Source organism: Felis catus, chromosome F2 (assembly GCF_018350175.1).
Source record: "Felis catus isolate Fca126 chromosome F2, F.catus_Fca126_mat1.0, whole genome shotgun sequence".
Classification (NCBI taxonomy): domain Eukaryota; kingdom Metazoa; phylum Chordata; class Mammalia; order Carnivora; family Felidae; genus Felis; species Felis catus.
In genome coordinates this window covers 33437447-33509535 of record NC_058385.1, presented here as the reverse complement: position 1 = coordinate 33509535, position 72089 = coordinate 33437447, and the positions used below count along the sequence as shown (strand labels likewise).

General features: G+C 38.6%; 2 protein-coding genes and 1 long non-coding RNA gene across 4 annotated transcripts in view; 1 reads left to right on the top strand and 2 right to left on the bottom strand.

The window, feature by feature from the left end:
* Nucleotides 1-4674, bottom strand: part of CA2 (carbonic anhydrase 2) — a 17852-nt gene extending 13178 nt beyond the window's left edge. The window contains exons 1-2 of the mRNA XM_003999946.6: nt 4492-4674; nt 3159-3356 (exon numbers count right to left, since the gene is read on the bottom strand). Of these exons, the coding sequence (XP_003999995.1) occupies nt 3159-3356; nt 4492-4525 (232 nt within the window). The 5' untranslated portion in view covers nt 4526-4674. The remainder of the gene's footprint in view (nt 1-3158; nt 3357-4491) is intronic.
* A 12558-nt stretch (nt 4675-17232) lies between these two features.
* Nucleotides 17233-27972, bottom strand: CA3 (carbonic anhydrase 3). Its single transcript, XM_003999945.5, has 7 exons — nt 27816-27972; nt 26836-27033; nt 24321-24439; nt 22169-22261; nt 21069-21131; nt 19592-19747; nt 17233-18209 (listed from the first exon to the last, which is right to left on the bottom strand). Exons 1-7 carry the CDS (start codon nt 27847-27849, stop codon nt 18090-18092), a joined length of 783 nt encoding a protein of 260 aa, XP_003999994.1. The 5' UTR covers nt 27850-27972; the 3' UTR covers nt 17233-18089.
* On the top strand, nt 27121-42151 carry LOC102902149. Of its 2 annotated transcripts, XR_891317.3 has the most exons (5): nt 27121-27662; nt 36533-36625; nt 37504-37649; nt 39944-40145; nt 42092-42151. It is a non-coding gene; the product is annotated as an uncharacterized LOC102902149 (long non-coding RNA). The 2 variants fall into 2 exon arrangements; XR_006592436.1 differs by lacking the exons at nt 27121-27662; nt 42092-42151 and adding an exon at nt 28429-28963 and having other exon boundaries at nt 39944-40074.
* Nucleotides 42152-72089: the final 29938 nt, after the last annotated feature.

Here is a 72089-nt window from a genome sequence, read left to right as displayed (position 1 = left end):
TATGGGCAAAGTTACAAAGGGATCATTCACACATAAAGGAGAGCAAGCCTTTCTAACATTAACTCTTCCTTGTTTTTATGGCACCTCCTTGCCCGTCAGAGCACATACTGTTCTCTCTCAAATCCCCTGGTCTTTCCTACTTCTCTTTGCCTGGAGTCTCCTCCAAGTTCAAGCCTCAGCATAAGTTTTATTTACCCTGGAAAGTATTTCCTGACTTACACAGAACAACTCCTAAGTCTCTTTCACGTTTCCATAGTTCCTTGGACTATATGTCCTTGTTGCACTTACCAAAATCGCTGTCAGCTGTCACTGCTGTTTCTGTGTCTTTATACTTCAGGTGTCCCCAGCGTGAAATCTAGGGATACAGGAAGGAGACTAGACCTCTACCTGCCTTCATGCATTTAACTGGTGTTAGGAATGGGTTTTTGTTGTTGTTTTGTTTTGTTTGTTTTGTTTTGTTTTGTTTTCATAAGAACTAAGTGAATAATGCATGTGTCTCTAAAGGCATGGGTTTAAGACCCTATCAAAACCACTGTTCTCACAATCTAAACATGGCTTTAATAATATATGTGTTACTCACCAGGAGAAGTAGTTTTAAACAGCTCTCTAATCAGTTACTGCTTATTTAGAAATCCATCAGAACTTGTCATTTTCGTGCTAAAACATGTAACTATATAATAACATCACATATAAAATCAGTACATACTTTAATATGATAAATGGAATGTTGAGGAAAATATAAAAATAAAAATTTTAAATCCCATCAGGTGGTGGCAGGTAATCTTCCAGTTCATTAAAAACTTTCTTCAGTAATCTTACCACAGGTGATCGCTACAGCAATTGCCTAATAAAAGCAGTCGAACGGTGTGTAGACATGAAAACAGCAATGGTCACTTGTTGGAGAATCATAACGTGCCAAGTGCTGGGCTAAGGTACTTTCTATCTACCGTCCCATTTAACCTTTCCTTTGTGGTAGATACTACTGCTTCTCCAATTTTGCAGTTAAGAAAACTAAAAATTAGAGACAATAAGTTGCTATTGTTCCCAGGGCCACCGAGCTAGTTAGTGGCAGAGCTGGGACTTGAATCCACCTTTCAAGTGGACATCTACCTGACCCCTTTCTATGTTCACAGTTGTTAGACTCAATGTCGAAATCCACTTTCCAGTAATAATATATTACTGAAATAATTATTTCATGATCAAATTTGTAAGGAATTATCTCATCCGGTTCTATTTGCTAGACATTTGTTTCCCCGTCACTCCAAATAAGCATGTGGCATCCAATTTCTATGTGGCATCCAATGAGGTATATGACTGGTGGCCAGTAGGGTTACTGAAAACTGACTTCACTGGCAACATTGAAACATACAGTCACTGTGTCTTCTTTTTTTTTTAACAGTTGATAGCTAAAGACTAAAATAGGTCGGGGGCGCCTGTAGGTGGCTCTGTGGGTTGAGCTTCTGACTTCAGCTCAGGTCATGACCTCACAGTTCATGAGTTTGAGCCCGGCGTCGGGCTCTTTGCTGACAGCTCAGAGCCTGGAGCCTGCTTCGGATTCTGCGTCTCCCTCTCTCTCTGCCCCTCCCCTGCTCACACTCTGTCTCTCTCTCAAAAATAAATAAATATTAAAATAAATTTTTTAAATTAAAATAGCTCAAGTTTTTTTTTAATAAATAAACACAGAGTTTTGTAGCATCCTTTGTATATGTACAATAACACCAAGACTATGGCCTAGTCATATTATAATCAAAATATGCAGTATCCTTTACAGGAAGGAAAGAAATTTCCCTTATTTTTAGCTTAATCACTTGAGCATTATTTCTTTGAAGTGGAAGGCTTACTTGGGAAGGTAGAATCATTGAAGTGTCTTCAATGAACATCCTCTACTAAATCTAATAATCAAAGTCTAATTAGCCATTATATTATGCCAGAATATGTGTTTGCATGTGTGTGTGTATGTGTGTGTGTGTGTGTGTGTGTGTGTGTACTGGGGAGAGGTGCACAAAAGGAACAGGTAAGTTGAAAACATTTCTCAGATGATCTCCACATTATCCTCCATCAAATTGTCTTCCAGAGTCACTATTTCAGAAATCCAAGCATCAAAAAATAATTTAAAGAAGGTAGGAGCGAATTTTTTTTTTCCAAACTGGACTGAATAATTGGCTAGCTACTGAAAAAAAAATGGTCAACTGGACTATAATGGCTATAATTACACACACTATATTAGTACTCTTGGTCATTACTGCAAAAATTTGACAGCGTTACGGGATGTCTTCTTGGTTTTCCTGTTTTCTCTTTTTGCCCCTGCGCTCTCCCTGCTCCCACACCACCATCGCACATCATGTGTCTGCAGCACCATTCATTCAACGACCTTCAGAGGAAAGCACTCAGGAAAATAGGGCACTGGCAATTAAATCAACCAATGGGCAAAGAAAGCTGCTACCATGTCTGAATGGGATTGTTCTCCTGTTTCTAAATAAGAAAAAAGAAGCATTCAAAGTGCATCCTGTAAACAGCTCTACTACAGATAAATTATGGTCATTGGTTTTGTCAGCAATGGGCCAGGTCCGCCCACCAAGTCTAAAACCTCTTCATTTGTGGAATGAATTTCTGGGTGGATACCAAGATATACTGCCACCTTTATCACATTTGCATTCATAAATACAATGCTTCCAAATTTCAGTATTTTATTTATTTTTTTAATTTTTTTTCATTTCAGTATTTTAAATAGCGAGGCTTTCTCCACTCTTCTCACTGCTACCTTCAAGACAGCACTAAGATGTACTTTTTTATTGAATAGGCATCAATTCTGACAAAAAATATTTTAGAAAAAATCTCCAAAGTTCAGTTTTTGCAAATCGCATTGTTGCTGATCTTTACTGCCAGGGGACCTTGCCTTTTGTGACTTTTCACAAGCAGATTACAGTTATACAATGCCCTACATAGAAACCAGGAATTTTATAGGGGAGCCACAGCCCCAGGCCACTTCAAAGTAATTAGCCTACTTCTCAGAGCCTGGGACCTAATGAAGATTAGCAGAGTGGCATCTTACAGTATGGAGACAAACAGGAGTATTAAGCCACTGCTCCTGATTCCTCCCATTAAGCTGGGAAAATAGCTACTGGGTAAGAGACACAAGTTATTTTTTAAACACTGACCTGCTTTGTCCTGGGAGTCATCAAATTCCACGTTGAAAGAGTGACCGTTGTTGATGATCCTCCGAGAAACTGCTTGCTCGTAGGAAGGAAACAAAGACTTCAGGCCAGGATCGTGAATGGCTGCTTTGGTGTCGATGTCAATAGGGGACTGGCGCTCTCCGTTGGCAATGGGGAAGTCCTTATGCCAGTGCTCCGGTCCTAGCATTGAGGAGAGATGTGTGAATCCCCCAGTGTGGGGAAGGGCACAACCAGATCCCTAGAAAAGGGCAAAGATTCTGGAACCAATCTGCTCTGTTCCAATTTTGGTGGCACCACTCGGCTGAATAACTTATTTTGTGCCTCAGTCTCCTCATCTGTATTATGGGGTAATGACATCTACGTCCTAGAGTTTGTGAGATTTGGAATCAATACATGGAAAGGTCATAGAACAAAGAGTGAGTGCCATATAAATATTAGCTATTTTTGTGCTCATTTTATTGAATTCGGCAACTGAAATTGGGCAAACACTATCATCGGGGCTCGTGGTTAGCATTTAGGATATTCAAGCTCATTTAAGACATTCGGGCAGGTCGGGATTCCTCCCTAGTGTCCTCCTACTGAACGTAAAGGCAGAGTCATTGCTCAGGCCTGGCACCTCTCTTTTAATGGTCAGGATTCCCCCTACCTGGGAAGTCCTATCCCACCTCTAGATGCGAAAGGTGCGCCAGACACATCTTTCTCTTGCATCTGCTGGCTCTGGAGAGCCCAGGTCAGTGGCCATGATAAAACCGAGTTCCTGGTGACCCTCTAACCTTAGGAGAGGAGACATGATGAGAGAACCCAGAAATCACCGCAATGGATTCAAACCAGCCCACGAAAATGGCCCGGGACAGTTCGTGTTGAGCGCCCTAGCCACAGGTGCTAAGAGTGAAGTGTGTGCAGGGAAGGGGGTCCCCTAATTTTTCTGCAATCAACAATTAACATTTCCCTCCCCCTTAAAAAACCTTCCTCGCTACCTCCTAGGGCCGGTTAGGATAGCCTCCGGTTCGGGACCCGGGGGCAACTGAACTCGAGTCCCGAGGCTGAGGCTGTGCTCCCCCTCCCTCGGGCCCTGCGCGCCACCGCCGTACGCGGGGATTCCTCGACAGTGGCCTCGGGGCTGGGGCAACCGGGCATCCCAGCGCCGGGAAGCAGAAGGCGGGGCGGGCACGGGGGGCACACCGTGCCTCGGGTGTTCCCACTGGCCGCGGTAAACAGCAGGTGCGGGCGCTGCGGGGCCGGGGCCAAGATCGGGGCCGGGGCCAAGATCGGGGCCCCAGGCGCCGCCGCCGCGCCGCCCTCCGCCGGCACTCACCGTTGTGCTTGCCGTATCCCCAGTGATGGGCCATGGTCGCGCCGCTGGTCTGGGCAGGGCAGGAGTTGGCGCGGGTCTAGCAGTGGCTGCTCCGGCGCCTGCACGGTGTGTCCGCGGGTCGCGCCGTCACCGGCTTTTATAGGCTCCCGCCAACTTCGTGTTCGGGGGCGGCCCGGGGGAGGGAGCCCCGGGTGGACCTGGACGAGGGGAGGAGGAGGTGACGGGTGGAGGTGATCTCCCCGTGCTCGGGGCGGACCAGGCGGGCGAGGCACCAGGGGCGGGGAGAACGCCCTCTCGGCGGGCTCTGCTGGCCCAGGACCTCCTCTCTTGCCTCCCGGCTCCCCTCGGCCCGCGGCCCGGGCCCCGGGTCCCTGGGCTGGCAACAAGGCTCCGAGCTCTCCGCGCGCGTGGCGGCGGCGGCGGCGGCGGCTCCCAGGCTCCCGGGTGGGACTACGCGCACCCCACCCCCCTCCTGGGCGCGAAGTCTGGCGACCCCGCGAACTGCTCCGGACACGGGCCCCTGGTGCCTTTCATCCCCAGTCCCCATTGTGATCGTAGCCCTGGCCTCAGAGTGCTCCCGCCCCGCCCCATCGGCTGCAGCCGCGCCGGGGACTTCAGCCCCGAGGGCTTACTCCCCGGTGTTCCCGGCTCTAGACTAGCAGGCCAGGTTAGGAGCTATGACCTTGGGGCAAATAGGGATACGATCCTTGAGGCGCTGGGAGCCAGCAGCTTCGGGTGCTGAGAGCCACGCGCCCCCTACTGGACGACTGTGGAATAAAGTAAGAAAGATGAGCGAGAGCCTCTTGTGCCCTTAGTCCACACTGAGGAGAGCCCAGGAGATTGCATTTCTCTGCAACCGGTCAGAGTATCATATGAAGTGCTCATCTCCTACCTTCCTCCTCCTCTTTAAAAAATTAACTTTGGAGGAGAGACTTCCTAGCTGAGTACACATTAGTTTAAAACATTTTCCCCAAAAACTTCTAAAACAAATCACTTTCTAAGAGAAATTAGGTAAAACAAAGTATTCCTTGCAAAGAGGCAATTTCCCTGGTTGAAAAAGGAAACTTGGCATCTGGGATACCTAAGAAATAATTTAAAAAAAACTGAGAGGACATTTTTGAGGCAAGGCAGCATTATGACTTGGTGGGCCCCCTTCTTCATAAGCATACATACACACATCATAGTTATGGCTGTATTGATATGAAGAGTAATATCTTAACATTATGTATTTCAACATTTTCCTCCACCTAAGTGTTCCTTTTTATTTCTCCTACTTGAAAAGAAAACATTTTTGTGGACATCTAAAAGTGTTGTGCGCTTGAAGCACTTGTCCTTACTGTACTTAAAGATAAGGAACTGTTTTTAGGCGGGGACAAAATTAATTTCCTTCAGGAGACTTGGCCACAGAGATGGGAGGAGGATTTTCTGTCTTGTGGGTCTCTGTGATCTTTGAGAGATCATATTAAAGTTAAAACTGAAGATGGGGCGCCTGGGTGGCTCGGTCAGTTAAGTGTCCGACTTCAGCTCAGGTCACGATCTCGCAGTGTGTGGGTTCGGGCCCCGCGTCGGGCTCTGTGCTGACAGCTCAGAGCCCGGAGCCTGCTTGGAATTCTGTGTCTCCCGCTCTCTCTGCCCCTCCCCTGCTCATACTCTGTTTCTGTCTGTTTCTCAAAAATAAATAAATGTTAAAAACTGAAGAAGCAGGAAGAGTTTTACACAATTTTATCAGCCCTGGCTTCATATTACTTTTACAGATAAAGGAATAAATTATAATATCAGTATAAATTTTTGTAGTGTTGATCTCAAAATCTTTGTTTACTATAGGGGTGCCTGGGTGGCTCAGTCCGTTAAGCATCAGAATCTTGATTTCAGCTCATGTCATGATCTCACAGTTGCTAAGATTGAGCCCTGCCTTGGGCTGTGCACTGATAGCAAGGAGCCTGCTTGGGATTCTCCCTCTCCCTCTCTCTCTGAGTCTCTTTCTCTCAAGATAAATAAATGAACTTTTAAAAAGTCTTATTTACTGTATATTTCACTTAATTCCACACAAACCAATATGATTCATGTTTATGTTTATTTGTTCTTGTCCTAAGAATCTAGAAAAGTGTGTACCTCTGGTTTTGGGGAGGGAGGGGTCTTTTGGTTGCTGTCACGGAGAATTCTTGGGCAAAAGAGAATGAGTCCCCTGAGGTTGAGAACTGTATCACATTATTCACCTCTGTATCCTACGTAGCTACCACGTTTTTGTAACCTGAGCCCTAGGACACTACCAACTACCCAAGAATTCTCTTTGAAATTATGTGGTCACTAATTCAAATGGAGGTAACCTCAGTTTCTCTTTACAGAAATCAGTCACCTAACACATAACGTTGTGCTGAAGTTAGACTTGCTTTTGAGTCTGGGCTAATTCACCAGCCCTCTGCCCTTGGACAAATTGCTTCCTCTTGCAAAAGTTCCATTTTTTTCATCTGTAAAGCTAGGATATTAATAATGCCTACCTCACAGAGTTGTGGGGAGATCATTCATATAAAGGATTTAGCATAGTGCCAAAAATTAGAGCTTAATAAATGTTAGTTATCATTATTACTATCACATGTTTTTGAGCTCCTATTACATGCTTAATGTTTTTAGGTACTATTTAGGCTGTAAAAGCTTTGGTCATCTATCCATTCATTCATTCATCAAATCTATCCAGTACTATTATGTGCCAAGAATCAGTAGAGGGGTACAGCCCCAGATCAACAGGATCCCTGACCTCCTGGAGCTTACATGGGGATGGATAGGGATAGTATACAATAAACAAATTTTAAAAAAAGTGAATTTCCAACAGTGGTAATGACTATGAAGAAAATAAAACAGGAATGAGGTAGAAAATTATGAGGGAAGGGTTGTTACTGTAGATGCAGTCAGTGCTCATGGAAAACCTGTTGAAGGAAGTGCCATTTCAGGAACCATTAAGGAAAGACCTAGGGAAATGTATTTCAGGAAGAGCCAACAGTAAGTGTAAAGACCCTGCTGAGGACATTTCTAGAACAGAAAACTTGTGCTTAGAGCACTGTGAATGAGGAACAGACAAGTAGGTGAAGTTAGAGGCGCGCAGGGGCTGCAGCCTGCAAAACCTTGCAGACCATGTTCCAGGGAAGGACTTTATACTCATTGCATGGGGAAGTCACTAGGAAGTTGTAAGAAAGGGAATGATAAAAACTGCAGCAATATCATATTTCAGAAGGAAAAGGAGTTCAGAGCTTATGTGGTCCAATTCTTTATAGATGAGGAAATCGGCATTAGTTCCCAGAATGCTGCTTGCTGTCCCCCCACCTTCCTTGCCTTCGACCCTCTGGCAATGACCTTTCACAAAAAGATCCACACTTACTAAAGTAAGCCACTTCACTTTAATCCAGGCTCTGGCTTTCCTCTTGGCCTCTGAGTTTCTTGACATTCTTCTGCGGTGGGATGGGAGGAAGTGTCACACAGTAGCCCAGGGCCCAGTTTTGTGAGTTTGGATTTGGCTTCCAGGACTTACCCTCTCTGTAATCTTGGATGATTTATGTCACCTCCCCAAGCCTCAGTTTCCACATCTGAAATGTAAAAAGAGTACCCTGGGCTGTTGAAATGGTAAATGGACTAACTCGTGTGATGTAGTCATGCAAATTAGCATGATGCCTGGTTAGCCATTAGCTGCTGCATTAGGATTCTTGTTCCTGCAGCGGAGACATAGAATTGTGCTATGGGAATCGGCTTTGTAAGAAGACAGACCTGAGTTCAGATTCAGGCTGCAACACTCACTTCTTGTATCACTGTTAGCAAGCTAAGTAATTCCTCTGAGTTTCACTTACTTTTTTGTAAATTTGTGGGGGAATTCTAGCTCTGGAGCTTTATGATGAGAACTGATGTCTGGAAGGTATCACTTATGGCTCTGGCACTTTTAAAAAATTGAATAAGTAATATAATTATCATGATAGTACTTCCCTTTGTAAAGTAATAGATTGGTCTTTCTGTTTCTCTAGCTTACATGAAGAAAAAAATTACATTCATTTAGTGAACATTTTTGGAGTTCCTACTCATAAAAATAACACCGAAAACTGATTACACTTCAAGCACGGTTCTAAATGTCTCACGTAGTCCTACTTTACAGCAAGGGACACTGAGGCATAGATGTAAGTCATTTTGCCCCAGGTATCCACCAGGAAGTGATGGATCCAGGTGTGAAACCAAGAGTCTTACTGCAGAGTCTGAGCTCTTAGCCATCTGCTTCGAGGCCTCACTGAGGATCTGCTAAGCTCCTTTTCCGAGTGTATAAAAGGCTCCTTCCTCGAGGTGTTGTAGTAAAAACGCATTAAGATAATGTCTGCAATACTGCTCTGTAAAGCAAAGTTAGATCAACATACTGGTCATTTCTAGGGTTTTCTACCAAACCCCCTCTCACCAATAAAGTCACAGGAAATGGCACTAACTCTACATCTAATAAACAGATATGTTCACTTCCCTAAGTAAATTGCTTCTCAGATTTAAAACGTTAGCTCCTTAATGTGTCTTTGATAAATAGTAGCATTTGAACTTTTCTCTAAGTAATTAAAATTTTTAAGAGTAGTTGGGGATTTCAAACATTGCTACCAAGCTTCCATTTCAACCAGAAATAGAAGGGAAATATTAAGTGGGACAATTACACTAAAAAACACAAATTAAACATTTTAAATATTTTATGTTCTGTGATAACTACCACATGCAGCACCAAGAAATATTCAATTTAATAAGAATAAAAGTCTATCTCATCGCAAAGCATTAGTTCTCAGCTGAGAGCAATTTTGCCCCACAGAGGATACGGAGAATGTCTGGAAACATTTGATTGTCATAACAAGGGGGTATGTGCTCCTGACATCCAGGAATCCTGCTAAACATCTCACAATGCACAATACAGCCCCTTATAACAAAGAATTATTCAATGTAAAATGTTAATAGTACCAAGATCATGAAACTCTGCCTTAAGAGTATACGGTTATGCTTTTGTGGAAGGTCTGAAAAAGGGTTATACGTGTGTTTAGCAACACGTGAGCCCTAGCAGTGCTTTGCCCATAATGTGCCCTCACTGATTTTGTGTTGGTTAGACTATTGCACCTTAAGGGTATTGTTTATTCTCTTAGCTTCAGCATATTTCCAATGATGGCTTTCCTACCAAAATCATGATAGCTTGATTTTGTTCATAGTAGCTTTGTCACATGGTTGAACTTCTCTTTTGCTTATAAATCACCATCTTGTATGGGAAAAATTTTACTTCCTTTTAGAAACAAGAACAACTGAACATTTTCCATGCAAGGGGAATTGTAGGCATCACAAGCAAGTTTTTCCTCCTGATCAAGGGCAAGAGTCGGGATTCCCCAGTGTCATAATTGGAGGCAAAGCATACTTCCCCTCCCCAAATTATCCTACCTCCACCTTCAGCTAATCCCCACTTGGTGAAACAGTGGATGAAACACGGACCCAGGTCAGTGTGGAACCAAAGAACAGAACAAAGTTGACCAGCTGTGCAGAGATGGTATAGCCCGATCTTGTTAGCAGAAGGTTTCAAACCAGCTATCTATATAGTGCAATGCATACACCCTGGGGTGCACATGATAGGCGACTCCATGGCAGGAAGACAATGTGGGCACTAATATCTGTAGTTATTTTTTCACCTTCTAAAAATGTCTACTTTGTTATATTTTATAATATGCATAATAGCACAATATGTGTATATAATTCACTTTAAAAAATCCTATGTTGGTGGTTCATGCTCTAAAATTGTACCCTAGTGACCTGAATCACTCAAAAGGAGTGTGAAGTCCATTGTTGGCCTAAAGGCCCAGGTGACCCATAGCCTCGTTTTGTGGGTGGACTGTACTCTTGGCTCTGTTATCTGTTCCTTCTTTCAAATGGCACGGATATCATTATTGAACATGTATTTCGTGCCCAGGGTACTGGGTACCGTGGTCATGCCTGATAAGCCCTTCCCTTCCGTGGTCACAGCCATGTTTAGTACAATTTATTTTCAATAATGCTTAGACATTGCCTTTTTCTTTTTTTTTTAATTTTTTAATGTTTATTTATTTTATTTTATTTTACTTTATTTTATTTTTGAGAGAGAGAGAGAGTTGGGGAGGGTCAGAGAGAGAAGGTCACAGAATCTGAAGCAGGCTCCAGGCTCTGAGCTGTCAGCACAGAGCCTGACGCGGGGCTCGAACTCATGAACTGTGAGATCGTGACTGAGCTAAAGTCTGGTGCTTAACTGACTGAGCCACCCAGGCACTCCTAGACATTGCCCTTTTCCATTTTATTTTTTTCTTCTCCTTGATGCTTCTAGGTAGTTCTTTGACTTACTTTTCTTTCTTTCTTACTGGACACACCTTTGAAAAGCATGAAATCCTTTCAAAAGGAGGGTTTCTTTAGACACTTGTATATACTTTTAAAATTATATATCAGATACTGAGTGTTTTTGCCCAGCTAAAAGCACCATCCTCTTAACAAGTTGCAGACTTTGTTCTTCACTCCTTGTGGTAATTTCATAATTCCTCTGAAATTCCCTGCTCCTCTGAGGGCCTAATCAATCTTTCATACCAATGAAGCTGCTAAGAACAAGAGGCTTAGTACACCTCACAATCTTGACAACGGGCCCCTTTGAAGAAAAACCAAATGAAAAGGAAGAAATGAGACCTTCTCTGGTGAAATATTATTTTAAAAATCCTTTAAATTAAAAAAAAAAAAAGTATAATAGGCAGTCTCAGGGATTTACATATCAAGTTATGAATTGAGCCACAAAATACCCCTCCCCGCCCCCCCAACCACCGCCAACAAACAAAATAGACCCTGAGTCTGATTTCTGGTAAATTCGCCATCTGCATAAAAGATTTCCTCAAAGAACTCTCATCTATGTTATAACGTAAGTTCTAGGAAGTAATTACAAGTACATGAGTAAGTATGTGGTGTGGATGTCTGTGTTGTTTGAATAGGGCAGGAAATTTACTTGCATTGACCATCTATTATTGGTTGTGGTGGGGCAGAATATGTTGATTAAAAATGTTTATTGAATTTTCAAAAGTATCACACGTTGCTTATCTCTGGCCATGCCAAAGGATTTGAGTTAGGAAGAGTTATCTTTATGTATGTACCATTACTATGAGCATCTTCACACAAAGCTGAATGAAATGGAGGGCTAAAGTCACTGATGAGAAAATTAAGGCAAACGCATAAAAGTTCAAGCATGAACTTATAAAAGTAGGAATCATGCCAATCAGTATCACCAGAGACCAATGCCACAGGCTCATTGCCAACCTTCAACTCTTCAATTTGCACATTAGAAGCACGAGTGCTAAACAAGATAAATATCCGGGTGGAGGTTCTCCTTTTATATCTTTTAAAACACGTCTCTTCTACAAGAAGTTAAGCTCATTTTTAAAATTTAAATTTTCAAATGGTAAGTTTTGAATATATGTGATATGCAACTGCTTCTCCTCTCCCATGAGTATTCTCTTTATCGAGAAGTCTGGGTTACACTAAAGAAACTCCTGCATTCCTCCAAGAACTCTTTAAGATGCCAGTCTCTGACATTCCCAGGATGAGAATGTAGGTCCCATCAACTCAAGGTCTTAAACTGACATTCAGTATTTTAAGATTCTTATTGTCCCATCCATCCATCCTTCCATCCTTCTTTCCATCCATCTGTCTGTTTTTCCCTTCGTCCACAAATACTTTTTGAGTACTGACTGGGTTCCAGGTACAATGTTAATACTGTGGCTTTAGTAGTATAACAAGACAGATAAAGTCCTTATCCTCTTAAAATCTCCCTTCCCCAATTGCTTATCTCTGTTCATCTCTCTCTCTCTCTCTCTTACTTTCTCTCTATCTCTCCCTCTCCTCCACATGCACATGTGATGCTATACATCAACATACATTACAGACAGAATATAAAAGTATTCTTGTTATTCCTACGATTGGTTCCTGATGTAAGAACCTGACCCCTAAATCATCACTGAGTAGCAGCTTCCTTATTGCTTTCTGCCTGCTCCTTTTCCCACTTAGTTCTCAATTCCTCCCGGGACTGTACCCTGCCTTGCTCCTGCTCTGCTTGGCTTGTATAATCTTCCTACCCTTGCCAGGCCCTCTCTTTGGGGTCTCCAGTGACTGCCTTAGGTCCTCCATTAAACCAATCATACACAGGAGCAAACGTGTGAATTCTAAAAGCCAAAGTTGCATAGTATTTTCAAATACTTCCATTTGTAATATACTTTCATGGGAATCAAGTGCCCTGGGGGGATGACTTCCCTTGAACAAATGTAGTTGGAACCATTCAAATTTCAAATGAGTTGAATGAGTATGATAGAAATGTATGGACATGTTGAAACAAAGAATATGTGCATTTAATGGCCAAAATGTTTTCCCAGAGTTTCCAGGCTTCTCTACCTGGAAAAGATTTAAATACAAGGGAGAATTTGATTTTCTGTTTACTGCACAGAGTTGATTCTCACCTGGCTAAAATTAGCTTTGAAATCACTGGGTTTTACGCCTCTGCAGTGCAGTTGGTCCCCTGTGACTGTACAGTTAGACTCGCGCTTACTCCTGCTGATTACCTGTGATATTATCTACCTGGTCAAGTTATCAGGTGGCTGCTATTAAACACCTTCAAATCTAAAGTAGTTCATTAGCTCTCTAGTCATTCATTCTCTTGATCCTAGATTTTATGCCTACGCTGTTGTATTTCCTTTTGTGTAATTGGAGTTGAGTCACCCCCAAATGGATAAACTCTTCTCCCAGGTTGACTTAATGCATCTCGTTCAGGACTTTGAGTTTATGACATGCCCCAACAAGACCCAAATTAATTTCATGGCAGGAGACTTTCTGTATTTGTAATTAGGATAGATTTTCCACTTCATGCAGCGCTCCAAGGGACTCTATCCTTTTGAAAGTCAGTAAAACAAAACAAATGCTATAGTTTTCCCACCTCTCCTCTTTGGCTTATTTTCCTGATGTCTTGCCAATCATACCCTTCCTCAGGTAAGATACAGAGTTTCTGGAACAGAACCTTCCTCAGGAAAAATTCTCCGGTCCTCCTCCAAATCACCCCTTATAGCATCGTACTGGTTTTTAACGTGGCCACATCTTGTTCTTCTGCTACTTGGTATAGTGCAAGAGTCATTATCATTGTCAATGCCAAGCACAGAGGGGAATCCATTAGGGGATCCCTTTATAATAACTCCTTTACCATTATCTGAATTAAGATGTGGATTCATGATGTTATTAATAGATACATAAAGAAAAACATTATTTTAGGTATTGAATAAGCCATATTTCTTTTTCCTGGTTGAAGCAAAATTAATTTATAGAAGAGAATAATTAGCCCCTACTGAGGGTTTTATTACATGCTACAATTACTATTCTAACAAGTTATAGGTACTAACTCACTTAATTCCTTAAAAAAACTCTCTGAATAAGTACCATTATCATTGTTACTCACAGATGAGGAGACTGAGGCCAGAGAAATGAACTTGCCTGAGAACACATATCCAGCAAGTGTTATATGACGTGCACCGAGGCCTCCAGAAGACTGAACAGGGCTGTAAAATGTTTGTGTTTAAGTTTTGATTCAACAACTACAGCCTTTAATCTCTTAGGCCTCACTTGTGACTATTAAAATTCTCAAAAATAAGAATCCCTCACCATCTTTTGTAGACAGATACGAATGGTTCATATTCAACATTTGAGAAAAGGAAAAGGAGTGTTCAGGATTTAAAACAAAACAAAACAAAGCAAAAACAAGCAAACAAAACCCCTCATTGCTCGGCAACCAACAGCAAGGCTTCTCATTTCATAGTCGTGTTTGTTCATTGTTTTGCTGCCATCTAGTGACCCAAATGAGAATTAAATACAAACATGATTTTGCCTTCTCATTTGCATTTTAAATCTGTAAGTGCTACCTTAGGGGTAGTTTTTTTAAAAATCATTAAATTTTCAAGGACGCCTGGGTGGCTCAGGCGGTTAAGCCTCTGAATCTTGATTTTGGCTCAGGTCATGATCTCACAGTTTGTGAAATCGAACCCCGTGTTGGTCTCTGCCTTGACGTCACCAAGCCTCCTGCTTTAGATTCTCTCCCCCTCTCTGTCAGCACCTTCTCTCTCTCTCTCTCTCTCTCAAAAATAAACTTAAAAAAAATAAAAATCATTAAATTATTATGTATTAAATGGCAAAAATATTACAGTTTTCATTTTCTTCCTTACCTCTTCTCACTTCTTCTTCCTCTACTGAAATAATATTTTGGCTCATGTCCAGAGTTCCTCTTTAATATCAAATAAGAGGAAGTGAGAAGAGAAACTAAAATCTAATTTTATGTGCTGTCTATGATTTGATTTGGGACTATAGAATAATTTTATTTGTGGACTTCCTGGGTAGCTCAGTTGGTTAAACATCTGACTCTTGATTTCAGCTCAGGTCACAATCTCATGGTTCCTGGGTTTGAGCCCCATATGGGGCTCTGCGCTGACAGTGTGGTGCCTCGTTGGGATTCTCTTTCTACCGTCTCCTCTCTTCTCTCTCTCAAAAATAAATAAGTAAACATTAAAGGAATAATTTTATTTATGCCAATTCTTATGAATGGCACTAATTTTTCACATGTGACCAAGTCGGTTTATAGTTGATCAATTTCACTCATATTTATGTAATTGCATAAACGAGAATAGACACTGAAACCTGAAGTTTTACATGTTCTATGTAAAATACTTCCCATTCATCTACATAAATATTCACTGATTGCACATAAATAGATTTGGATCAATGGTCATGAGTAGTTATTTACCTCTTCATAAGTATATTGTCTCCCAATTAAAGGGGTAGGATTATAATTTATATAACATATGCTATATTATATATTATATAATATATTTTCACTCTCAACAGTCCCTATACTTACTAACTTCTTGTTGATTATGCACCATTCACAGACTTCTAAGGATATAACTATCTGAATATTATGACACACTTAATTCAAATTAGTTTCTGTTGAAGTTTAAAAATATCTATGATTACACACTGAAGAATAAAAGTTGGCAGATGCTGAGATATATTCACTACAGCTCCTGCCACATCCCCTCTGCAGGTTGTGTGTGCCTAAAATGCAATTGTTTGGAAGCCTATGCGTGACCATGAAAATGATCCATACGCTGTATAAGGACGTAAGTGTGGTTTCAATATTCTAATGAACATGTATAACTTAGCATTTTGAGTGCAGAGAGAAAGCTGAAGTTTTAAGTTGGATGATAATTGTGAGCATTGGCAACGACTCAGATTGGGAACAGGGGGGCGGAATATGTTCCAACTGGGAAGTTGTCACCTGAAGCTAAAGAGATCATTTTCCAAGGAGCTCTCAACAAAGATGAGCAAAAGCCTGTATTAGTCTTAATCATGTACAGTAATGGGTTGTTCAAGAAGATGAGTGTTTGTCCTGGGGTCATCTAGGTTCATGACATCATTTATTCACCAAATATTTATTGAATGCTTGTGAAGTGCCAAGCACACTGCCAGGCAATAAGGGGAACATCAGTTTGTAAGACTCACATCTGTGCCCCCATGGAACTCACCATCTAGGGAGACAGCCTCTCTTGATTGGACATTTTCCCTTAGAACAGTTCCAGCCTTATTTAGCCTGTGTTCTTAAATAAGGACCCCTGTAGCTGGTATGAAGTTATATATTCCTCCCCTACATAGAGTGTATTCTGGGTACATTTTTACAGTACTTTAAACATTAGTAAGTATCCTGAGAGAATCAGCTTGCATATTACCACTAATTGATAAAAACTCCACACCTCCTAATTTCAAGGGATTTAATTAACACATCCAGTTTGCACTGACCAACCTGGTTTTGCTTCACCCAAGTGGTAATCTATTAAATAACTTTAGTCTCCTGGGACTTTGACTTCCAACATCACAGGACTCTCCTGATCCAATACTATTTTCATTCCTTACGGTTATTAAATTATTGCTATAATTTTCTAATGTAAGTCAACATATTAGCCAGTGATGAAAGATATATCAAAGCCACTAACTGCATGACTAGACTTTATGCCTAAATATATTAAATGCTTTGAAGATCTCAATGTATGGACTTTTGTAGCATTAGATTAGTGCCATCCCAGTGTCCATTAAAAAAAATAAGGACATAGGGGCACTTGAGTGGCTCAGTCGGTTAAGCATCCAACTTTGGCTCAAGTCATGATCTCACAGTTCGTGGGTTCAAGCCCCGCGTTGGGCTCTGCGCTGACAGCTTGGAGCCTGGAGCCTGCTTCAGATTCTGTGTCTCCTCCCTCTCTACCCCTCCCCTCCTTGCACTCTATCTCACTCTCTCTCAAAAATAAGTAAGCATTAAAAAAAAAAAAAGGACATAAAAGCTACTGTCTGATTTGATTCCATTCCTCTTAGCAGCAACCGTGGTACTGGCCTGGACCCCAGAATCCTATACCAACTTTGAGGCTTCTGGAAACTATTCCACATTCTCAAATATATGGTCACACATTCCTCTTCTGGTCTGCAGTTTTCTCCAAAGGCCCTCACTGATTCTTAGCCACTCTGTGAGGGATGTAACATCCAACTCAAATCAGAACCTAACTCTGCTGTCATCACCCTTCCATTATAAAAAACAGAGTTACAAAGTTTGCCATTCTTAGTTTTAGTCCGTTTCTGTCATTTATGACCCCGTTCTTCATTAAAAAACACAGCACAATGTCTTTTTCATTCACATCTTTATTAGTTTTGATGATCAGTACAACTGCTTTTACCTCAAGTGCAGTCAGTCACTCCTTTGTGTTCTAGGAATTCTTGTTCCACCCTCAAATTAGAAAGATACCAGAGGCAATTTTTATTTTAATAAGCATGCAAAGAGAAAGTAGTAAAATTAAAAATAAATGGCCCTCCTTCAGGTAAAGAAAAATATTAGGATAAAGTCAGCCACCTTTGTGAAGAAGAAATTCAAATACTAGATCAAACTTTTTAAAACGCCCAGTTGAATGTGTTTTCCTTTCATTGATATTCAAAACCAGATAATCTTTACAGCAGCTAAAACTGTAATAAATGATGGACCTCTTGTTGGTTTTATTTAAGGTTTAAAAGGCATCGTTTCAATTGTTTGCGTCCATAGTAGTTTAATTTCTGGCTTATGCTTAGTTGCTATATGATCCTCATACACATCTACTCCTACATATAGAATTACTCCTTACTTCTTTAAGATGGACAACTCACAATATGACAATAGTAAAACTGAAGTTCTGTGAAATTTAAGATGACAGAAAAATAGTGTCAAATACCCATTTTTCCAGATCTTTACTCCTCCACCTGTTTCTTCTTCTTTGAAACCTTATTAGAAATGCTACTTTCATAGGAAAGATGACTATTACAAAGGCCAAATGCGTTCATGTTACATCTTGTCAAAGGAGCTGGTTTCTTGGTATTACACTCTTGTATTCATTGCTCTATGAGTGTGGAAAACTGAAATATACTTGGAGTAAGGAGCACCAAAAGGAGACAAGGAACCAAGCTCTCCAATGGCAGGTTTCCTTTCCTGAAGAGGGCAAGCTCCAGCAGCCTCATTTGAAGGAGGCTCTCACCACCCTGCCCTTGATAGGCTGTGGAGGGCGCCAATTCCCCACCAGGGGCACTGGGGGCTCATTCTCAGCGCTGGAGAAGAGGCTCCTCAGCTTTGCCATCTGCAAGGGGCAAGGGGAGACTGTCAGCACGACATTCTGGCCAAGTGCACACATTCCACATGTGACAGTCGGCAAAGTCTGGCTTTTCAAACAAGACAAGGAAACCACGAAACCTGTTGGTCCAGAGTTATTTGGTTACCAGTTCCTGAGTAATATAAGGCCTTTCTCTATTTGTAATAATACTTTTCTTCATTTTGTATAGATCACCATGCCCTCTGGTCAAAGTGTTTTCCTTCGAATTCAGAAACAATTATTTAAATATAAGGGGTCAGTATGAAGCATATGCTTTATGTAGGAGGGGATGACAATATCAGTGCAAATAAGCAGTTAATGGGCCTTCATTGTAGACGTTTATGGAGTATATTTTTTAAAAACAGAAACAAATTAGTCACACTATAATTAAAACTAATTTTTTTCTTATAAGAGGAAGAAAAATTTAGGAAATTATCTTCTGTATGCTACATTTCTACCCAAAAATGTTTTTAGCTTTCTCCTTAAGAAAATTTCATTCCTCTTTCAAAATATGTACACGAGTGAACCTGACCATTAAATCTAATCTTTTCATTAAAAAATTATCATATATACTTGAGTCTGTAACTGGCAGAATTATAAAAACTGTCTTAAGTAAGGGAGACATACTGGTAAATACTTTACTATTAGACATTCATGACCTAGGGTGTGAGTTTCTGTGTTGCCCATTTGCTTTAATCTGTTCTCCATAACCCTGGTTACATATTTCTTCCTAAACAATCTTTCCTTGAAAGTCTCTCTGATAAATGTGGCAAGGACATTGATTAGACGGACACTAAGAAGAAAGGCCGTGGAAAGGGGTCAAGGGGTATTGGAAGCAGACAGACCAGAGCTGACTCTCAGCTCTTGCACTTGGCTGTGTGATCCTGGGCTAACAATTTAACCTTTCTGAGCCACAACTTACTTGTCTGTAGAACTGGAAAAACCATATACACGTCACAAGGATGTTAAATCCCTTCCATTAGTATCCTTTTCCCCAAGCCTGTATTTACAATCTCCTAACCAGTGCTTAGTATTTGAGGGGCCTCCAAATTAACAAAGGCCAACTCATATTGATAATCTAAACCCTAAAGAGTTTCTAGAGCATGAATCCAGTCATCGTTCATTATCACAGCCACCTTTACATCATCGGCATTTATCCTGGTACTTTTGGAAGCCAAGTTTTAGAAAGCTGAAGAAGCTGACTGTAATTAACCAGGGCAAACTATGAAGTCTCTAGTCGTATAGCTGTTTTGTAAGCATCCGTTTAGCAGCTGTACATTTTCCATTTAGCATCTATATCTTATACAGCTAATGTAAGTGACTCTGTAAGTCCGTGTGTCCTCAAGGCTCCACTCGTGGCGGCAGCTTACCTGGTCAGAGCTCACGGTCATAGGCTCCTTCAGCAGGAGCCACACAATGCACTCCTCACAGGGCGGCGTGGTGAAGGAGCCGTGGTAGGTCCAGTAGTCCCGGCAGGCGGGGAACAGGCAGGACGGGTCGAAATTTGTGAAGGGAGCCTCCTTGCCCTGGGAGAGAGGAGGGCGCAGGCTCAGTGAGCAGGTGCACCCACACCACCCACCCCAAGGGTTTCACCATTTTGTGAGAATGGATTTCAAATGCAATGGAAAAAATGGTACTGTTAAGCAAAGTTCATGACTTTTAGAAATAAAGGTCAGAGGGGGAAGCTGGTTTATGTTATGACTTTGACATAGTCATTGTAACATTTTATTCCCTATTAACTGTCAGTAGAACTATAATTCTATCATTTCTCAAGAAAAGGAAGAAAACTCACATGTAACCGCAGTAAAAATATTTCATATAAGTTAATGTTTAGGTTCACAATGCTAAATAAAAACCAGGCTCCCTTGAATATACTCAGAATACTTTCTGCAGTGATAAAACTTAAAAGCATTATTAGAACAATTCCAAAGGCAATTAAAATGAATCTGTTAATTAGAAGAGTCCACTGTTAAGATTTAAAATGTATAGGTGTCGCCCAAGAGAGAAAGGGCAAAACCAAAACCCAAATATTTAGTACTTCTCTAAGTGTGTGCATTTATGCATGCGTGTGTGTGTGTGTGTGTGTGTGTGTGTGTGTGTTGAGGGCAGGGGTTGACCATTCAACTTCTCTTACATTTACTTCATTAAAAAATGTCATCTGACAGACTATGAAAATTAAATAGTCTGATATATGTGAAATTGCTCTAAAAATTATAAACCATACGAATACAATAGCATTTGTTTGTATACATATACTTAGCATATTCATCAAACTTAGTAACAGATTTTAAGTGAAACAAATACACTTGAAAATGTAAAAATAGGGGTGCCTGGGTGGCTCAGTCAGTTAAGCAGTTAAGCGTCTGACTTCAGCTCAGGTCTGATCTCACTGTTTGTGAGTTCAAGCCCTACGTCGGGCTCTGTGCTGACAACTCAGAGCCTGGAGCCTGCTTTAGATTCTGTGTGTCTCTCTCTCTCTGACCCTCCCCTGCTTACACTCTGTGTATCTCTCTCTCAAAAATAAATAAACATTAAAAAAATTTTAAGGGGCGCCTGGGTGGCTCAGTCGGTTAAGCGGCCAACTTCGGCTCAGGTCATGATCTCGCGGTCTGTGAGTTCGAGCCCCACATTGGGTCTGTGCTGACAGCTCAGAGCCTGGAGACTGTTTCAGATTCTGTGTCTCCCTCTCTCTGACCCACCCCCGTTCATGCTCTGTCTCTCTCTGTCTCAAAAATAAATAAACGTTAAAAAAATTTTTTTTTAATTTTTTAAAAATAAAGAAAATGTAAAAATAAAAATTGACATTCCCTGCTTTATGTTCTAGGAGGGAATATGATTTATTTTCACCTTTGTCTTAACTTTGTCCAGTGCGTCAAGGAACAGCTGGAATTCGCCTTTCTCACGTCCTATCTGTAAGAAAATAGGAAACCAATAATTATATTTTTCCCTTCTCCATAATCTATGATTGTCTTGAACACTGACTGTGATCCATCCATCTGCAACTAGTGTTTATAGATCTGCCAGAATATCTTGTACTAAGCAAAAACATAAGTTTATTTCTCCCCCAAGATGTTAGGGTATATATTTTTTGAACTAAACTTAGACACCAGGCCTCTGAAGTACAAAACCACAAAATCACATGATGTCCTTGACCTTCTCTGAAGTCATTCTTCTCTTTTTTATATATATAGAATTAGAGCTGGAATGGACTTGACCTATGTAAAACTAAACTTATTGTCTTTTGATTCAGACCTACTCCACTTCCTATTGTGTTGCATTCAATCACTGAAAATGACCCAATGAGTTCAGGACATAAAACAAATTAGGTCATTCAAAAAGAAAGAAGCTAGATTTTCACCTCTGGCTTAAAATCTAGATTATGTTACTACTAAATTCATAGTGTTAATGACACTAAGTCCACTTTAAACCAAAGTTGGCCCAACAACACACACATTCCGTGTGCTATCTTAGCCTGGGATCATGTGAGCGGTGGCTTCCCTAGGCCGAGGGGATGTCCAGCCAGGGACTTGGCATCACAGTGGTTCCCAACATTGGCTTTTCTGGTTTCCAGTGTGATTGAAATAGAGTAACGGGAAAGGATAATGAACAATACTGTTTTTCTCTCCCCACCACCATAATAAGCTCCTTCCAAGGCTCTGTCTCCATTACCCTTACACACACACACACACACACACACACACACACACACATTCATTCTTGAAAGAATTTAGAAGTGTTAGGGTTACTAAAGAATGGCAAAAGAAACATGTTTAAAGGAGAGCTAAATAATTTGAGCTGATCTTAGCAGAAATATCTTGATTAGTTGAATGAATAATGACATTCATTCCTCTCTCTCTAAATAAAAGGAAGGCGTGGATCTCATGCTACCTTAACCATTGGTAAGGAACTAAATTTTGGAAGAAAAAGGTGGCCAATTTTTACCTTACCTTCAGAAAAATGCCAACCACAGCTATCCCATCAGGCTGCTTGAGAGCTTCTCCAAAAGTGTTATACTTTGGATTCCAGTGAACCAAATGAAGCTGCAATGATACAATATAGGTTAGGAGGAAATTTTCTAGAGTAAAGAAATATGTATAAAATTATTCACAATAAACCCAATTGTAGTCTAAAGTTGTTGAACACTCTTATAGAAGTTGATAGAACTCTAAATATTGACATGCAACATTTTGGTGAAATTTTTAATGGTTTAAAGAAGAACTGTATAAAATTATTATAAGTAGATAGAGAACTTTGTAATAAGCTATCAGTGAAAGTTGAACTTTTGTTAAACTAACTCAAAATATTTATTTTAGTTTTGTACAACATTTAATTGCTCCTTTTTCTAACCAAATGAAACAGTGAAACGTACAACTATAAGCAAGAAGCTGCTAACATTCTAGAGTTAGAATTAATAGGGAAGTAGCAGGGGACAAACAGTAGGAAAATTCTTGGGCATTTTTGTATCTACCTCCTTTTAGCATCCAGTGCTCAACAACCTGGTAGTAACCTTATCTTAATTTAGAACATAGGCAACAATTAAATTAGTCAAATTTCCCATATTGAGTTACACAGAATGGAAAGAGAATACAGCAGTTCACAGCAGTTAAAGATACTATATTCAAGATCAAAAGCATTGAGATAAACCCATGTATAAAGGCCAAACTGCAAGCCTTGCCCACGGTTGTAAGAAATTTACTAAACTTTCCCATTTTCAGGGGGAAGGTGTCTAGAAGGCAGCCTTAATTATTTATCTTGTCATGGCTTTCTAGACGGACTGTAGAGCAGTGTAACGATCATAGTGAAGTGTACTTTGGGTCTCCTAGAGTTTAGTTTAGCCAGCAATTAAGCACTAATGATGCCGCCCAAGACCGTGTCCACAAGTGCCTCCAAGGTTCCTGCCCCAGCTCCCGTGTTGACCAGAACCTACCACTAAAAAAGAGTGCGGCAGTAAAAACCGAATGCTCCTCACCTCCAGTGCATGTGTCACTACCCCTTCCAGGCTTAGCTTTATAAAAACAAAATGCAGGAGGTTTGTCTTCTTCCTTGTAATTTGATGCCTTGATCTGAACTACAAATCAGGCTTTTCCTTAATGGATTAACCAAGAAGTAGTATTTGCTCATATTAAATTGTATGTGTATGTGTTTCTATCTACTCATCTATGTGTGTATATACAAATATGTACATATATATGTATATATATACATACATATATAAATATATACATATATATGTATATATATACATACATATATAAATATATACATATATATGTATATATATATACACACACATATATGCACACCCTTCATTAAGAGACTAGAACATTAACATTAGCCAGAATTACTAAATGCTATTTTTAGAGCACTACATTCTTACAGAAGAGGCAGCTTAGGGCCCTGGACAAGACGATAAACTCTGTTGCCAATCTACATAAGGTAGAGTGCCAGGTTTAACACTCACCAGCCATGTAACTTTGTTATGTAGCTTTTCTGTGCCTCAGTTTCCTCATCTGTAACCTATCTCATAGAGTTGCTGAGGGGATCACATAAGTAAATACTTGTAAGCACTTAATAAATGCTAGCTATCCTTATCTTTTCTGTTCCATTCAGTACCTTGGCTTTTTTTTTTAAACTGCTATCCAATTTCTTTTTTAAATTTTTTTTCAACGTTTATTTATTTTTGGAACAGAGAGAGACAGAGCATGAACGGGCAAGGGGCAGAGAGAGAGGGAGACACAGAATCGGAAACAGGCTCCAGGCTCTGAGCCATCAGCCCAGAGCCCGACGCGGGGCTCGAACTCACGGACCACGAGATCGTGACCTGGCTGAAGTCGGACGCTTAACTGACTGCGCCACCCAGGCGCCCCAAGCTATCCAATTTCTTAATATAACCTTGAAAATTTTCATGCATGACATAACCCATCTTCTCTTAACCATCTAGCCTAGAATATGTAGCGACTTCAGCTTATGCTAAAACTACTACAGCTCTTTTTCACAACTACGGGCTTGAAGGAAGAGTAGCGGATACTATTTTGTTGTTAATTTTCACTTGGCAGGTTTCACTTTGTGACCAGAGTGGACCATAGCAGTTCCTCCTACCTCCGCAGCATACTTGACTCCATCCACAGAGTGCTCGGAGCCGTGGTCATCCGAGGTGCCCCAGTGAAGATGAAACTGACGAAGCCGGTAGGGTCCAGTGAGAGGACCACCCCTCAGCACTGTGATTCAGAGAAGCTATGTCAACAGCGAACTCATGCTTCTTTTACAGAGTTTTACTTTAAATTTTTTTTAATGTTTATTTATTTTTTGAGAGAGACGGAGACAGAGCAGGAGCAGGGGAGGGGCACAGAGAGGGGGAGACAGAATCCGAAACAGGCTCCAGGCTCTGAGCTGTCAGCACAGAGCCTGACGCGGGGCTGGAACTCACAAACCGTGAGATCATGACCTGAGCCGAAGTCGGACGCCCAACCGACTGAGCCACCCAGGCGCCCCTACAGAGTTTTACTTTAAACAAGTGTTCTTATAGACAAAGTTTGCTGGGCAAAAGTCAGTCTGCTACTGTTCTCAAGCACCCTGGTCTGTTCTTGCAAAATAAAGTCTTGGGATATATCAAAATAAATGATTTCTCTTTTCTGTCTTATTTTTTTTTTTGCTTGTTTTATTATGTTTAAAACATCAATTTAACATTTATGACAGTAAAATTAAAACAAACAATGGGCGATAAGGATGCAGACTATCGACAAATGAGTTGGTCCTGCATTGCAGTGGGAAGAACATGACAGTTGAGAGGCAGGCAGATGTAGGTTCAAATCCTAGCTAATTGTGTGATGTCAGGCAAGTGGCTAAACTTCTCTGAACCTGTTTTCGCATCTCTATGAAGGTGATAATAATATCAACCTTTCAGAGCTGCCGTGAGGATTAAATAAGATTAAAGACTTTAAAGTGCTCATCACAGTGCCCATAAGTATACCAATAACTGAGCAAATGTGAATTCCTTCTCCATGTCTTGCCTCCAACTCCACTCATCTTTAAGACTACAAGCAAGAGCTTTCATCCATACTCACACTGTGTCTACTCAAATGAGGTAAAATGGAAAATTCAGAAATTTCTCGGGAATCAGTCAATGGTGGATGGCTAAACTAGACAGTTCTGGGTAACATTAGTTTTTGAGTTTGTTGTCCAAATACCTCAACCCTTCACTTAACTTTGATCTCACTTCATTCACCTGGGGAGTGATTTACAGGTTCAAATATTTTCTGCAGGTCATTGGAAACTATGCAAAAACCCTAAAATCAAGATTTAGCAACATAAGCTACATCAAAATAGAATTCAGAGAGTAGCTATTCTAGAAAGGATTGACCAACTATTGGTGCTGAAATGGCACACTGAAAGCCACATAATATAAATCTGAAACAATAGAGCTAGACTTGTGTGAGCTTGGTCATGTAGAAATAAGTGGTTTGATTCATAGCATTTTTCCTGTCCAAGCACTACAACAGTTATTTTTTGGGCACATGAATCCAATTATTAGGATAACTCATATGGAACTGTATTTCACCATTTTTGCTTACAAAACTGGTATTTTCATGTGGTTCAACATAATAGATACTGTTTAGTTTTGTCGTTTCTCCTTCAGAATGGAACTTGATTTAAATGGAGAAGGGAGAAAGAAATAACAGCAACATGAAATTATTGTTTAAGAAAATACAAACTTCCATGATATTTCTTATTTGGAGCCTTCTGGTAGGTAGGAATTATGACACTATGCTCTTTTTATAACATCTTTGAGAATACTCATTTATGTAAATCAGTGAGGATAATTTTAACTTTTTTTTACAAATGTGGTTGTAGGAAAATGTATTTTGTGCATCAATCATCAAAATATTAGATTCTTTCTTACCTCATTTACAGTGAAATAAAGCATTTCTAATTAGCCTTCTTTTATTTCTCCGACTTGCTTAATAGTGTTGTGAAATAAAGAGTTTTTTAAACATGTGATTTTTCATTTGCACACAGCACAAATCACTACTCACGAAATTGTCAGATACTTCAAAAACACTCACCAAAAGGATTAATTATACGAACCCCACTGAAGCATTGAAGGCAATGTTCCAGACTCATCTAATGACCTTATTCTCTCCCCTGGATTGCCCCCCCCCCTCACACACACACCCCAGAGGCAGAAAATGCTATGTTCCTTGTTTTGTAGGATGGTATCTCGGCCACACTTGGGAATGAGTGCCTTGCTCTCTAGGCTGTGGTCAAAAACCACAAGAACCCTTAGGTGTAGGCCATCAGAGCCTGAAGGACACTCATTTGGACTCATTGCCATCACCTCCCTATCAAGCTGCATTTCAAGAATGCATTGCCAACTTTTAGCTTGGGCAAAGGGCCATTTTGCAGCAGCAAAGTTGACCAAGGTTAGAGAGTGTGACATTCCTAGTCAATGCATAAATATAATTCTTCATGACTAGAGAAAAACAGAGTATCATCTCCATTTTCAGAGATGAAGTGGTTCCTTTTCCCACTAACTCTGTTACTGTGTCATAAATCTCACTGTGCCAATATGGACATTGAAAATGCCCATGTGCCTCTACCTAAGTGCCATACTTACTTGACCTATCGTAAGTATCATCAAACACAACCCTGCAGGTCTTGCCGTTGTTCAAGATGGTCTTGCAAGAGCCAGGATCATAAGATGCTGACCATGGCAGCAGAGAAGGGTCGTGCCTGATGTCTTTAGTATGCAGTTCGATGGGCGACTGGTTGTCTCCCTTGGCAATTGGATAAAGTTCATGCCAGTGGTCAGGACCTAGGAAGTCAAGTTGAGGGCACGGATTTATTTGGTGGCACATTCTGAGCCCTTTCTAATAGACTAAACCAGCAAAATACACGGACACTAGTCAATGATTATGAAAAGGCCTTGGATTTCAGTTTGGGCAAGACAAGGCTTAGCATTTAAGACCTTTTCATAGTTTTGTTAATAGTGAACCTAGAAACTATTTAACTCAGAGGAGTCCCTCTGCTTGCTCAAGAATACAGCCTCAAAGGCTTATTTTTGAGATGCACTTCATCACATGTCTTACCAATGCCATCTTCTATCATGTAGCTGGAATAAAATAACACTGACCACATGTGGTTTTCAAAGCACACCCATATTTCGTTTACCATGGGTTAGGCAGAAGCCAGCAGGCAGAGCAAGGATCTTAAACCAACACCAGGCTAAGAGAGGTTAAAGTGCTTGCCCAGTATCATGGAGTAAGGGACAATCAGAACTGGACCTCTCGTGGGCTGACTTCTCAGTCAGAGGCAGTGTGATCTTGAGCAAGTTACGGAGCCTCTCTCTGCACTTCAGTTTCCTCCAACGGAAGTAATAACGGCTCCATACCAGGGAGAACTAAATGAGATAAAGGTAAAAGGGTCAGCAGCTTTTGGCACTTGGTAAGTGCTCAGTAAATGTTAGTTTCCATCAACCCCTCCTCCCATAGTTTCCCACGCACTCCCTAGATTTGCCCACTTTCTATGCAATGCCAGGGGCTCCTTTGGCACTATCCCGGGACAGGGGGGAGGGGGTGGGTGGCTGCTCGGACTCACCATTGTGGCTGGCGTAGCCCCACTCCTTTGCCATGGTCGTCTTTGTGGGCACTGGACCGCAGCTGACTTCTCTCCCCGGCGTCGTGCAGAGTCCCCGCGAGCCCGCGCCTTTTATATAGGTCCCCCACACACTGCATGGCCTTATTAGGTCAGTGAGGGTGGGGCGGGGGGCTAAACTGGATTGGGGTGGTATTTGGGAGGCGCGGTGGGGGGAAGCCAATGAATTCCAAGAGCTAGACAGCTGTTGGGCTCCGAGGGGAGATGGGCGAAGGCCCCCACCCCCTCCCTACCCTCTCCCTGAAACCGCGGCTCCTGGCGCCGCTAACTCTCCCTCCGTCTCCCAAAGCTGCAGGGCTTTCTAACTAGTGTTGCCGCGGTGCAAAAATGCGGGCAACTTTTGTTTCCTCCTCCCTGCCTCCCTCCTGCAGGCTTTTTGTTGTTGTTGTTTCGGGGGGTGGGGTATCCTAACTGTGCTTAGCCACCAAATAAAATGTGCACCCCAGCAGCGCTTGCAGCCTCACTTCGAAGTTGCTTTTAGCCCAGGCTGGTTGTCTGGCTGCGGTCTGTGGACGCTTCTGGGAGTTTGTTTCGTTCCAGCGATCCGGTTACGGTGGCTGGAAAGAACACGTTTGTTTGCCTGACCCGTGTTTGACTCCCTTGCAGACAACTTGTAAAATGTTAGGAGCCAGAGGATGGGAAGAAAGAGGCCGGAGGGAAGGTTCTATAACTCCGCTATCCTTAAAGATATTTACAATGCCCTGTCTTTGGAACCGCCCCAGGCAGCATTTCCCAACCTAGCGAGTCCCTTTGGTCTGCAGGACGGTGAGGGCTGGATCTCGGAGAGCTCCGGGAATCCGGGAGAGTTCTGCATCCTAGGTTCACGCAGAGCAGGAGCCTGGGACTGATTTACCCCTACTCCGTGAGCCGTACCTCTGCTCACAAAAAGTCGAGAATATTCTGGAGTGTTGGAAGGCCACAAACATAAAGTGAGTCATATTGTTTAAAATGTAGAGCCTCCTTCTCCAAGAAAGAATGAAAGATTAGAAGAAAAGGAAGAGGAGAGGCTTCCAGAATTGCTTTGTGTTTTTCTCTGTCCCTCCCAAGTTGTTTTAGAATATGATGACCCAGGCGAAAGGAGGATGGAACTGGTAGGTCCAATGTGCGCAGAGATATATTTTCAAATGTCTGGTTATGGTTTACATTGAAGAAGTCAATGTACTACATATTTGTAAGTCTGAGAGTATATGGTCAAATTTCTTCTTTGTTCTAGGTCAGTAATAATACTACTTACAAAAAAGACAGCAAAGAGACGTAAGACTAATTTCAGTGCTATCTCGAGCAAGGTTGCAATATACATTTCCTTAATTGCTTTGACTTTTATTGATGCTAGCATTTTGTATTTGGGGATTACTAACCTTGAAAAGGAAATCTCTCATCATGGTAAAGATAGCTCATCCCCAAGGCATGTGGAATGACTGACCACACTCATAACCTGGACGCCAGGGGAGTCACTCCCCGGCGTATTTTTGTGACCAGGGATCATTTGATCCACACAATAGCAGTGTGGAATCAAGAACTGAGATAGTTCGGAAAATCTAAGCGAACAGCAAAGCAAATGCCCTTAGACTCTGAACTCAAATATGTCAGTGTTAGATTAGAGGACCTGCAGATTTGGGTTGTCTGGGGTCAACCTTCTGCTTTACTGTGACAGTGTGGTGCTATAGTTTGTAGTTAATGGAGGTGTTTTATATTTCTTATTGAGTACATAACTATCTGTATCAGTAAACTATGATCTTGCTTCAATTCATTAAATCATAATCTCTCTTTTTCTGGTATGTGTAAAGGTTGGTAACTACATTTCATGTTATTTGATACGGTGGTAATACAGATAAAGTGGATTTTTTTATGGAAGTATAGTTGACATACAATATAATATTAGTTTCAGGTGTACAACATAGTGATTGGATATTTATATACACTATGAAATGATCACCCTGGTGAGTCTAACTGTCCCCATATAAAGTTATTATATGGGGACCAACTGTCCCCATATAAAGTTATTACAATATTAGTGACTATATTCCCTATGCTATACTTTACATTCTGTGATTTATTTATTTTATAACTGGAAGCGCATACCTCTTAATCCCCTTAGCCTATTTCAGCCATCCATTCCCCTCTTCCTCCACACCAGCAATTACTGGTGTGTTCTCTCTATTTATGAGTCTGTTTCTGTTTGGTTTTGTCTGTTCATTTGCTTTATTTTCTATTTCTGTTTGGTTTTGTCTGTTCATTTGTTTTGTTTTTTAAATTCCACCATAAGTAAAATCGTATGTATTTGTCTTTCTTTGTCTGACTTATTTCACTTAGTATAATACCCTCTAGGTCTATCATGCTGTCACAAATGGCAAGATTTCATTCTCTTTCATGGCTGTGTAATATTCCATTGTGTATATACCCCACATTTTCTTTATCCATTCATCTGTCAATGGACTCTTAGATTGTTTCCATGTCTTGGCCATTGTAAATAATGCTTCAGTAAACATAGAGGTATATATCTTTTCAAACTAGTGTTTTCTTTTTCTTCTGGTAAATACCCAGGAGTGGAATTGCTGGATCATAAATTTTTGGAGGAACCTTCATACTGTTTTCCATATTGTCAGCACTATTCACATTTCCACCAACAGTGCACAAGTGCTCCCTTTCCTCCACATCCTCGCCAACACTTGTTATTTCTTGTCTTTTTGATACTAACCATTCTGACTGGTGTGAAGCAATAGCTCATTTTTGATTTACATTTCCCTGAGGAGTAGTGATGTTGAGCATCTTTTCATGCGTGTGTTGGCCATTTGAACATCTTCGTTGGATAAATATCTACTCAGGTCCAGATAAAATGTTTAATAAAATCTTTATACCAAGCAAGGCCAATAATCCAGGAATTCATCATATTGTTATTGTTTATGTATAGACAGAATTTTAAAAATGGGTTGTCAGTCAAATATCATATGACTTCACTTGTATGAGGACTTTAAGACACAGAACAGATGAACGTAAGGGAAGCAAAAATAATATAAAAACAGGGAGGGGGACAAAACAGAAGAGACTCATAAATATGGAGAACAAACTGAGGGTTACTGGAGGGGTTGTGGGAGGGGGTATGGGCTAAGTGGGTAAGGGGCACTAAGGAATCTACTCCTGAAATCATCGTTGTATTAATGCTAACTAATTAGGGTGTAAATTAAAAAATTAAAATAAAAAAAGAAAGAAAAATAAATAAAGACTTTTAAAAATAAAAAAATGTGTTGTCATTAATCAAAAAAAAATAAAAATAAAAGACTCTCCACAATGAATAAATAACAAATTAAAGACTGTACACAATGCCATATAAATTCAAATAAACACTAGGCAGAATTTGCAAAATGAAGTATTTAATAGTTTAGGTGTCATCGTCTCAAAAAATGATGGTTGGCGTTTTCATTGTATTTTCCTATAAGAAAGCTAATAAAAATTGGAATTTTAAAGCAATTAACACCAAATCATGTCAAAATAATGTATTTTTCTAGAAACCACAAACTAATCATTCTCATCTTAAATGATTTGCTCCAGCACGTTTGCCTGTAAATTTCAAAATTCCCTGTCAACAGTGCAAAGAGATCATTTTTTAAAAAATTTCTGTTAACTTTTTTTAATGTTTATTTTTCGGAGAAAAGAGATCATCACAAGTGAGGGGAGGGCAGAGAGGGAGGGAGACACAATCCCAAGCAGGCTCCAGGCTCCAAGCTGTCAGCACGGAGCCTGAGGCAGGACGCGGGACTGAAGCTCACCAACCGAACTCACCAACCGCAAGATCATGACCTGAGCCAAAGTTGGACACCTAACCAACTGAGCCACCCAGACACCCCAAGTGCAACCATTTTAAATTGTGTCAAAGACTTTGAGATTTCTGGAGATGGCTTTAAAAAGAAAACTGTTAGGAATACACAGAGATAAATAATGCCAGAAAAAGAGCCAGCAGTGATTAACTACAAATTCTTTCCTAGCATAGTGACAGCATTCCTCCCAGCATTATTATTGATGTATTGGGCAACTTGTAGGATTTTCCCCCCCCCAAAAATGTGCTTATACAAGGAAAGGAAGAGCAAAGTCAGAGATAGAAAGTGAAAGAGAAACAGAGTGACAGGCAGATAGACAATAGAGCCGCCAAGAAAGATCATTTGGGTAAACAAAAGTTTTTGGTGGGTGGAGTGTCTGAATTGTGGAAGTTTCAACTAAGCCAAAATGACTAATAAAAATCAAAATTTTAAATTAATGTATTTAATTTTCACATATAACATAACTTTTACCTTCCTCCCTGACAATGTTTTGTTTTTGTTTTTGTTTTGTTTTTTTCCCCCAAAAACAGAATTGGAAAACTTGGCTCATCACATTATATAGGACCATGATAGACTTAGTTCCTGAGTTTGTCACCAGTAATAACTCTCTTGGATTGGATCTTAAATTTTGGTTGCTGTTAATGGCAACTTTGTAGGAAGACTTGTCCCATCTGATGTCCCTTACTAACAATGTATCTATCTGAGATAGTTACTTTATTTGCAAGGGAGGAGCATGAATCCAAAGGTGAGGACCCCCAAAACCTATGTAATGAGGTTTGATCAGGGTTTATAAACTTATTTTCTTTTAAATACAATTTTTTCTTTTAAAATGCAGTAATAGCGGGGCTCCTGGGCAGCTGAGTTGGTTAAGCATCCGACTTTGGCTCAGGTCATGATCTCGCAGCTAGTGAGTTCAAGCTGGGCATGGGGCTATTGCTGATAGCTCAGAACCTGGAGCCTGCTTCGGATTCTGTGTGTGTGTGTCTCTCTCTCTGCCCTGCTCATGTTCTGTCTCTCTCTCTCTCAAAAATAAATAAACAATAAAAATTTTTTTAAATAAAAAAAATAATAAAATGCAGTAATAGTATCTTAAATAGAAGAAAATTCATTTCACTTTATGATATCTTTCTTAGGATCAAGTTTTGATGGTCAAATTTAGTTTTCAATAACTTAATCTAGTATTTGCTTGCAAACTTAAGTGGAATTGTGTTTTGCTTTGCCATTTCATAGCACTTAGGTGGCTGTTTGCCCAAATTTTTTTGGTCTCAGATACCTTATCTGTGAAACAGAGAATAATGCCTGCCTTACAGGAGTCTGATGAGACTTAAATGAGATAATACAGTAAAGTACTTATTACAGTGTAGGCCAACGTATTTAGGACTCAGGAAAATTAGTACCCTTCTCTGGCCTTGTTCTTTTTATCCAATTTCTCTTTGAGCAGACACCTGCTCTAAATAACCCTTGTTCCTTGTTGGTCATGAACAGTGCTTTCAGTGCATATTGCAGAGCACAGGTGCTAACCCGCAGACATCACTAGGATGAACTGGTGGAAGATACAGTTGATACCCACAGCATTCACCTTCTCCTTGAACTACTCTGAGCCTCTCAGTCTAATGGCCACCCTTCCCAGGGTGGGAGTCGAAGTAAACCTTTTTAACCACCTGTGACCAATTATTTGCAAAAAGTATTAATCTAATATAACAAATTCAACTGAAATTCTAAATACTGTAATAAGAACTAAATATAATTCCTACAAGGCTTAACAATTCTCTGGTATACTATTTGATAAACAAGTTTTTAAAAATAAAATTCACACTCCTTTAAATGATATTCAGGGGACTTCAAAAGTCTACCCTCTCTACTTTTTAGCTCTAGCCTAGCCTTTCCTTCCAAATTCATCCACCCTGCAATTCAAGGCCATGCTGCTGTTAGATTTGTATTGATTTTTTTTGGTATTATTTTTATTTATTTTAGGGGGGTGGATTTCGGGGTACTGTTTAATACTGTTTAGTTAGCCACTTCTGGCTTTAAAGCATTGCTCTCCTAGGCTGGTCAGATAACTTTTCAAAATAATAACTGCCTTGGACACTTTACTTGGTTATTAGCAACAAAGTAATAGACATACACACACTTGAAACTAACATTTTGCATTTACCATTATTCTCACTTCACAAATTTAATGGAATGAATGCTTAAGAGCTGTGGGGTTTTCATGCAGGAAGAAATGCAAAGTATTATTTTAAAAAATATAAGGCACAAACTTGATAAAACTAAAATCATGGCATCTTAAAGACATTAGAGACTGCTTTTCATGAAATTTCTGAATAACGGAGCCAAAAAATATCTGCATCAATTGTTTGAATATTTAATATCATTAGGTATTTATTTTTCCAAAAATAAGTAATCAAGACTAATAGGAATTTTTGCATTAATAACATATACCACACAGCTATTTTATTATATTTCTTCCAAATAAATAATGAAATTTAAATAACCTACTCTTAAAATATTTTGTGTTGACATAAGTGCACAATTTTCAGTAGTTTTCAGCTCTAATTGCTAGATAATTGACAAATAAAATTGTACGCTGTTTAAAGTGTCCATCATAATGACTTGATGTACGTATACATTGTGACACAGGATTCCTCCCATCTAGTTGATTAACACATCTATCACCTCGCCTATTTACCTTTTGTGTGTGTGAGAGAACATTTAAGTCTACTTTCCTAGCGAATTCAATTATACAATATAGTTTTATCTCCTGTTGTACCATGTTACACATTAGATCCTCGGACTTTAGTCATCTTACAGCTTAAAGTTTGTATCCTTCTACCGATCTCTCTATATTTCCATTTATTTTTTTTTTTTTTTGTATTTTAAAAGTAAACTTCCTTCTATAGGAAAGGGCTACTTAATATCTTCATTTCCTCCAATGTAGATACTATTGACCCTAGGATGAACTGTTATTTTATGTTCCACTAAGAAAAAAAGTGCTGTCAAGTAAGCCATCACACACAGCTTTTCAAAAAGTCCTGTCAATAGTGTTTCGACACGCCTCATACCCTAAGACTAAGGTGCGATTAATTGTTATCTGTTGTCTAGAAAAAGTTCTTTGGCTGCTTCTGATTTTGCCTCTAAATGATAAGGACTATCTTGTCATTGTAAAAGAGATGTAATTTCTGTTTAGATACAGCTTTATAATGTTTTTTACTTTGTTTTACATTCTAATGCATCCTCTTGATTTGTGATGTTTGGGGGGGAAGTGATTGTTTACTATGATATAATGTTCATGTGTTTCATAAATTGCAATCACCTGAAATCCCTGCATATAGTTTGGCCTTTGGTATTTAAATAACTTAAAACTAATATGAAATTTTGACATAAATTTTCTCAAAACAGAAACATTCTTAGTTAACTATTATTGCTGTAGAGAAGAGCACACCTGTGGAACATAATGGTCAGCCACACACTCCTCAAGGTGATTATAATACATTTGTGTAAAACAGAAATTAGGAAGGAGGAAATTCCAAATGAAGAGCAAACTGCTGCACTGAGCTATTGTTTTTGCGTGCTCTGGTACATAAGCTATCTACCTTGTTTTAGTAGAGGTATGTTTATGACAAAATCTTTAACATATCCTCTCTGAAATGCTAGCTCAACATCTCACCAAGTGGTCTCTCTGTGACCTTGAAAACCAGAATGCAAGATGAATAGCTAATCATGTGAAATTCTATAAACCAAAAAGTGATGAAAAGGATCCATATAAATATTGATGTCTAAAACAAATGTGGTTTTTTCCATACTAGAACAAATATTTTTATTTACTCTAGACCAATTCAGTATGTAACTAGAATTGAAACTTCTGGAATTATAGTTTCCTATCAGAATTAGCTGTAGTAAAATGCACTTTTCTTCATGCATCAGAAGAATCATGTGAATTCAAAAGGCTTTAAGGAATTTATATTCTTTATTTACATCGCTAAAATAAACTCCCTTGTAAGATCCAATATATTTTAACCTTGAAACAAAATATTACTAATAGAAACCAGAACTAGTTTTTATAATTTTAATTGTTCACAATATCCTATTGAAAATGGAATATAACTGAATGAAAAGTACTTGTATGCCATGTAAAAATGAATTGCAATGTATAGAAGAGCCAAAGCTGCTTTCTTAGGGCAATGAAGGCTTTTCATGTCTCACTCTTTAGAAAAGAGAACCTAATTATTACTGGTTAATATTTATGAATGCCAACAACATGGAAAAATTGGAACATATATCCACACTTGGGGCCAAGAAAGTTTCAATCGAGGCTTGATACATAAGCGCAGACAAAAACCAGTGGGAAAACAATGGGTTGGTTGGGGAATAACATGATCGGGGACCAGGAGTGTCCTGCTCCTGCTTGGAGAAGACCTATCTTGCCACCTCTGCAGTTAATCCCTCATTAAACTCCGATGTTCTACTGACATTAACTCTTAGGACAGTTTATCCCTCTGTACTATCAGAGTTTGAATCCTCAAGGGTGGCCATTCTGACCAGATTTTTGGTTTTCAGTTTCACAGTTAGTAATCACTTATTATTGACCATAAAGACATTCTTCTTTTCAGAAAATACCAAGGAAGGGTTAGAGAAGACAAATAATTCATGCCGAGAAAGCTCCATTCAAATGAGATGGATGAACCTCGCTGTCCCTCTTGGACAGAAGCACACATATGAATACCTTGCTCACAGCCAGATTGATGCACATGGCTCTTCCAAAATAAACAGAACTAGATTCTTTGTTTGGCAACCATTGTATTCAGACTCACAATTACTTTTCTAAGGTATTCTTTTTTCACACAGGGATCAGAACTGAGCCTGAGAGGAACAGCTGGTCAGATTTTTTCATCTTTGGCCTAAGTCACAAACTTCCCACATTGATATTTGATTGAGAGGGTGAGTAATGGGCATTGTTGCCTGGGGCTTGGTACTCAGATTGCAACCAGCAGCACTGCCTAGTCGGGGACAGGGTGATGAGAGAAACACACGGCAGCTTAGCATGTCTGATATTGTACAAACTCTCCCCTTGCCATAATTAAAAAATGGCATGAGCTCCAAAGTGAACTTAAAAAAAACTGAGTTCGTCAATTCTGATTCAGGAACAACCATTTCTTCACACTTTCACATTGTTGAACTGTTGTGTTACTAAAATCTATGCTGATTTTGTTAAGGTACATTATTTAGTGAAATAAAAAAGGATCTCTCTTTGGTAGTGGTAACCTAGAAAGAGTTGTTCATTATTACTTGTCCTGTAAAGAATTTTATTATTCTTTTAACAAGGATAGAGTAATAAGAATTGCATAAATATAAATATGGAAGTGCGTGGAAAATATAAATTATAATAATATATTTCACAAATTTAATATACCTTGATTTGAACATATATCTTTAATTTAGGTTTTACTACACATGTAGATAAATGACATGCCACAAATCTTAGCATGAATCCTATCTCTCAGAAATGGTTTCTATGCCAACCACCAGACAGAAACTTCTGAAGTCACTACATTCCACTCCATAATTTTAAGTCATTACATTGCATAAGTGTATTTATTTTGTTCAGTGACTGGTCCAACACTGTTCTTTAGCCTATGACATCGGTGACTAATCATAGTAACTACTACTTCTGAAGTTCTTATTAGTATATTTGACCTACCAAATCAAATAAATTCCAAATGGAATATTTGTCAAAATCCAACAGGTTTTTAAATATATCTAAAGAATGCGTTCAACACAGATCTTTAATGCTTTCTACATGTCATGCTCTGTTCTAGGCACTGGAGATATACTAAGGATGAAGAGAGAGAGACTGACTGCTCCCACTGAGTGGGTGGTACTGATGAAAAGCAAGTAGACAATAACCATGTGGCTTATCAGGAATAATCCACTGGAGAGACTGGAAAAGAGGCATCTTCTGTAGGTGTGATAATTGTAGAAGAGTTTCCTGAGGAGGGGGAAAAAAAAGAACTAAAGCATGGAAAGCCATTGGAAGAATTCAAGAAAAAGCACTTCAAGTGGAGGAAACTCCAAGAACCCTGTAGCTGGAGGGTAGTAATCTGAGGAGAGGGTGTTGCAAAGTGGAGTGAGAAAGGATGGTACAGGCCAGGTCACGTAGGTCACAGTGAAGAGTAGATCTTTGACGTTGGTGCGATGGCAAGTTATTGGAGAGTGTCATGCTGATGAGGGATATGACCTGATTTGCCTTTGCAGATCACTGACTATGATGTGAAGTAGAGCTGGAGGTGGTAAGCAAGGAGAAATATAAATTTGCATTATTATTATTCTAGTAAAACATTTTCTTCATGAGATGAATCTACAAATCTCAGATGGAGTTCATAATACCAATAGTGAAATTTGCATGGCTGCACATGAGAAAGAAACAGGAAACAAAACTCAATTCTGCATTTCAACATGATCACCATTAAACTAAGACAATGAAAATGCAGAAAAGTAACTATTTTCCTCCATGCTTGGGAGTAAGGAGTGGTTATCAGTTAGAGATTTGGGTTACCTAGTAGGTCATTGGTATTGACTACTACCCCCACCCCCCGTGACCTCCATTTCATGACTTCTCTTAAAACAATATCTGAAATGTGAGTAGCCCAGAGGAGCCTGAGAAAGGGAGCTATAAATTTCTCCAGGCTCCTCCCAACTAGAGGAAGACCAGGAGCCAGCATACCTGTAGCAAGAGGGGGTCTCTGTAGTTAAGCCAGAGCAAGTTTTTGTTTGTTCACTCATGTGCTTTTATTTATGTATTTGGTACATTGGTTGTAAAATAGAATTAGACCACAAAGTGTTGAAATTAACAATTGGAACTCAGACTTCCAGAGACCTGGGTGCCGCCTCCAGCTCTGCCATGTACTTGGGGCCAGTAACGTCCCAGTGCATGGGCTCCCTCGTTAGTAGAACTAGGAGAATGGAAATGTGTTTGTCTTATAGATTCATTAAGATTACACATGCAGAGTACTTAGGAATACTACTTGGTATTAATAAGCATTCACTAACTAGCTTAAAAAACATAGAAATGTAAAATAGATAAAAATTTTGTCCTGAGTGAATTAGTTCCCAATTAAATGAAACTTCATGAAGGCAGAAACCAGGACTGTTTTACATATATATTGGGCTTATAACCATAGGCCCAATACCTAGCTCAGTAGCCATAAAACAAATACAGTTGAAGAAAGGCAGGCAGGCAAGCAAGAAGGAAGGAATTCAGGGAGGGTAGAAGGGAGAGAGGAAAGAGAGAGAGGGAATTTCTAACTAATAGGAAGTGAATTGTTTGAAGGAGAATTTCTTTCACTCCCATTAAGCAAAAGAAATTGTTTATAGTCAAAAGTATCTGATAAAAGACTGAAACGTGTTAAAGATTTCTCGAGATTGTACAGAACTAGAAATGGAAATCTAAAACTTTGTGTGTGTGTGTGTGTGTGTGTGTGTGTGTGTGTGTGTGTGTGTGTGATGCACTGAAGATATTGCATTTATGTATAGAGTGCATTCTAGGGTTTGATTTCAATTTCCAAAATATGCCTCTAGATTACTCACTTGTCTCGATTTCCACTGCTATCATCTCAGTCTAAGCCCTAGACATCTCTCATCTGAACTATTGCTCTCTCCTGTGTGTGCCCAGAATATGTGCTCGCTTCAGCAGCACATGTACTGTGTGTACCCAGAATATACTAACCTCCTTCTAGCCGCAGAGGCTTTCAGCTTCTGTCTTCTAACTAAAGTGCTCTTCCCTTAGGCTCTTTCCCATCATTCAGGCTTCAGCTGAAAAGTCACCCGTTCAGAGTGTCCTTTCTTGGCCACCCCATCTAAGTAGATTCTTAATTTTTATGAGAGTACCAGGTGTATATTATTTCCTCTACTTATCAAAACCTATAGTAATTTCATTTATCTGTTTCCTAAAGTGAATGATGAATGCATGAATTTATTTCTGATTTAACTGTACCTCAGTTATCTGAACTAGAAAATAATTTGTTGAAGCCAAACACTGTTGACCTTTCTCTCTTTCAAAGATGTAAACTTTGTGATGGTACCTACAAGTTGAAGTTAAGCACACGTTTTTCCAAACAACATGTTAGAGAGCATCTTTTAGTCACTGTTTCACTATTTATAGGAAATTAAAATCACCATGCAAGTTGCAGGAAAGTCACCTGCCTAACACAAGAGTAAATACGGTAATTTCCATCCCTTACTCCTTCCATTCTTTCATAGGCATCTGCCAGCATGGCATGCATATTGAAATCCCAATTCAGGAATGAAAATCTGAAACCAAGCTATCTGCTTTTGTGTACTCTGGCACTGCATCATTTAAAATAATCCAAGAATGAAAATATGAGCTAAGCTGTTTGCTTTTTTAAACATTGAGCGTGTCAATCCTGAAATTCCACTGGACAAGCATTTACTCTCCACAAAGGTAAGAGTTCCTGTTGACCTTGAATTATTCAGATGTCTAACAATACAGTACCCTCCAATATATGTTCATTCTGAACAAATAGAATTTGGACCAAATTATGTCACGATCACAATCAATTATAGCTCACTAAATAACATAGAGATTAAATGTTTTTAGGAGAGCATTTAAGATGTGAGGCTCTGAAATCACTGCACCCTGAGTTTGAATGCAAGCTCTGGCACTTACAAGGCGTTTATCCTTGGGAAAGTTACTCTGCCTGTCTTAGGCCCCAGTTTCCTTGGTGATAAAATGGGGATAATAAAATATTTCATTAAGATCTTCTTAGGGCTAAATATAATAGTGCATATAGAATATTTACTATAGTAGCTTTCTTAATACATATTAGGTGATGTAATAATAATAATCATTATTATTATTATTATTGTTACTGGCTTTTTTAGTTCAAATGGATCTTACAGGTTCTTGAGTCCAAACTTCAGTGAAGTTCCAAGAATCTCCAATTTATGAGTGGTCATCCAGACGCTTCTTGAATGAATGTAGATTATTCTATGTTCCTCAATTTCAATTGTTTGCAAATAATTTATGCAGTTTTATTGTCTCATTTGGTCCTAGTTCTGTCTGTTGGAGTAAACAGAATTAGATTTAACCATCAGCCCTAAGATATCCCTTCAAATCTTTGAAAATAGCTATTTCACTTTTCTTCTCTCACCTCCACTGCACACTGTCCAAGTCTTCATGTTAAGCTGAACATCTCCAGTTCTTCACGTGACACAGTTTCACTCTCCTCTGAACACAACCCACTTTGTCAATACTCTTCTTAATAATAGCTGGAAAAAATGTTGAGTATATTTGTCAGAATATGTCTGGCAAGAGCAATGACCAGAAGTACAATTGTATTCCTTTTCCTGGACACTACATTTCTTTTAATGCAGGATAAGAATGCCTTAGCTTTTTTGGCTCACACCTTTGGATCATATTGAGCTTGCTCTCAATTAAATATCCAAGTCTTTTTCATGTGAATTTCTGTTAAGCCAGTTCTCCCTGCATCCCGTATTAGTATCAGCCTGTAGTTCCAGTCTGATGAAATCTTTTTGAATCCCAATTCTTTCTTTGAGCATATCAACTATCACTTCCAGCATTGTGTCAACAGCAAATGTGGTCAGCTTGCCTTTTGTGTCTTCATTTATGTTGTTGATAAGGCTATCAAATAGAATTTTGCCATGGAAAGAACCCTTTGACCACTCTGGGGGTATTATCCCAGGTTGAAATCAGCCCATGAATTAATATTGCTTGCATACAGTTATCCAACCCTTTGTGACTCTCCCTAATTACAGGGTTAACTATTCTTACCTATAAGCATGCTGCTGTTAGTAGTGTGATGTCATGGAACACTATAACTCAGTTCAAATCCTTGCTTTGTTACTTACTATCTGTGTGATGTTGGGCCAGTTATTTAACCCCTCTGAGCTTCCTTTTCCTAATTTACAAAATAGTTTTTAATTAATAGGCTAGTTCATGATGAATTGTGTCATATTGATCAATGGGTCTCAAAAAGCCAACATACTTCGGGCACATGGAAATTGCAGCATAAAATGAATTAGTGAATAAATAAAAGAGCAATGATTAAGTCAAATTACTTATTGAAATCAAGATGCGTTGTCTATGTCTATGTTATTTCTCCAATCTTTTTGTGTAGTCCACTTATGAAAAGTTGATAATAAGATATGTAAAGTATTATGTATTTATAAATGATCCATTGCTAACTCCTAAGATCACTATAGTCTTTATTGTTTATTGAGATATGATTTACATATTATAAAATTAACTCTTTTATAGTGTGCAATCTAATGGCTTTTAGTATATTTACAGAATTGTGTAAACCCCAGAATCTAATTTCAGAACATTTTTTTAAATTATTTTTTAACGTTTATTTATTTTCGAGACAGAGAGAGACAGAGCATGAACAGGGGAGGGGCAGAGAGAGAGGGAGACACAGAATCCTAAACGGGCTCCAGGTTTTGAGCTGTCAGCACAGAGCCCGACGCGGGGCTCGAACTCACAGACCGTGAGATCATGACCTGAGCCGAAGTCGGACGCCCAACTGACCAAGCCACCCAGGCACTCCTAATTTCAGAACATTTTAATCACCCAGGTAAAAAATTCTGTACCCATTAACAGTCCCTCCCCATTTCCTCTTCAACCTTCAACCCTAGACAACCATTAATCTATTTTCTATTTCTACAGATTTGCCTATAATGCGCACTTTGTATAAATAGATTCACTTAATAATTTGATTTCTATGAATATATTTTTTTACTTAGCATAATCTTTTCAATGCTTATCCAGGTTGTAGCATGTATCATTACTTCATTTGTTTTTACTGCCAAATAATATTATATAGATGTACCATACATTATCCATTCATCAGTTGACAGACATTTGAGTTGTTTCCACTTTGGGGCTACTATAAATAATGCTGCTATGATCATTTGCATACAAGTTTTTGTATGGACATATGTTTTTATTTCTCTTGGATGTACACATATATGAGTGGAATTGATCGATCACAGGGTTACTCTGTTTAATCTTTTGAGGAGTTGTTTTCGAAGGCAGTTGTACCATTTTACATTCTCACCAGCATGGAAGAAGGCTCCAGTTTCTCCGCATTTTAGCCAATACTTGTTATTTTTCAACTTTTTGATTATAGCCACTTATTATTATAGTGTGATAGTGCGTAGTGGTATCTCATTGTGGTTTTGATTTGTATTTCCATAATGACTACTGCTGTTGAGCATCTCTTAATGTGCTTATTTGACCATTTGTATACCATTTTTGAAGAATGACTATTCAAAGTATTTCCCGTTTTTCAATTGCAATATTTACGTTTTTATTGTTGAGTTGTAAGAGGTCTTTTATATTCTGGATGCTAGTTCCTTATCACATGTATTATTTGCAAATATATTCTCCCATTCTATGGATTGCCTTTTAACTTTTTTGATAGATTTTTGAAGCACAAAAATGTTTACACCTGATGAATTTCTATTTATTTATTTCCTTATGTTGTTCTTGTGCTTTTGGTGTGTCATATGTAAGAAACCATTGCCTAACCCAAGGTTACAAAGGCTTATGTCTATATTTTCTCCTAAGAGTTTTATATTTTGCCCTTAAATTTAGATCTTTTATCCATTTGGAGTTAATTTTTGTGTATTGTGTGAGGTAGGGGTCCAACTTTTTTCTTTTGCCCGTGGATAGCTAATGGTACCAGCACCATTTGTTAAAAAGGCTATTCTTTCTGCATTGAATATTCTTGGAAAATTGTTGAAAATCAGTTGATTATAGGGGGGTTAAACGTCGGACTCTTGATTTCAACTCAGGTCATGATCTCTCAGTTTTTAAGTTCAAGCCCTGCATCAGGTTCTGCGCTTACTGTGAGGAGCCTGCTAGGGATTATGTCTCTCTCCTTCTCTCTCTGCTCCTCCCCTGCTTGTGCCCTTTTTCTCTTTCTCAAAATAAATAAATGAACTTAAAAAAAAAAAGAAAATCAATGGACTATAAATGTGAAATTTATTCCTGCACTTTCAATTCTCTTCTAGTGCCCTACTATACTGTTTTGAATATTATAGCTTTGTAGTAAGTTTTGAAATTGGTAAGATGAATCCTTCATCTTTGTTCTTTTTTAAGGTTGTTTAGGCTATCTGGGTCTCTTCCATTTTTCCCTGAATTCTTGGATCAGCTTGTCCGTTTCTGCAAAGAAAGAAAGAAAGAAAGAAAGAAAGAAAGAAAGAAAGAAAGAAAGAAAAGGAAAGGAAAGGAAAGGAAAGGAAAGGAAAGGAAAGGAAAGGAAAGGAAAGGAAAGGAAAGGAAAGGAAGCTGGAACTGCATTGACTATGTAGTTTTGCCCCAAATTTGAGGAATGTTACCATGTTAACAATATCAAGTCTTTCAGTCCTTGAACATAGGATGCCTTTCCATTTATTAAGTCTTTAATTTCTTTCAATGACATTTTGTAGTTATCAGAGTACAAATCTTGAACTCCTTTTGTTTACTTTATTTGTAACAATTTCATTCTTTTTGATGCTATCCTAAATGGAATTTTTAAAAATTTTATTTCAGATTGTTTATTGCTAGTATATAGAAATATAACTAATTGCATAATTGCATAATTGTATTGTATGCTGAAACCTTGTTGAACTTGTTTATTAGCTCTAATAATTTTTTTCTTTCATATTTTCCTAGGATTTTCCATATGTAAGATCATGTCTTCTACAAATACAGATAGTTTTACTTCTTCTTTCCAATTTGGATACCCTTTATTTCCCTTTCTTACTTAATTATGATGGCTAAATCTCTAGTACAATGTTGAATTGCATGTTGAATGCTGAAATGGTAAGAGAGACATATTTACTCTGTTCCTGATTTGGGGGGGAAGTTTTCAGTTTTTTACCATTAAGGATAATGTTACCTGTGGGGTTTTGTAGATGTCCTCTATCAAGTTGGGAAAATTTCTTTCTATTTCTTATTTGTTGAATGTTATTTTAGTATAAGAGGGTGTTGGATTTTGTCAAATGCTTTTCTTTGTCTACTAAAATGATCATGCATTTTTTGTCCTTTATTCTATTAATATGGTGTATTATGTTGATTTATTTTTATATGTTGAAGGAAACTTCCACCTAGGAAAATTCTACTTATGAACTACAATCCCTTTTAAAAAAATATAGTTGGATTCATTTTGCTAGTAACTCAGTGAACCAATACTTTCCAAGTGGCCAAAAGATGATATTATAATATCATGCATGGGTAAACAATCTATTCAAAGTACAAGATAGGCCATGAATTTTAATGTAACAGAATGTGAAAACCTTATTAATATGGCTTAAGATTCTACACCAAAGCTAATCTTTAAGAATTTGTTGAGTTTTAGGGTAATATAAAAAACTCAAAACTATATGAAAGACTGTTATAACGTAGTCAGCTCTACTTTAATGCATGTTTTGAAAATCTAAATTTGTTCCAACTGGAACCATTAGATGAATGCAGAAAACTGCACCCAAATGAATGGAGCTGTGTAGGAATATGTAAAATGCATCCACGCACACACGGTAAGTATATTGGCCTACCACATCCTCCCATCCACATCTGGTGTTATAAGCTTCCTTTTGATTTCAAATGATTCTTCTGTCACCACTACCCCAAAACTCTCCAGCTCTAAGCCTTCTGATGGACTTATGGCTCCTGCCTTAAACTCTCTCTAATATTCCCATTTCCTCTCCGCTTGTTTTGTATTTTTTCTTTCTTGTCTCTTATTCTTTTGTTTTCTTCCTCTGGCACATGTATGGTAGTGGGTGTAGAGCCAAAGCAGGCAAGCCTAGTGGGAACGTAAGCACCCACTCCTACATGCAAACCTCAGGTATTTTTCAAGGTAAATTACCATGTGTACCATAGTATTTATTCATTCCTTAATCATTTAACATGTGTAAAGCTGTGATACCAATTTTAGTAGATTATTGTCTGTGTTTTAAATTACATTCCTACCTGTTTTTATGTGTCACTGAGAAGTTTATGAGTGTTGTATCTCAACTCTATTTCCCTATCAGCCTTGTGGGGTTTTTTATTGAGGTAAAGTTCACCTAACATAAAATTTAACATTGTAACCATTTTAAAGTATACAATCTAGTGGCTTTTGGTACACTGACAGCATGTGAAACAATCGCTACTATTTAATTCCAGAACATTCTCATCATCCTAAAAAGAAACCTCATACCTATTTAGAAGTCACTTCCTGTCCCCACTCCCTACCAACACTGGTAATCACTAATCTGCTTTCTCTGTATTTGCTTATTCTGAACATTTCATATAAATGGAATTGTACAATTGTACAATTGTATGTGGGCTTTTGTGTCCAAATTCTTTCACTTAGCATGATGTTTTCAGGTTCACTCATGTTGTAGTATGTGTCAGTAGCCCATTCCTTTTTATAACAGAATATTTCATTGTATGAATATATGACATTTTGTTTAGTCATTAGTGTTCATAAATTGGTGGACACTTGGATTGTTTCCATTTTTTACTATTATGAATAATGCTTTAAAAATTGATATAAAAATTTAAATAAATAAGTAAATAAATAACAGTGGTATACAACTATCTGTTTGAGTCTCTTTTCAGTTCTCTTGGGTATACAACTAGGAGTAGGATGCTGGGTCATATAGTAATCCTTTGTTTAACTTTTTGAGGAACAACCACACTGCCTCTCTTAAAATTATTATAGCCATCCTAGTGAGTGTGAAGCAGTATCTCATTTTGGTTTTGATTTGCATCTTTATTCATGAGGGATATTGGCCTGAAGTTTTCTTGTGATCTGTTTTTCTGGCTTTGGTATCATGGTAATACCAGTCTCATAGAATGAGTTTGGAAGTTTGGGGAAGAGTCTGAAAAGGATTTCACTTTTTGAAAACTTTGAAAAAGATTAGTGTGAATTATTCTTCAAATGGTACAATTCACCAGTGAAACTGACTGGTCCCAAACTTTTCTATGTTGGAAGTTTACCAATTACTGATGTACTCTCTTCACTTGTTATTATTCAGAGTTTCTATCTTCTTTTCAGTTACTTTTAGTTGTTTATATCTTTCTAAGAATTTGTCCATTTCATCTAGATTATTTAATTGGTTGGCATACTATTGCTCATTGTATTCTTTCACAATCCTTTTATTTCTTCTAACCTTTACATTGTGAAGATCACCCCCTTGCTCAAAAATAGGAGCTGATCACTTCCCTTTTATTCCCTTAAAATTTTAGCACATACTCTAAAAAATTGTTGAAGTCTTTGCAAGGTAAAAATCATAAACATGGCTTATTACAATTGCACTTGATGGGCCAGGCATAATAACTAATATGTTATTCTTTACACAGACAGATATACCTGTCCTCCTTCATTTTAGCAAGGGAAGATAGATAATACACAAAATTAGTTGAATTGTATAGCATTTTAAAAAGTGGTTAGTACTTTGGAGAAAAAAGAAAAAGGTGATAGGCCAACAGTACAGAAGTTTGAGAGCATGATTTCACAATGGATACTCATTTTCTTCCCTGCAAGGGTGACATTTGCACAAACAACTAGAAGATATTTTCATGATATAGTCTCCCTGTTCAAATTGGTATCATCACATGTTTCCCCCTTCAAAACCTCCTTTTGACGTGCAGCCTACCTTTCTGTCCCATGTAAAACACCCCCACTGTTTTTTTTTCTGTGCTGCTTTTCCACCTCCAACACCTCCATGCATACTTGTCCCTTTTCCAGCCGTCATCAAATATCTTTCCAATGTGCTTACTATGGAGGGTGTGTCCTCCCAGCAGGGGACATATTTGTTCCTCTAAATGGCATTTTAAAAAAGCATTTGACTTTTATCATAAGCGTCTTATAATAGATATATGTCCTCTAAAAAATTTCCCCTTTCGGACATGCTCCCCAAGTTCATTCTTCTGAATCTTGCTGCCATGTATTTCTTCCAGAACAGGGTGCCAGGTTCTATTATTTTAATGTGGACCACGATTCTTTATTACTAGAGCAACTTACCTTTTTATGTGCTTTAGAAAATTTTATAAAAAATAATTTCAGCTAATTTTAGAAAGTTATGTTTAAGTTAATTTCAAAATGTTAAATTCAGGGGCACCTGGGTGGCTCAGTCAGTTAAGCGTCAACTGCAGCTCGGATCATGATCTCATGGTTCGTGGGTTCAAGCCCCGTGTCAGGCTCTCTGCTGTCAGTACAGAGCCTGCTTCAGCTCATCTGTCTCCCTCTCTCTCTGCCCCTCCCCAGTTCACTCTTTCCTTCTGTCTCTCTCTCTCTCTCTCTCTCTCTCTCTCTCTCTCTCTCTCTCTCTCTTTAAAAAATAAATACAAACGTTCTTTAAAAAGTTAAAAAATGTTGAACTCAATATACTTTATGTATACAAAAAGAAAGTAGCCTACCAGTTTTTTATTTCCTTAAGATAGATATCTTCATTTGCTTTAGAAAAGAGCCCCCAAAATCCGAAGTCTGAGAAGCATTGGTGTCATTCCTCCAAGGATAATTATATTAGATAAGGATATTTATAGTAAAAAAATTTTTTTATTATAGGTAGTTTCATGGGAGTAAGATAAAATCCATAAAATTGTAGAGTGCAAGGTTAGGAGAGATATTTTCTTTTGTGGGGTGCAAAGAGAAAGAAATTAGCATTCGCTGAGCATCTACTAGACATAAAACCCTATTACGGTCCTCTCAACAACAAAGCAGCTAGACCTTAATATCTCCATTTGACAAAGGATACAACTGAGCTCTGAAAAGATAAGCAACCTACTCCAGGTGACACAATTATAGGCTGGCTAAGCTTGGACTGAAACTGGTCTAAAGGCCAGAGTCTTTCTTTCCAGTAGTTCATGTGATAATAGAACTCAAACTAGGCCCATACCAAATAGTAATTATCATAGAAATCCAAGCTATAAATGCTTACTAAACAAAAATGGTTGAGCCACATCCAATTTGTAAAGTACCCAAGGATAGTTCATTGTAGAGCCATTAATTTACATGAAAAATTGATGCATTATTTGTGACAGAAAAAGAAAACAGAGGCCACAATCTCTGCCCACACACCCTCACAACACACACACACACACACACACACACACACACACACACACACACAACAAAAAAGGTTTTGTGCTAGTACCTTTTAAAATTCTCTTTGAGAGACTGTTAAAAACTGAGAACAAACTGAGGGTTGATGGGGGGTGGGAGGGAGGAGAGGGTGGGTGATGGGTATTGAAGAGGGCACCTTTTGGGATGAGCACTGGGTGTTGTATGGAAACCAATTTGACAATAAATTTCATATATAAAATTAAAAAAATAAATAAATAAAATTCTCTTTGAGGGGCGCCTGGGTGGCGCAGTCGGTTAAGCGTCCGACTTCAGCCAGGTCACGATCTCGCGGTCCGTGAGTTCGAGCCCCGCGTCAGGCTCTGGGCTGATGGCTCAGAGCCTGGAGCCTGTTTCCGATTCTGTGTCTCCCTCTCTCTCTGCCCTTCCCCCGTTCATGCTCTGTCTCTCTCTGTCCCAAAAAAAAATAAACGTTGGAAAAAAAAATTAAAAAAAAAATAAAATTCTCTTTGAAACCTTTATTTTCAGCATTTTGGGGATGCATGACAAGTAGTTAGCAAATATGCAAGTATTAAAATAACATAGTGGTGAAATTTTAAGATCGGTGTGTGACTTTTCATTCAGGTGCAAAGTGTATTGAGGGAATGTCTCTCCTCCCCTTTGTCAACGTTGCAATTATCAAGCAGTTACTGGAGCCAGCTTTCCTCTTGCAGGCGACTGATGGGTCCCCCATGACCATGATCTCCACGCAGAGTAGCCACCTCTGCCCCGAGAAAAACCTGGTTGCACAACCACAAATGACACTCTTAAACTAGGCCAGACATCATGAAAGTTCACACCCCTGACCAAAAAAAGGCATTGTGCAAGAGAGTATGGATAACTTGGAACCCACAAAAAAGAATCACTGCTGGAAAAACCCAGCTCGGTTACTCAGGTTTAACTGAAGATCTGTCATTAGAATTAATATGGTGACCATATAATTTATCATCCAAACTAGTACTCTTTTGAGGGAGGTGTTATTATAAACCCTCTGTGATAGCAGGCGTGAATTGGGTTACACCAGGCAGTGGGGGGCTTCTGGTATGGTAGCTGTTAGCCTCATCTCTGTAAATAAGAAGACAAACATCTAAATTGTATATCTGCACCATGCAGTGTTGCAAGCTCTCTGGGAACATTTTGGATGAAAGAAGTCTACCTGTTAGTAGCTGCTAGAGGCAAAGCCTATCGTCCAGGTAACAGAACTCCATGCATGATTAAATGAACCTCGGGACAGGTTAGTATACAGCAAGCAAGAACACAGTTCTCTTTTGTCTCTTGTCCCAGAAATATGAACCATGAGAAAAAGGGCAATAATACAGAGAAACCAAGGGTTTTGGCCCTCTTTCATATGGCCTCACAGCATTTTTAGGTACTAGCACTTAACAAGATCTGTGGCCCTTCATCTTGTTCCCGTGTTGTCTACCCACGAGTAGCTGAAGAACAAGGATCATATCTAACTCATCTCTGCAGCCCCAGCATTTAGCACACAGCTGCATGGCATGTCTTCAATGAAAGTATATAACGTGAATGAAAACAGTAGGATCAAGGTTCTTAATCCTGAAACTAAAGGATTTACTACATTGACAGACGCTGAACCTAAGAAATGAATTTTCCCTCTTGGTTATTAAAAAATAAAACCCATTGAGTTTCAGGAAGAAACTCCTATGAATATCCTATGCCCCTCACCCTCATTTCTACTTGATTTTGCTTTCATATGCAAATGTAAGGGTGAAAGCAAAATAGACTGTTTCAAGTTCCAACGCTAGCGACAGGCTGAAAAGCAACTTTAACTTTGTCAGTTACTTGTTAAATCTCCGCAGTCTTTTTGGTTATTTCAGCTTCGTTCTACAAGCAGGCTATCAGTTTTACCATCCTATTTTTGTGTTTGCTAACCAGAAATTACTGCAGTGTTTCCTAAGATGACTGGAATGGTAACTATTCTTTTTGAACTCACCCTGCCTGCCATACCTTTCTTTCTCTTCAGCCACCATGGAATCAGAGTTCTAAATAAAGAGCTTACATGTGTTTTCAAGCAGCCAAATTCACCTCTGTTTATTTCACCTCCAGGAATATTCTTTGGCTAGAAGCTCTGGGAGCTTCATTTACTGGTAGCTCAGTTAATACAGACAGCGACATACTTCTAAGATGGCCTTTGGGCAGAATTCAACTAGAGCTGCTTCAAATTCTTTTTAGAAGTGGACAGGGCATAAATACATATATTTTTGATAGCAACTATGGAAGGGTTGCAGCATCATATCTTTTTTGGAATGAGGTGGGATATAAATAAATAGAGAACTATGCAGAGTTCCATCTCAGATATTTGTTTACAAGGAAAAGGTCTGATCTCTCCAATCCATCCTCTTTATTGTTGCCAGAGTTATTTTCCTAAAGTGAGAAAGTATCCTATTACTGGTCTCCCTCCAATCTTTCCAAGTCTCGTTTGACCCTCCGTTCACATTTCTTACCTCCATTTACAAAGCCTAGGGTATGTGAGCTTTCCAGACTCATCTCCCACCACCTTTCCGTTCCTACGCAATGACATAGATTGATAGCAAAAATGACCCAGTTTCCTACCTTTCCACACTCTGCTCTGTGACTGTGTAGCACCTACTGACATTCCCACTCCTTGAATCTGCACTGGCCTGGTGAATACATTGCCTTATAGAACGTGGATGATGTGCTGGTTCCTTGGGTAGTCCTCAGAGGGCCTTATGTGGCTTTTGTTCTAATACTGCCTCTGTCACAAAAACAAGCCCAGGGCAGTCTGGCAGAGGGTGAGATTTCACATAATGCAGATATGTCATCCTGGCCGAGGCCATCTTAGACCAGTTAACTCCCAGCTACAAGACAGTTATCACAGATATAAGGGTGAGTCCTGCTTAGATGGGCAGAATTCAGAGGCGCCTGGGAGGCTCAGTCAGTTAAGCGTGTGACTTCAGCTCAGCTCATGAGCTCACGGTTCATTTCGGAAGTTTGAGCCCCGTGTCAGACTCTGTGTCTCCCTCTCTTTCTGCTCCGCCCCACTCACATACATGCACTCTCTCTGTCTCTCTCTCTCTCTCTCTCTCTCTCTCTCTCTCTCAAAAGCAAAAAATAAACATTAAAAAAAATTTAGGTTAGCAGAATGCACCCAGACCCACCCAGCCTATCCATAGATTCCTGATAAATAATAAATGTCTGCTGTTTAAGCCACTGGATTAGATTCATGATAAATAATAAATGATTGTTGTTTAAGCCACTGGATTGGGAATGATTTGTTACACAGCTTTACTGTGACTAAAGATAACTGATACATATACCAAACTACTTCTAGTTCCTGAATGCAAATGATTTTTCACCTTTTCACTGTTTTAAAAATGCTATTCCCTCTGCTTGGAGTAAGTTTAAATTTAGCCCATACTCATTATATTCCCCCACATTCATTCCCCATCTTTGTCAGCCAGGGACAATCCTACTTACATTTTAATATCTTGCAACTCAAAGCACTCCTGCCAAACTCAGCAATAGTGTGGTCAATTAAAATCTCCTTTATTTCTCTTTTTCTCTCTTACCTCAAAGTCACTCTCTCCTCCATGATTCTTAGTGCTTTGCACCAGTCTACATCCTAGCAGTTATCACATTATATTGAACTTATTTTGCATTTTTGTTTCCTCCACTAGACTGTAAGCTCCTTGAGAAGGGAGAGCATGCCATTCAATCTAGAGTAGCCAGGGCGTAAGATAAATCCACACATTTTAGTTGCCTGACTCTGTTTATTTTCTACTAAGCATTTATTTCTTATCAAAATACAGATATGGAAATGTTACACAAGTGAGAACAATATTTAAGTTAATTTTCAATCATGTGTTAACACTATGCTAGGATTAAGGAGACAAAAGTCGGTCATAACTGAGCTTATAAAAGAGATAGGTTAAGGTCATCATAAAGATTTGTGGGATAGGTAACCCCCAAATTATCTGATTTATCAACTTCTTATTTTATTCAAAATCCAGAAGGTATATTCTTATTGGAGCAAATGCATTTAAGAAGGCGGATGTGAGGCAAAAAAGTATTTTTATGTGTAGCAATTCTGTCTTGGCAAATGAATTTACTACATATAATCCTGCTCAAAGAGCATATCTTCTGGCTAGGAGAGAGGACTTCATAAATTTATGCAGTAGATTACTTTTTTTTTATATCAAAATGTGTTCTCCCTTTTTTAAGACATCCATGTTAAGCAGGTTCTTTTGGACTTTTACAATAAAGACCATCCTTATAGCTCAGGTGATGGAGGGTAATTGTAAGGATACTAAGACTAAAACCTTATTTGAAAAACTCTGAGGACAGGAACACAGGACAGCTACAGAGAAGGGAACTGGAAGGGTGATAACCATATGATCTGTCCCATCAGCAAGAGGGGTCCATGTGTTCTCCCATTAACTCAGCCCCAGGCTACCCTCCCTCATGCTGTCTACTACTATTTACTCTTCTCTGCACTGAGGTCTCTGCTTACATCAAAATTAAACTTCTCATGACTCTGGCCTGCCTCCCTCATGGCCTCTCTCAGAATCGCCAGTCAACTTCTGTTGTCCTCTGTCAAGAGTACAGATATGCATCATTTTTCTGAACTCAAATTCACATTTGTCTAGAGCTTTCCACAGCAGGTCTCCTCCCAAACTATGGGGCAGCCCTCACATTGGCCACCTCCCTCTTTTGGAAAGGAATGCTGTGCCAGCATAAGATTGAAGAATGAAATTTACATTTCCCCTGGGGCTGTAATATTCATTAACTTAACCTTTATTTCAAAGAGAAGAACAGAAACAAAATTTTAAGATCCTGATCAGTTGGCATTTTTTTTCTAGACTTTTTTTTTTAATGACTCAACTGTGCTCTAATCACTATATAAAAATCCTTTTCTATTGCTTTTCTTTTCCTCTTTACAATCTTGTAATTGCCATACCTTGCTACTACCAATCTCCATCCAAGATTGCAATTTCAGAGATGAGGCTACCAGGCTTGAGTGTCTTCAACTACTTGCCACTCCTTAGCTACAAAATTACCTGCCCTTTTTTCCATCCTTATCTTCTTTCCCTTGTCACACACATGCACACCCACCCACACACACATACACACACACACACACACACACACACACACACATAATACATTTATCTGAGCTCTGAACCTCAATTCCACCTACATATTTTTCTCAGTTTTCCTTTTATGTCTTCAACAGTTTCCTCTTCACCTATTTTTTGTCAGCAGGTAAATAAGCTTAATTCACTCACCTCTGACAACATGCAAAACTAAAGCCTCCAATTACCCTGCTCTAACTCTCCTGCCCTCACAGTTTCTCCCTAAAAGCAGTTGGTCTACCCCGTCAACTCAACTTGCTCTCTTACCATTCTATCTTCTACCCACTGAGTTTTGCATGGTTACTACTCCAAATCTGTGTTCTCTAAGGTCAGCAGTTACCCATTAATTGCAAAATCCAGTGAGTACTTTTCAGCCTTGGTCTGGTTCTATTCCAGTGGCTTCTAGTGCTCAGTTTTGACTTCTTTCCCAATTTTTATCCCCCACCCCTACCCTTTGGTCTTATCCAGTGACTTGGCTCTGCTGGCTCATAAAAGTCTTTGTTACAGACTCTTCTCTTCCTCTTTCTTCTCCTCAAGGCCCTGGGAAGGCTGCTTAGACATAGTTCACGTCCTATAGCATTGACCTGCATACTCCAGTATACTTCAGACACTCCAGTCTAGCACACCTTGGCCCCATTGATGAGTAGCAGGGTATTTCCACTCTCTATCATCTCACTAAATTACTTCAACTCCCACTTATAAGCTAAACACCCACAAATTTATATCTCCAATTCTCAGATGCATCCACCAGGTCTCCCACAAGCACCTGAAACTCGACATGTCCAAAACTGACCACCCCATTTTAACCCTCAAGTCTGTTCCTCCTCCAATATTTCCTTTCTTGATGAATAAACTTCTGGTCATTCAAACCAGTTATGTTTTTGTTTCAATAGTCTTAGTACTTCTGCAATGCTCTCATACTATTCTCTTTAAACTCAACCCTCCCCAATGCATTCCACCATGCACTACCCGAGTTGTTATGCTAACAAACAAATCCAACTGCCACTTGTCTATTGGAAATGTCTGCTACTGATAGAATGAAGGACAAACTTCTTAGAGGTCACACAATTTCTCCATCACCTGACTATTCTGAGTCTCCAGCTTCACTGTGCTTCACACAGCTTCACTGTGTTCACTCTCATCCTTTATGCTCCAGAAATACCAAATTACTTATACATATGGGCTCTAAAGGACATTAGTCATTTTGGATGCTAGAGTATTCAGGATCCCAAAACCAATGAAAACAACAAGGAAATAAAAGCCAAGAACTATGGTATTTTTGTTAATGGAAAGAATTTAATATGAGGATTTGGGGCATCAGATGAATGGGTAGCAGACAACTGAAAAGGCAAAGGAGACAACTGAGTCAGCACAGACATAGTAGTTACAGGGGGCATCTGCCAGCCCTGCAGTTAGGGAAACAAAGAGAAGAGGTTGGGTTAGTGCTACCTGGAAGCTTAGTGAAACGGTCCTGAGAATTGAAATCCAGATATTTTAGCAGGAGGTGTAGCCCTCCTGGTGCTTTAGTAGGTCAGAAGTGGATCCCCACTAAGCTAAGTCCCAGATTACTAAGGAGGGAACACTGGCTGATTGGAGCTGGTATCTTAGGGCAGGAGGCAAGCAGTTAGGAGGCTGATTCCTAGAGTGTAGGAGAAAACTCAAGACTGGAATCGACTGTCCCCATCAAGTTGAATAACCATTTCTGGGGTGACCCTGATGGGAGTATGGAGCAAAAGAGGAAGGAACAGCCCTTTCTCCCTCTCTTAGTCTTCGTCTTCTAGTCTCCTGGAGTGGCCCCCGCTAATAAGCAGAATCTGTCAGGAGTAGCTGGCCATGGAGTAATGTGGCTTGCAGAGTCCCAGCTCCAGCACCACTAAACAAAGATTGGAAGGACAATAGCTGACTAATCAGCATCCAGACAACGTTCCTATTTCAGGAAATGCCAAGACTGATGAGCAGTGGGGCCCTGCTTCTCTATCTGAAGGATGAAGGGGGAGGAGTGCTCATCTCTCTCTGAACTCCCTGCAACTATAGCATCTATGCTCATCCAAATGAATGCTCCTTATGAGTTTAGCCCTGGAATGAGAGGCAAAGAAGAGGGAACAGTACAGAATTCATTTCAGTTGTGGCTCTGGCAGCAGCAGAGTCCAGCGTCAAGAGGCAGTAAGTGATCTGAGAGGAAGCAGTAATGGTGACCCATGACAGGCCCAGTAATGGCAGGACTGCTGGTGGGACGTCCAGGGTCCACCAGTGCCAGCTGTAGCCACCCAGTCTCCCTTGGTTTTTCCTCCATTCTGAGCTTAGTTCTTTAGACTTCTTGTTTATTTATTTTTGAGAGAGAGAGGGGCAGAGAGAGAGGAGACACAGAGTCTGAAGCAGGCTCCAGGCTCTGAGCTGTCAGCACAGAGCCCAACATGGGCCTGGAACTCACAAACCGTGAGATCACGACCTGATCTGAAGCTGGATGCTCAAACGACTGAGCCACCCTGAAGACTCTACCCCAAAATTCCAATATATAACATTTAGAAAGTTTGCAAGTGTTTCTCTCAGATCTTAATTTTGTTTATATCCTCTTCCAGTATTAAGTTAATATATTCACATATTTCCATGGTGGCTATGTTTATTAATCAAAATATTGAGTTTAGAAAACTCTAGGAAGTGCAGAAATGACTTCCTTTCACAATGTCCTGTGCATTATTATCTATCCATAATTATGATATTTATACACTACACCCATGCTGATGGTTCCTTTAGCAACTAATAACAGAGGGATCTGATTATTCTTTTTCCATGAGCCTCTATAATCCCAGAGTAGAGGAAAGAGTCTGTTCCATGGGCCATTTATGGACACGGTTTGTGTAGTTAGATGATCTTTCTCTGTCCCTCCTTACCCTCCAATGCCCTATATAGCCATTGGAAGCCAACTGTGGGTGGTTCTGAAATCTCTCCAGGGCTGGCAGCTTCCTGTTCCCTTTTACAAATCTGATTTCTCCAACCTCTATGACACTCCGTGCAGGCAGCTTCCTAGAATACAAAGCTCATCCTTGTGCCAATACATTTGAGCATGTTCTGCAAGCTACTTTAGAATAGAGGTTAAACCTGCAAGCATTGGCACTCTTAAACCAGAGAGTTGAGAACTGATAGCCTTTTTAAAAATTATAATCTAGGAGGGAGTTCTTAGGGGCACATGCGTTAAGAGCATTCACTGACCAAAAGTTTATTAAACATTTACTGTGTGACCAGAACTTTGCCCCTGCTTTCAAGTTTGAGCCCAAGTGTGCCTGAATGGATTCCTCACTCTCTTCTCACTACCCTAGTGTAAATGGAGGGGAAAAAAAATCTTTTGTTTATGGTTTCTTTAGGCAAAGTAAATAGATCTATTTACTGATCTGAATAAAAGTGAGCTGGGGCTCATTCTCAGCCTTTTCCAACTATGGAGATCTATATTTAAACTAATATAGACTATTATATTTAGACTAATATTAAAGTAATATATTTAAATCTATATTTAAACTAATGGACCTTTGAAAGACTGATTGGGACCTTTTCAGCTTCAGAGAGACTCAAGAGGACTGAAACTAGAGAAATGAAAAAAATTTATTAGTTTCAGCAGGACAAATTTTATAATTTTATGAGCACTATTCAGATAGTCTTTCAGGGGCACCTGAGTGGTTCAGTAAGTTGAGTGTCTGATTCTTGATTTCGGTTCAGGTCACTGTCATAAGATCCACACCCAGTTGTAGAGCCTGCTTAAGATTCTCTATCTCCTTCTCCCTCTACCCCTCTCCTGCTCAATCACACACTCTTGAAAGAAAGAAAGAAAGAAAGAAAGAAAGAAAGAAAGAAAGAAAGAAAGAAAGAAAAGAGAAAGAAAGAAAGAAAGAAAGAAAGAAAGAAAGAAAGAAAGAAAAGAAAAGAGAAAGAAAGAAAGAAAGAAAGAAAGAAAGAAAGAAAGAAAGAAAGAAAGAAAGAAATTCTTCCAGTGCCATACTTTGTTGAGTTGATATAGAGGCACACATACTCATAGTCACAATGTAAATCACTTGCATCTAGCTTATTTATTATGACCCAACATATCTTGAACAATAGAGTTATAGAAAATAATAGAATTGACTAGATTCTCATTTGTTCTCTTTGCTATATCTGGGCCATATATATCTCCATAATAAAATTAAAATGTCATAATTAAATTATAAGCATTTGTTTGCATTCTCGTCCCTTTCATTTCTCTGCACCCTCATTGAGGGCCAGTTTGGGACCTGATCTGTCTTTGTGTATTCAGCACCCAGCTTATTGCCTGACTTCTAGGATCCACTCAATAAATGGTTTGTAAAAATATAAATAAAAATTTCTGAAGAAACAAGAAAAATAGACAGGAGAATTCTTACCTCCAAGTCTGAGTGGAGAAGAATCATATACATTGCACAACTGGGGAGTTAATGTAAATAGTAATGCCAAGACAGAATTCTGTCAGTTTTGACCATGAGGATTAAAAGAATTCCAGAGAAGAAAAAGAACCATTTAGGGGTTAAATTGGCCTGGGCAGGGTTTCATGGTGCAGAGCATAGAGGTAGAACTTAGGAGACGGGATTTGAATTGACAAAAAGAGTACGAGTCTTCCAGGTAGTGACAAAAATCAAACAAGGTTATGGGAAATAGAAATTTATAGATGGTATTAATGATTGTATTATAAATCTATGGACAGAGTAGTGAGAAAAAGAAACTTTCTCTCACTTGGAAATCCTATTTTCCCCCTTTTTAAAATATATATTCCACCTATTCTTCAAGGTTATGTTCACAACTCACTACTTCCCCAGCTGAGCCAGCCCTGACCTTGCTCCCTTCTAAAAACTTTTTCCATTACGTTCTTTTCCTGTGCCATGTGGCACTTAAAGTATACGACACCCAAATAGGTGAAAGGAGCGGAAAGAGGGTCCAGAAAAACCCCATTTAATTAGTATTAACTCTTCAACAATTGACTTGGTGACTCTGGCTAATCATTAAACTGCTCTGTGCCTCAGTTTCCTGAATAATTTCTAAGATCTTTTCCAGATATAAGGATCTAAAATTTTTCTTGGTTAGCCTTTGAGCAGAAAAAGGGAAGAATATCAGAAAAAGCTTCCAAATCCTATCAGTTTCCAAAACTCATATGCATATTATAACCGAATCCATGTCCTGTCCAGGTGGGGAGTTCTTTTGTAGCCTTCTCTAGTTACACAGAGTACCCATTTAGTCTCTCAAGTCAGACTGCCTTGCTTTGAATTCAACCCTTACCACTTTCTGTTTGACCATAGCAAGTGTTTAATTTTGTTTTCACCATACATTAAAAGGGCTGTAAGGGTACCTTCTCCATAAGCTTGTTGTGAAGGTTAATAGAGATAACTGATGAAGAATTTAGCACATGGACTTCCAGAAGAAAAGCAGAAAGAAATGATTTTCGGGGCACTTGGGCATCTCAGTTGGTTGAGCGTCTGACTTTGGTTCAGGTCATGATCTCACAGTCCGTGGGTTCTGGCCCGCATCAGGCTCTGTGCTGATAGCTCAAAGCATGGAGCTTGCTTTGGATTCTGTGTCTCCTTCTCTCTCTGCCCTTCCCCTGCTCATGCTCTGTCTCTCAAAAATAAGCAAATGTTAAAAAAAAATTTTTTTTAAAGAAATGATTTTCAACCTCTCCTCCAGTTTGCTAAAACAGTGCTCCAAGAATTATAACTGTCTCCAAAAGCCACTTAAGCCATTAACTTTGCCATAATGACTTCCCCTACTTTCTTGGTCTTTCCATTTCCAAGCTGCTGTCTACATACTTTTCAACAAGGAATGTCGTTTAACTTGCTTCACAGATACTGGTGGTCAGGAGAAATGAACATAATACGTATATTCAACCCCAGGTTCTACTAAAATGTAGAAGTATGTTCCACAAGTACTAAAGTTGTGTTGCCCTATCTTTAAGGTCCTTCAAATTAACCAACCCAAAATTAATGAGACCAAGGAAATAGGACTTAGTTTAAAAGGCAAAGAAAAATCTACAAATTCTTAAAAGATGAGTGGTCAAGAAAGTGACTGACACTTTAGAAAAATTCAGCAGGCACTGGGGTGTAAGATGTACTAAATTTGAGGGAAGACTTCTAAGTCACAAATGGGTATAGTCTGATGATATTAGGATATGTTATTTTTGGAAACACTTGGAAAATATGATCTTAACCAAGTGTCAAAGTCTAATTAGTAGAGTTCTATTAATTGAAAAAATTAGTTCTACTAAATTGAAAAATCTGGGAAACAAATTTAGAAGTGAAGAGAAGGAAAGAAAGGACAAAAGGATAAAGGAAAATAGGAGGGAAGGAAGGAAGAAAAGGAGGAAGGAAAGGAGGAAGGAAGGGAGGAAGGAAGGGAGGAGGGGAAAAAAAAAGAGGGACCAAAAGTGCTTGGCCTTTTGTGAAAAACTCCCTGAATAGAAATTATAAACTGAAGCTAATTTCTGACCTAAACCCATTTCAAATGACAAAGTTTTCATATTATGCCTAGGTTCTAGAATTCACATTAGCATTTTGAAGAGTGTGGGATACGGTTGAAAATCACTGCAATAGTATTTCATTTTCAGAGAGGCAAATAGACTGAAAACTTTGAACTAATATGTTTTATCTTCAGCAATCTGTCACTGAAATACCTAGTGGGTGATGTATATTTTGGAAACTAAAGCCAAAACATAGCTGTTTGGGTAAGGCAAATAATTTAACCTCTTTAGCAACTATCCACAATGAATCCAATAAAGTTCCATTTTCCTCATCCAAAAACAAAAAACATAAAAATTAATGCAATCTGAAAACTTCTGGAAAACAATAAAGTCATTTTTCTCCAAGTATAGCATATTTTTTAAAATTGAATTTGCCATTTGAAAAAACACACAATTTTAATTCCTGGGACTTACTTAATCATTTCTCAACTCAATTTTTATTCAATTGATTAAAGAATACAAGTTTTATTATTCATAAAACCAAAAATAGACTATTTGTTACCTTATTACAGTTATGTTTTCACAATTATAGTGAATTAAATAAGGCATGTGGCACTTCTCCTTTTTTTCTGAACAAAGATTATATGAGAAGAAAGTATTAGAGAAAGGGAACAAATGATGGATTTTCATACAGAGAAGAAACCTGATGGATAAGAAGGAAAGAACCAGATAGATTGGTACTTTCAGCATCCGATTAGAAATGCATATTGCTAGTTCATAATGCCGCTTCAAGAGAGAACAAAGGTCAGATATAAATGTCTGTGGCCCTGTAAAACGAACTGACATACAAATGCTGCAAACACGTATCAGAGCAATCATCTTGAGCCGGGCCAAACATAGACAAAACTACAGAAGAGGTCATATATACAAAAAGTAAGATAAGAATTTGTCCTCACAATTTCCCTCCTACATTGCTGTTTTTACCGATACTCGTATGTCTACTGTCTCAACTCTGGGTCCAGATACTATTTTCCTTCATTTTCCCAAATGTTCTTGATGACAGTGCATATTTTGTATTATCTACAGCTCTGTGGCCACCTGGCATGTCTATAATCTCTCCACTGATGTACCCATCCTCATTCTTGATTCTTTATAGATCTAGAGAGGTTTTCATTTTTATCTTTTCACCTTAGATACTGGTGATACCTCTGTTTAAAAGAGTTGATTCCGTTCAGGCCTCTTTAAATGAACCCAATTTACCCATGCAAAAATATATAGCTATGTCATACCTGGAAGGGACTTAAGGATCACCAGCAACTTTATTAAAGATGAGCTATCAGGGCACTGGGTGTCTCAGTTGGTTAAATGTTGACTCCGCTCAGGTCATGATCTCATGGTTGATACGTTCAAGTCCCACGTCAGGTTCTGTACTGACAGCTGGGAGCCTAGAGTCTGCTTAGGATTCTGTGTCTCCCTCTCTCTCTGCCCCTCCCCTATTCTCACTGTGTATCTCTCTCTCAAAAATAAACATTAAAATTTTTTTTTTTAAAGATGAGCTATCATGGCCAAGTTCTGAGTAATTTGTTTGGCAGAGGCTATGTTTCCAATCTATGATCCTTCATGTTGTTAAGCATGAAAAATTAATCAAGTTGTACTATGACTTCATGTCTTTACCTTCCATAGGTGCCTTTTTTAACATCCATTTGTCTGAGAATGCACCTGTGGTTGAAGCCTCTGATAATCCTTTCCCATTTCCACTTTCATAATTGACCATCTTTCATTTTATTTAAAAAAACAGCATATTTTTCATCCTTCTTGATTTTATTATGCATCACTCAGGTAAAAAAGGACAATCCAAAATATTGGTATCATTCAAACCTCCATTATATCAATATGCCAGACAATACAATGGGACTTTGTAGCTTTCCTTTCCATATAAATATTTCTGTCAAGGCAAAAATACAGTGTTAGGAAAGTAGCATTCTTATCTATTGTTGCAATATTCTGAATATGAATATGTTATAAAGTGGGAGGAAGTGATACATTTTGCTAATGACCTCTTGGGCTCTATCCTCCAACTATTGTCCAACTATTAATTATCCAAAAAATTTTATAATTGTAATTATTACAAAAGCAGTTCTCCTGAGGGAGAGTCCTATGAAGCAAAGTAAAGTATCTCTAAGAAAAATCAATGTCTTATTTCGTTTCATTTCTTTCTTTATTTGCTCCTTTATTTGCTTCTTTTTCTTTCTTTCTTTCTTTCCCTCTTTTCTTCTTTCTTTCTGTTAAATCTCTGATCCATTTGATATTTTTTCTTGTATGAAGTATAAGGTATTAATCTGACTGTATCTTTTTTTCAAATGATTTTCCTCTTTCCCCAGAAATTTATTTAAAAGTATATCTTTTTCTCTGGGTGACTTGAGACATCACCTTAATTATATACTAAATTTGCATATATATTTGGGCCTATTTCTGGATTTTCTATTCAACTTCACTAAACTGTCCGCTTATTCATGTGCTAGTACCACACTGTGCTAATTATATCCAATGAAGCAATTTTTAAAAGAAAAAGGAAGAGAAAGAGAAGGAGGAAGTCAGTAGGACTTCTCCCAAATGTCCTAAAAACTTTGAAAACTTCCCTTAAGTCCTCAATGCTCGTATTATTGAATTGATAGTAACTATAAAATTCTTCAATACTGTACTATTTTCAAAAAATTTGAAAATTGCTCACATTAAACTATATGAACATGAGTTTAAGAAAATAAATTTAAGAAATCAGGATTAAGGAATAGTGGAATGGAATGGACATGTAGAAACCAGGGCCAGAAAGGAAATCATCACCTGCTGCATAGTTCCGATTTTCAGAAAGGGGAAAGCTTACCAGTTCAGTGGGGGGACACAAAGGTTTTTGTGTGTGTGTGTCACTAATGTCTTAAAAGTTTAAAAGAAATCTTACAGAAAGAGCTGTAAAGGAATTTAACATGAGTATTGCACAATACACATATTTTAGGATTATAATTAAAATTCAATTCTTATAAATTAAATTTGAGTTAAGCTCCAGTTTAAGACTGGAAATATATAATATCTTGTTTACACATAATATATTAGATTTCAGAAGATTTGATGAAGGTAAAGAAAAAACTGAGTGAGAATCACTAAATTTACAAATGAACATAGTCAAAATGTAGGAGGTCTTTAATCTTTAAATGGACTCCTGTCTCAAAGTTGTGATTATTTATGGGAAAAAAGTCATTATTAAACATTTTAGATAGAAAAACTAGTTTAGTTCAGGTGTCATGCATACAAATATACAAAATTTATATACCTTTTAAAGTAATATATTTTAAAAAATATATTATAATACATATTTTTAAAAGTAATATAAAGTAAAGCTTACAGTTTGTTGAGAACTTCTAGATTCTAGGCACTGCATTGGTACTTTAAGACATTATCTTATTTAAGTTTTACAAGCATCCTATGCTGTTGGTATTTATAATCACCATTTTATAGAAATTAAATCTATATGTATAAGCTTCTGGGAATTTTTTCAATGGCCCACCGTCATGACTAGTCCATGGTGGAACCCACCTCTCTGGCGGTCTTCATACAGCAGGAATCCTAATAATTAATACTTGCCAACATGGTATCAATGCATCACATGAATAAAATAATAATGTAAAAATATACACAAGAGAGGGACACTTTACCACAATATTTATCTTAGATTGTTTTATTTAATCATTTATCTTCTAATAGATTTGGCTGGCCTTTTTTCACCTGTCTCTCTTTTGTCAAAAGCAAATTCAGTGTTATATAAGTATATATAATTACTTTTCCCAAAAGGCAAAGTAGTCAGAGAAAGCCAATGATGATGATATGATATGGGTCATTAAACGTAGCCTTGAGCCAGACTTAAATTTCAAGTGGAGTCACTTGTCTGCTGAGAGAAATGTCATGGTTGCCGATAAGGATTTTTAGATTCTAGCTTCAGAGTCCTGGATCTTGAGTGACAGTTCCAAATGGCCAATTAAACTCTGAGATCAGAAAGAGCTTCGTCTGAATTCTAGAGTCATGGCATTGAATCTAAGAGCAAGACTGACTGATTATACATTTGCAGCCTTGGCTGCTTTCACAAGGATGACAGGATAATCAACTTTCACCTCTCTTTCCTCTGAGATTTATAGAGAATACTTTTATTTTGGGAGATTTTTCTTACTTATAGAGAAACGATGTTTAGCTTTAGTGTCACTCTAACTTCATGACTGAGCCCGAAGCTTTTCTGAACATCAAAGAGTTTAATTTTTTCCATAATAATACATATTTAAAATATTATAACAAAAAAATGTAGAATAAATCATCTGGTGATTTGGTGTTCATAACCAATTCTAAACTAAAGTAAAAACTGAACATAGAATTTACAAATCATCTAGATTCTCTGTCTCACCTATAACCTGTTGGTCAGTTATTAGAAGCTGCGTGAAGAATGAGGTAATGGAGAAATAATTCTGCATATGATTTTTAAAAAGAAAAAAACTTGAACTTAACATGATTGCATTCCAGTTATTTATAAATTAAAGCTTTCATGTTTGTTACTTATGCTGTTAACTTCTGATAATAAAGTTTAGGGGCGCCTGGGTGGCTCAGTCGGTTAAGCATCTGACTCTTGGTTTCAGCTCAGGTCATGATCTCACGGTTTCCTGGATTCAAGCCCTGTGTGGGGCTCTGGCTCTGTGCTGGCAAAGCAGAGCCTGCTTGGGATTCTCTGTCTCCCTCTCTCTCTGCCCCTTCTCCACTTGTGCTACCTCTATCTCTCTCAAAATAAATAAATTAAAAAAAAAAATTAGAGAGGTTTCTGCTTTGAGTCTATATCCTAAATTTGTGTTCTAAATTTAAATAATGTCATATAATTGTGGGTTTTAATAAGCACACACTTTCCCTTTAAAAAATAAAAATGTAAATGACTAAAGAAAAAAATGGGGGTAAAATTAATGGAGAGGGTCCTCTTTTTTCATCTTTGGTGATAAGTTGATCAGTAAATAGTTTGCCACACAAAATAATATTTCTATCTGTAGATCAATTTGCCACACAAAATAATATTTCTATCTGTAGATCAATTAAAGTCAATTTGGAGCTATACATTCATCCCACTGCCGACTCCTAGTGTCTTGGCCTTGGACCTTTTTCTTTTCTTTGAGTGTCTGCCTCAGTTCCAAGTCAATGCATCACCATTACCCATAAGTAGTGCAAGTTGTCTATGACTTTCGAATTTTCCCCAGGCCACATTCTCTCAGCCCAGCTATGTGTCCTCTCAAGTGACCTTCAGCCAAGCTGATCCTGGCATTTACATAAGCACAGGATATTAAAACATTCCCTGTGCATGTTTAAAGTTGACACTCACTGCTCAGTTATTTCAGAAACTTTTTAGAACAACTGCTCCATCTTTAAAGTGTTTGTAGATGGGTGTCATGGACAGATCGTCCAAGAGGGTCAGAAGCCATCAAAGCATTATTTGCAAAGTCAAAGCACGTTAGTGATGTTATTCACAGAACGTGATCCCAAAGATTGTAGATCATCCATTCCAACTCTCTAACTCAAGAATTCTTTCTCTACCATTTGTGGAAGGAGGTAAGAGAGGAAAAAATATGGTATTTGTGAAAGCAAAAGGCCTTGACCTGAATGCTGGTTCCAGCTCATTCAAGTCTCATGTTACCTTTTATCTTAGGCAAAACACAAACCATCTGAACCTCAACTGCACATGTAAGCACTCAGATGCATAGAAAGTGCTTAATAAAATAATCACGAATGAATAAACATGGCAATAACATCAGTCTTTCAGAGTACTTAGTTTTCCAAATCATTCCCCCAGCCCCTGGTAATCACTATTCTACTTTCCACCTCTACAAATTTAACTCTTCTAAGGTACCTCAGCTTAATGGAATCATATTTGTATTATCTTTTTGAGTCTGGATTTTTTCACTTAGTAGCATAGCCTTCAAGGTTCACCCATGTTGTAGCAAGATCATTCCTTTTGAAGGCCAAATAATAATTCATTGTATGTACCTGCCACATTTTGTATATCCATTAATCCGCTGATGGGCATGTACATTGTTTCTGGCTTTTGGCTATTGTGAATAATGCTGCTAGGAACATGGGTGTACAAATAACTATTCAAGTCCCTGCTTTCAATTATTTTAGGTATATACCCAGAAATGGAATTACTGGACCATATGGTAGTTCTGTGTTTAATATTTTAGGAATCATCATACCATTTTCCACGGTGGCTGCACCATTTTATATTCCCACAAGCAATGTACAAGGGCTCTAATTTTCCCACATCATTACCAGCACTTCTTATTTTCTGGTTTTTGTGGGGAGGGAGTGCTTTCTTTTGCTAAGCTTTGCTTTTAATAATATCCATCTACTAGATGCAAAGTGCTTTTTTTTTCAAAGAAGAACCCCCAAAACCTGAGTCTTCCATGGACTCAGGTATGAACTTCAGCTCCACCATGATATATGGTCAATTTACTCAATTTCTCTCTGCTTTTTGTTTTCTGATTTGTAAAATAGGATGATAACAAGCTTGCCTCTAGAATTGTTTTGAAGATTTGGTGAAATAATATACATGAAGCCCTTAATGTGGAGCTTACACCTCGAAAGCAGAAGTACCTTTATTATTACTTATTTACATATATATCTTCTGTATTATATTTTGAGCTCACCATTCATATTTTTATCAACAAAACCTAGCTTGGGGCCTGACACATAGTCAATGTTTAATAAATATTTGATAGTTGAGCTTAAACTAAACTGCAGACCACAGACAGTGGTCTTTCAGCCACTGTGAATATAGGAGTTCAAAGTTCCTTGAGAAACTTAACAGAAGACCATGGAGGAAGGGAAGAGGAAAAAAATAGTTACAAACAGAGAGGGAGGGAGGCAAACCATAAGAGACTCTTAAATACAGAGAACAAACTAGGGTTGATGGGGGAGTGGGGGAGGGGGAAATGGGTTATGAGCATTGAGGAGGGCACTTGTTGGGATGAGCACTGGGTAACGTATGTAAGTGATGAATCATGGAAATCTACCGCCAAAACTAAGAACACACTGTACATACTGAATGTTAGCAAATTTAGCAATAAATTATATTTTAAAAAATAGATATGTGAAGCATACATACCAATTTCATTAAAATGGTTGTCTCTAGAGAGGGGAATAAGACAGACTGGGAGGAAAAGGGGACTTAAATGTCTGAAGCAAATATGATAAGTATAAACATTGGTATAATCTGGGTAGAAGATACACAGTTTTCTCATATGTATTCTATATTTATCTGTATAAGAAAGTTCACAATCTAAAATTTAAAAATAAAAAACAAAATTTAGTAAAAAAAAAAAAAAGAGTCCAAAATTCCTTAGTTTAGAAGAACTGAACACACATATCAGGACTTTGCTGCTTCATAATTCACTGTGTGCAATTAAGTTCTTATCAATATAGTAGAATCTTTATTGTTCTCCTTCTCTAATGCTCACTCATGCTCAGCAAATGATTTTATTTTTCTCATGAAGTTGTAAATCAAGTAATCTTTCTGGCCATTGCTATAGACAAATATTTATACTGGGTGGATTCTACCTGACTATTGCTGACAAGATTTGGGTGCTCAAAGGGCAAGATGGAATTAATGGTGTGTGTTCTAGGATAGTGCCTCAGCTGGGTATACTACATATAACATTAAAGCCTACAATAATCAGGGACCCCATTCCTAGGTGGAACTTAGGTACATAAAAACCCCTGAAATAGAATCTAAAGTTGGGGTGTGCGTGTGTAAATGTGTCTGTCTGTGAATACATGCATTTTCAGGGGACACAGATACAACTTCTATTACAATCTTAAAGAAGTGTATAACCAAAAAACAAGTAAAAATGACAGATCTAGAAGCCCTGGGGGCACTGGACCCACTATCAAGCCAGAACCTTAAGTTTAAAGAGAGAAATCAAGGTCTTTATACAAATTGTGATATAGGTTCAGATCTCAGGCAAGGTAAAACCCCAATTACTAGGACTAAGCCATAGAATCAGCTAACCAATTCTAGGTGTCATTTAAACGGGTAGGATAATCTAAATCTCCTTTGAACTCCCTCTACCTACACACAAGTTTGATCCAGAGCCTGAAGATCAATCCTAAAGATGGTAGTAAAGTCATAATAGCTGGGGGCCATACAAAGAGGCATGCAGGAATCACACTGAATTGAGATCTTATGTGTTAGATGCAGACAGCCAAACATAATAGAAGAATTATGACATCAAATTAAAAATTCCCTAAGTATCCAAAATAGTGTGAAAATATAAATTTAACACCTCTAATATCTGTTTAACATAACAGGGGTTTTTATTTGTACATACCATTTACACCTTAACCTATTTTTGTGTCTTGATCTGACACGATACAATTTGAAATTGTTAACCTTTAATACAGGACTGATAAAATAATTTGTGAAAAAAGACAATAAATAAATATTGCCTAAAAAAGGAAGAAAAATCAAGACACAGATAAAAAATAGTGTATCGGTACATGTTATGGAGACAGTACTTTACGTTTTTATAAAATTGAAGTTACTTTCTATTTAATCTGTACAAATAAAAAGCATCTCTACTTTTATAAGCAAGCCAATTCAAATAGACAGACTGAGAGGTTCTTTCTGAGTTTCATGTTTATAGATATAAGCTAGGATGTTTCACTCTCTATGATAAAATCATCCAAGGTGACCACAAGGACCCATCTCCCTTATTTTAAAACTTAAAATAAAATAGAAAAAGACTCAAATGTTTAAAATGTTAAAGAACTTCTAAGGTTTTTGTCCTAGAATGGGAATTTCTAAGTCTGGAGAGCTTTGACTTAGGTCCTTTAATTTTCATTCTTCCTATGATAACACTGTCACTGTGATTCTTTTCCCCAGAAATCTAAATGAAGTCTGAACAAAGTTTACTTCCAATTTATTCTCTTGCAGAATTGAGACAGGCAGAGAGTTTCAGAGAGAAGGGAAAGCAATATAAATAAACATGAAATACAATGGGTTTATAAGTAATAGATTTTACATACAAGCATCCCTCATTCTGTAGAATAGTCTTAACCCTGTCTATATACCCTCGCCCTAAGGAAGGTACAGCTGCACAAGCACTTGGTTCAACTCCATTCCCTTTCAGTTCCCAGCCTAATTCCAAAAGGGTCAGTGCATGTGATTTCTTACTACACAGGAAATGGATACTTTGACCACTATGCAGCCAAAGCCCACAGATCTTAACTTAGTTGGTCATATAAAGTTGGCTACTTATAGAACTGTAATCCTGACCTCTTCATACAGGTCTAAGACTATAACTGTTTCTTAAGCATAAGCAAGCATAACTTCCAATCAGTAAGGAATATACTAACATGAGCTACAGAAGTTGGGGATGGATGGAGGACATCAAGATCAATCCATCACAGTGCAAGTGGCCATTCATTTCCCCTTTGGGTAGACATTAAGAGCATACTTTTTAAAAAGTATATTGTTTCATTTATTTCCTATTAAGTACAACTCTTACAGCATGTCAAGTTGGAGTGAGGGACCCTGGGAAGTTGCCCTGGCCAAAAATCTCTCTTCTGCTGTCCTGTACTATTTCATGACATTCCACTGTTTGAATTTATTTCTTCACTTAAGGCTCCTTGAATTTAAAATCACCATGTAAAACAGATGTGACTGGAAGAAGTGAATTATGGTTATTAAGCCATTTTATGCCATTAACACACTGATGTGAATTTGTTTCAAGATGGCTAGCCAAGGTTAGAAAAATTTGAACATGAGTTGGCACTGGAAGAGATGCATTACAGGCAGTCTGGGGTGATTTCCAAAGTAGGGTGGCCAAGTGGTTGCATTAGGAAACTGCAAACTTAGGGGCATGTGAATGGTTCAGTTGGGCATCTGACTTCGGCTCAGGTCATGATCTCATGGTTCGTGAGTTCGAGTCCCACATCGGGCTTTGTGCTGACAGCTGGAAGCCTGGAGCCTGCTTCAGATTCTATGTCTCTCTCCGCCCCTCCCCCACTAACTCTCTGTCTCTCTTTGTCTCTCAAAAATGAATAAATGTTAAAAAAAATTTTTTTTAAAGAAAACTGCAAATTTGGGAGAATACCATGAAAGATAAAATGGATATTTCACAGATCTGTCAACGAACTCAATCTAGACCTCTGGTTTCCCTGAAGGGAGTAAGAGCTTTCACAAAGTAAATAACTTAGTTTATTGTAATATCTAAGATGACCATGCATTTATTATGTACAACTTAATTGGAACAGGGGAGAAATTCAGGGGGAAGAGTCCAGAGATCAGAGTACAAGACCAGCAGAAGTGCAGGGAAGTGGCTACTTGCTTGAAAATGTTCCTAGGTGTCCTGGTCTGCCACTGAGCTGCAGCCTTCAAACTCCAACTGCAAGGGAAGCATTTTCTGAGCCTCCTTGGAGAAAACCCATGACCCCAAAATCCTCCTGTTGAAGCTCTGTCCAGAAGCTTGGTATTAGTCCAAGGAGAAAGTCTGATTTAGTTTCTGGGAGGCAGGGCCTTGCTGGGAAAGTTATAAGATTGACATGATGGTGACAAGTCTGGAACCTCTTGGCTTGGATGCATAGCTCTTGGACCACCTTAGGAATGGGGCGCTGCTCCCCAAAATACTATAAAATTCTATTTCTCTGTAGTTTCTTTTTTAAAATGTTTTTTCCAGAACAATTTAATTTTAAGAAAGACAAAGTGTCAGTCTTGAAAAAATTGTAGGGAAACCCAAAAGAGCACACTGTGCATGTCTACTGTCTCAGTCACAGTGAAACACAATCATCAAAAAAGTATTTGTGTTTGTTTTGTACAAAGAAAATGGGAAAATGTACTTCCATATGCTTAAGGCAATTAAGCACCACAATGAAAGACAGGATTTTTTTTATTACAAATACAATTCACAAATATTCTGCCTTTTCTTCCAATACTGTTTTTTATTTATTTTCTAATGTGACTGACTAGCTCTAAACTCTACAGTTAATATTCTCTTATAAGCAATGAAGAGAAAATAAATGGAACTTGATGACATGTAAGCAATTGTCTATTATGCTTACATCCTTTGGATTTGTTCAGTGCATTTGTTCTATATAACATACAAGATAGGCTCGCAGCACATGCCGTGTAACAGCTCAACGGTAGTCTTGCTTTTTCTTAAACTGTATGTAATACACATTTTCCACTCCAGTATCAGATAGCACTTGTGTACCTCTTACCTTTGTTTCTGTTCTTGCTTCTGGAAATCTCAGCCATTTCTGACCAAGGGTCAGAATATTCTTAAAACAGTAGTTTTCTAAGTGTAATTCTCAGAACAGCAATCACATCACTTGGGGACTTGATAGAAATGTAAATTCTCAGCTTCCACTCCACACCTATTGTATCAGAAACTCTGAAGGTGAGGCCAGACAGTCTGTGTTCTAATAAACTCTCCGGGTGATTCTGATCCAAGCCAACCTTTGAAGGCCAGTGGCTTAAAAGAACCATGGAATAAAGATTTTATGTGCTTCAAAACTATGACCCCTTTTTTTTTTTCCTTTTTCCAATCCAATAAATGTTTTCTCTTCTTAGGCTAATGGAGTTGAGTGGGAATTTTCCGTTTCGGTTTTTTTCAAACGAAGACATTTTTTTCCCATGTAAG

Bases quoted from the DNA above. Each gene is read 5' to 3' on its own strand.
- CA3 (XM_003999945.5), bottom strand. From the start codon at position 27,849: ATGGCAAAGGAGTGGGGCTACGCCAGCCACAATG. The intron at 22,262-24,320 runs GTAGGAGGAACT...GTATCATTGCAG, and splicing joins GAGTCAAGTATGCTGCGGAG to CTTCATTTGGTTCACTGGAA. The intron at 19,748-21,068 runs GTGAAAATAAAT...CCTCTCTCCCAG, and splicing joins TGGACAAAGTTAAGACAAAG to GGCAAGGAGGCTCCCTTCAC.